Source organism: Typha latifolia, chromosome 5 (assembly GCF_019914945.1).
Source record: "Typha latifolia isolate L0001 chromosome 5, TyphaL0001v2, whole genome shotgun sequence".
In the NCBI taxonomy this organism is placed as follows: domain Eukaryota; kingdom Viridiplantae; phylum Streptophyta; class Magnoliopsida; order Poales; family Typhaceae; genus Typha; species Typha latifolia.
Window position 1 is genome coordinate 5,044,930 of NC_133090.1, and position 72,089 is coordinate 5,117,018.

At 38.0% G+C, this 72,089-nt stretch overlaps 3 protein-coding genes across 3 annotated transcripts; 1 reads left to right on the forward strand and 2 right to left on the reverse strand.

Annotated features, from left to right (window-relative positions):
- Positions 1 to 1,674: 1,674 nt before the first annotated feature.
- Positions 1,675 to 30,905, reverse strand: LOC140788824 (uncharacterized). The gene is made up of 4 exons (XM_073138295.1): positions 30,753 to 30,905; positions 27,851 to 28,025; positions 14,440 to 14,513; positions 1,675 to 2,072 (listed from the first exon to the last, which is right to left on the reverse strand). Exons 2-4 carry the CDS (start codon positions 27,951 to 27,953, stop codon positions 2,025 to 2,027), a joined length of 225 nt encoding a protein of 74 aa, XP_072994396.1. The 5' UTR covers positions 27,954 to 28,025; positions 30,753 to 30,905; the 3' UTR covers positions 1,675 to 2,024.
- An 8,252-nt stretch (positions 30,906 to 39,157) lies between these two features.
- On the forward strand, positions 39,158 to 45,883 carry LOC140789564 (RNA demethylase ALKBH9B). The gene is made up of 6 exons (XM_073139315.1): positions 39,158 to 39,456; positions 39,533 to 39,949; positions 43,835 to 43,920; positions 44,006 to 44,316; positions 44,748 to 44,819; positions 44,913 to 45,883. The coding sequence occupies exons 1-6, from the start codon at positions 39,309 to 39,311 to the stop codon at positions 45,583 to 45,585; spliced, it is 1,707 nt and encodes a 568-aa protein (XP_072995416.1). The 5' UTR covers positions 39,158 to 39,308; the 3' UTR covers positions 45,586 to 45,883.
- Positions 45,884 to 63,334: 17,451 nt separating this feature from the next.
- On the reverse strand, positions 63,335 to 65,178 carry LOC140789743 (probable methyltransferase At1g29790). The gene has a single exon (XM_073139549.1). The coding sequence runs from the start codon at positions 64,886 to 64,888 to the stop codon at positions 63,674 to 63,676; it is 1,215 nt and encodes a 404-aa protein (XP_072995650.1). The 5' UTR covers positions 64,889 to 65,178; the 3' UTR covers positions 63,335 to 63,673.
- Positions 65,179 to 72,089: the final 6,911 nt, after the last annotated feature.

The window sequence follows — 72,089 nt, forward strand, 5'->3', positions numbered from 1 at the left end:
CAAGATATGTAAGTCATTGGTGATATGAGTAACTCTTCGGCAGTCCTACTTGGAGGCATGTAAAGATATGAATTGCTTATTGAGTCACCTGTTTTTTTGGGAAACATAACAAACATGATATTTTGCTAACCTGTAAGCAAAAATTCGATAATTGCTGACTGTGTATGCCACTTTTATCAAATTAAGTCGCATACTCTTACTACGGTTTATATGGGCTCTTCTAATGTAGTTGAGTACATAATCTCATATTTTGACTTACTTTGTTCAAAAACTCAAGAATAAAGGAATGCATTGTAAAAGTTATCAATGCCCTTCTTAGATTAAGTACTAAATCTAGCTAAATGAAAAAAATGTTCATCTGTTTGCAGGCCAGTAAGAGCGTTCATCTCTCATATATATATATATATATTTAGGAGGGTTATACCTATGATTTGTCCTTCTTAGATATTGATTTGGATATTATCTTCAACCAATATCCTTATCCAAATAGACTATTTCGGATATGGATTCAAATTCGAATATCAACACTAATAGGAAAAACATTATCCAGCAAAATTTAGATACAGAATCAGATCAATTCATATTTTAATCCAACCTAAATTCATACGGGATCAGATCAATTCACCCAGAATTCACAGTCCATAGATCAAAGGATTAGCTTGATGCGCTTAAACAAGAGAAGCTTTTCCGAGTTATAGACAATGCGCGAATGCGGGAGAGGTACTTGACTTTTTTCTATTCCCATTTTCCATACTTGTTCTTAATGTAGATATATGGAGCAATTTAAGCTCGTATTTATAATAAAAAAATATTATTATTTTATAAAAATATTATTTACTACTACTACTTTAATATATATTTAAAAGTTTTTTTGTCATTTAATTTAAAATATCATCAATTCTCAATAGAATTTTATTATTCTTTAATACATTAATATCAACTTTACGTTATATCAAATATAATTATTAGTCTTTATATTAGTATTAAACTAAATATTAGAATAGCTTATACTAGTATTAAGCTTAGTCAAATCTAAATCTAATCATTTTTCTCTAGTTTATTCAATTATAATATGATAAATCTCTCTATTTTACTTCTAATTTATTTAATTACAAGATAAATATAAATTAAAGAATAATCTTCTCATTTCTATTTGTGCTTAATAGGAATAAGTGCCTTATTCCCTCTTAATCATAGATCAGAGCATATAATTTCATGTTTGACATGTTTATTCCGGAATAGGTGCCTTATTCCCTCTTAATCAGACAAGCCTTTATATTTAAAGTAAAATATTAAACACTTCAAGTCACCACTTAAATAAAATATTAATCTTATCAGCATTTTTCGATTGGAACAGCTAATGTCTACAAAATAAACCCATTCTAATGTTGAGTTTAGAGGTTGGACTATTTGGATAAATAATTTTCTAACGACAGCCAAGATGGGTTACTATTTTTTTTTTTAATTAATGCCACGGAATTTTAAATTTAAAATTAATCACGCTACATAGAACTTTACAATAGTGAACTAGATCATGCTTGGCTTGTTCCAACTTCAGCTCACGTTATAAACTAGTAAATCAATTTTCACTTAGAAAAGAATGACTTAATTACAAGTTTTAGCTCTTCAGTTTTTGTCAGCTCCGGCTCATATTCAACCCCTCAAACGGATCACTTCCAGTCATATCTACTCTATTGTCCTTTTTATTCGTATTCAAAATTCTTACATCAATGTCAACTGCCGACAAGTATTTCTTTTCAGCAAACTAAAGGTACATAAAAGAAAACTAGACACATTCCTTGTTATGTGCTATCGAACTAGTTGAATAAATTAGTCCTGTTATATGATAGATTCAAAAATATCAAAGTTGGAAATGAATACACCTTGTTTTCTCTTATTCAAAGGTCTGGGCAGCAGACAAAGAAAAGGGCGTTATTGGTTTGAGTATCAACATGTTCACAAACCAGCAGCATATGTTGATCCGTCTCAATACAAAATGAGAAGTCAACTGTAACACACTGGATTCATTGGAAAAAAGATCGGTTGCGATTGCGTTCCAAACGTGCTTCCCTCTGCCATTAGAATCAAAAGGTTAATGTTAGGTGGATAACATTAATGAAGTATGAAACACAAGCATATTTCTCAAGTTGAAATGAAGACGATACTGGAAAATTAAAAAGTACTCTAAAGGGGATTTTCTAAGAACCACATATAATGCTCCTGGTGTTACACAATTATTTTCCTTTCCTTTTCTTTTTCTTGGTACATTCTTTGCTGATAGCATAAGCAAACCAGGAAAGGTAATAGAAAAGCTCCAGAACTGACATGAACATGATAGAGCCAGCTGAGTTAGTTTGATACAAGATTATCCTAGTGTACGGGGCTTCTGCCGATGTGAGGTCTATAGAGAGAATATATGTGCAGCCTTACCTTTATTTCTAAAGGAACTATTTTAAAGCTTGAACCCATGACCTATTAAAGACCTCTTATTTTACTTGTAAATCAGCAAACATTTGGACCAGGAGAATTAACAGCGTGAAATGCAAATGCCATTTTTTTAGGTTATTTCTTTCCAGTATGACATACAAAAGAGGGTAAATCAACATCTATAAAAGATAAATCTTTGCGAAAAGACTTCGAGATCTATTGGAAGGAACCCTTGTGTTACTTTTTCAAAATTAACATCTCGCCCATCAAAAAAATCTTCATGTGGAGAACTCTGAATAGCAATTATTTGGGAAAATTTTATTTCGCTCCCTCCTTTTTGACTCATTTTCGCTTCGACCCCTCCTTTTTATGCCTGCCTAAATCGACCCCTCCTTTTTATGCCTGCTTAAATCGACCCCTGCTTTTTATAATAAGTCTTTAAAAAAGCCCTCAGGTTAGTTTTAATTCGACGGAACATGACGAAATGCCATTTTTAATTGGTTTTTAAGACAACTTCTCAAATACCAAAACTGCCCATCATAATTTACTAATATCTATCATGGGTCATCCCCAATTTTTCACTGGGTCTCCATGGGTCTCTCTTTGGGGTAAAGAAGAAGATCATCTCTACCGTTGGTCTCTCTCTAGGGCAAGAAAAAGGTTATCTCTGCTCAGGTGAGTTGGGGAAGAAAGCTTTCTCTTCAAGAATGCCTAGATAAATTTTAAGATTAGAAGAGAAAGAGATTAGGGAAGAGAGATCGGTGAAAAGAGATTAAGGAAGGGAGATTAGAAGAGAGATTGGAGAAATGGGGTTTTGGTTGAGAAAGATAGGGTTTTCAAATGAGAGATTGGGAAAAGATGGAATTTTACTAAATGTAATGGGTTGGGTTTACTGACGGATATGGATATAAATATCCAAGAGCATCCTAGTAATTTGAGCATTGTGGGTTAGTTTAACCTGAAGTTCAATTAATCTCCATGAAAATAGTTAACGGCAGGGGGTTTAGTAGATAAATATAAAAAATAGGGGTTAATTTAGACAGGCGTTAAAAAGAAGGGTCGAAATAGAAATAAGGCAAAAAGGGGGGAGCAAAATAAAATTTTCCCCAATTATTAATATCCTAGGAATCATAGGTCACTTCTGAATAGCTTGATAAAAAAGAGAGCGATTTCTTATTGGAACAGAAAGATAAGATAGAAGGACCACATTGAAGAGTTTTTTACTATTAGAAGTCTGCCTCTAAATTTTTTTTACACATCAAATTCATTTCAAAAGTTAAATATGACCAGGTCAGTGATTTATATAGAAATTTTAAATTTTCTAAAAGTTCCAACTCAGCAACTTTCAAATATTTGCTGACTGAGTAAATAGTTTTCAACATACTTGATCTCATATTTAAGTTTTGAAGTGTACTAGACATGTAAAATAATAATTTGGGAGGTCTAGTTTACTCAAGAACTCTCACATTGAAGAGGGTAAAGATCTTAACAAGCTAATGGAAAGAGAACAATAAACCTATATCTCTTGCTAAAGATGTTGCAATCGAGTTCATTCCATGGGAAAAAAAAGAAAAAAATCATAAAAAAGGCAGGATTGGCAAGGCTAAGTCATTTCAATTAATGGATAAAAGTGTCAAAACCACATTTTTTGTGTATTTATAAATATGTTGGAAAAAATAGAGGAAAATACTAGTTTACTCAGGTTGTTATTGCAAAACAGTACCTGAAGACCTGAAATACTACTCTAGCTAATAATTCAGAAAGAAAACTAAACAAAACTAAGTATTGTCGTGCCACATCCACAGCCCATGCAGCCACTCGCCGGCAAGTCATGGCTCATGCCGACCGTGCCACAAGAACAAAGAGATACAATTACCTCTCCTTGTCATTGCTTTTCCTTTGCACCAATTTTTGCTTCTGCCTCATCCCTTCACTGTCACGCGCGCCCTCCCTCATCCTTCACTGCCTCCTCCCTTCGATGTTGCCAACCTCTGCCTCAACCTCCGTCTCCAACTCTACTTCCGCCTCCATCTCCAAGTGCTCAAAACCAAACCAAAAGACTAAACAGGGTTGGAAATACAATCCACCGAAGCTTCTCATAACTTATTTCTCATGATCCACTTTGAGATTCACTATAGGAGTAAGTCATGATCTGCTTTGAATAAAGTAGATCCTAACTTATTCTCACGCGAATTGTGAGAATAATTTACGATCCAAAAGGGCTGTCATCAAATGCAACCCTAAAATCTTGGGGTTTAGAGGGTGCCAATGTCACCACCTATTCCACGTTGCACAATAATCCATGAATGAAATGTTATAAGACAATTAGAATATTCTAGACGAAGAAATATACATATGTTCTATTGGACTCAAATTAAAATTATTGATATGAGTTGCCAACTTGATTACTAGTTTCACTAATTTAATCTCACTACTAAATTTTAATAAGCACCACACTTGTTTCTTTCACAGAATTGGGTACTTCTCCCTCTAGTGACTTCTGGACGGAGAAAAATATGTGCTTTGTACCGTTTCATGAGGCATGTAGTAAAAGATATAATCGATGATCTATCCACCATGGGATGTTCAAGGGCTAATAGGACTACAATGTTAGCTAACCATTTATCGCTATATACTAGATATATACAAATAAGAGAACATATAATTCTGACTGCATATAAACGGACTAAATGTTGAATGATGACTTCAATTGGTGTGATCAGTTACATAAAACCTGATGCAGGACAAACTCTTTGATTGCAGATTTGAGAAAAAATGTAGCAAAAGTAACTAAACTCGGAAAATCCACCAACATTGTAATCCACTAATAGAACACTTAGTATGTTAAAACTCTCAAAAATATTTATTAATTTAAAAGAGAGGACTATAAGCATTTATATAGGCAAAACAAAAGATCAAACTAACCATGATTCCTTAACAAGCAAAAGATAAAAAATAGCCTAATAAGCAAAAATGAAGAAAATAGCCATGCAAGACTAGCAAAACCTCTCGTTAAACTAGAGAATCATGGGTGCAGTTCTCTTGTGCCTACGAGAGTAAACATGTCAAATAGTGGTGTCCACACCAACTCTCCCGAGGTGTAAGAAACTCGATCTAGTTGAGTGGGAGTGTGGGTGGTTCTGATAGAACTCCAAAAAAATTAGGATCAAGCTAGTGTAACTCCTTGCGAGTTATCCACGTACAATTAGACTCCGGGTCAATTGCCAGCGAACTAGAACGCGGTGGACTCTTCCTTATGCAATAGTTGTTATTTAATCATTTAAAATAGCTTCTATCTTTTCTTATAGTGTAAATGAAAAAGGAGAAGTGGTGAGTGGTAGATTAGATGTGTCTAGAATAATAGTAGCAAATGTAGCATATGATTCAGTGAGAATGTTCTTAGGTGGTTTGTAAGCCACTAAATCCTCGATATTAAAAAAACTAATGTCATAATTAGAGTAATGTCGATGACATAAGCATAAGTCCCTACACATTTTAGAACTTGAAAAGGTTCTGCACCACGAGCATACAACTTTCAAACAAGCTCTTGAAAGGAATCGTTCAGGTCTGACACGAATTAAAACACGATCTCCTACGTTAAACTCCTAAACACACTTGTGCAAGTCTACATGTATTTTATACTGAAGATTACTCACCTCAAATTGTTTGTTGATCTCCTAATTCAAAGAATGAACATGATGTGCAAATGTTTCAGCAGACTTAGACTCTAGCATGAGATGACATGGGCAAAAGATCTAAAGGTTTGCGTTCTTTAAAACCATGAATAACTTAAAATAGACTCATACTTATAAACCGATTAATATATTTATTATATACAAATTGGGCTATAGAAAAAATGGCATCCCAATTTTTGTTATGATCACCTATGAGATATCCTAAAAAATTTCCAAGACTACGATTGGTTTGGGGATGATAGGCTATGGAAAACTTTAATTTTGTGACAATCATATGCTAGAAGGTTTTTCAAAAATAGCTCATAAAGCAAACATCACGGTCAAATACAATAGTTTTGGTAGATCATATAACTTGATTATAAAGGCAAAATATAATTTTGCCACATGTGAGGCATCAGAGGTCTTAGCACAAGAAATTAAATAAGCCATCTTAGAGAAGTGATTCATGATCACAAATATCGAATTATGTTTTCTAAAGGTGTGTGGTAATCTAAGGACAATATCCATACTCACGTCTTGCCACTAGTAATCAAGCACAGGTAACGGAGTGTAAAATTCAATCTTCTGCTTTCAGTGTTTTACCAATTGACAAGTCCAACATTAGCCAACTAATTTTGCTGCATCTTGCTTGAGACTTGACCGATAAAATTGATGCTCAACTTCTTTAATAGTCTTGTCATGTCAAAAATGACCCGGTAAGTCTTATCACGTCCAAAATGACCCGGTAGGCCACCGATGTAGATCTCCCAAACTAAAAAGTTGCATCTAAATGTACGAGGAACACAAAGCTTGTTAGCCTTAAAAAGCTTGTCAGCCTTAAAAGAATTATTATCTTGAAGGAAATAACTATCCAAAGCTACTTTCAAGTAACACAACAATTTAAGAACAATTTTTGAGTTTCTTCTAAGAATTGAAGATCCAAAACTCTTTGTGGTATGAATAAAGGACAAATTCATGCGAAAATAATGGCACCAATAGCGCAAAACTTGAATAACCATATAAAATTCATTATCGTCTATAGAGTACTTTTGTTTAGCCTCACTTAGCTTCTCGCTGAACTAGGCAACAAGATGGCATTCCTAGCTAAGAACACCACCAATCCTAATTTCTAAGGCATCACATTCCACCTCAAAGACTTTAAAAAAGTTAAAAAGATGCATTACAGGCATTGCTATCATCCTTTGCTTGATTTCTTCAAAAGCTTTATTTGCCAATTTGATAGTGCTAAACCCTCGAATGAAGCGTCGATAAAAAGAGCAAGACTATGAAAATTACACACATTATGGATGTTTTGCGGTTCTAGCCAATTAATGATTGCCTTAATCTTTTTAGGGTCGGTGCGGGCTCCTTTAGTGTACCCATAAACCCTAGAAAGATAAGTTGATCCACAAGAAAAAAACACTTCTTCCTATTAGCAAAAAGTTGTGCGGCACGAAAAGCAAGGCAGACTCGTCACAAATGGTCCTAAGCGAAGCTCCTTCGACCAGCTATAAATCAATATATCATCAAAGTACACTACTAAAAAATTTACTCATAAATAGTTGAAGCACTTGCATCATAATATACATGAAAGTGCTTAGTATATTAGATTGACCGAAATGCATCACTAATCATTTATACAAACCTGTCTTTCTTCTTAAAAATAACTCATCTATTGGTCGAATTCAGATTTAATGTTGCAACTCAACATGTTCCTTGGGGCTCATTCAATAGTGTAGCAAGTTTGGAAGTTCAGCCCTAAGGACTAAGTCAATTGCATATTAAATATCTCACAAAAGAAGCAATTGATCAAAAAGATCATCCGGGAACACAGTTAAAAAACTCATTTAGTATGGAAATAACTTTTTCAGCTAATGGTGTGAGAGCAAGGCTTTCAACTTCACGAGCTACCATGGCAAATACAATAAAACTTTGGTTTGCCTTCTCAAATTTCTAGAATTTATCATGTGCAGACCATTTTTATTAGGTGCATTATTCTTGTTATCTTTGTGAGCTACTTTAAGATGCACAAGATTTATTTTAATCTTCTTGCTTTTAAAAGAGAAGGAGCACAAGTTGAAACGCCCAAAAATAATCACATCACGATTGAATTGTCAGTGGCGGCCTACCCAAGATGATGTGCTCCACATCCATCAATACAATATTGTACAACATTTTCTGTATAAAAAAGAAAAGTGATAGGAAGTAGACATCTCTCATCATTAGCAATTGAGAAATTGACTCAAGATATCTTATAAGGATTCAAGTGTAGTATAGATTCTAACGCCAAGCAAGACACAACGCTAAAAAAGACTATGTTAATGCAACCTCCATTGTTGATGATCATTTTGCAATCTTCGGTCCCACATTTGATGTACATACTGAATATTGTATTTCTTCACTAATTATCAGTCTCCCTAGTTTGTGTCAATGCAAAATGATACCAATAGTATGATTTTCGTAACCACAGTCGTCGACACTATTTTACACGTCATCGGAGTTAGGCTCGTAAACTTTTTCTCCTATAGTGTTATGATGTTTCCTAATGTAAAAAAGCTTTCTAAAGCAATTCAAGGCTACATAACCAACCTATCTACCATTAAAGCATCGATATGGGTAATTGATAGGAGCAACTTCATGGAGGGGTATTTTCTTTTATCAGGTTGGGCAAGCACGGTAGTTTGGGTAGCTTTGAAAAGCACCGCTGTCGTTTGAGTTCTTGTGCCAACATGGTAGTCTCTAGTGAAACCACATTACATAAAATTAAATACTCAAATGACAGCGGTACCTTTCAAAACTAGCCAAACTATCGGGCATGTCTGACCTGACAAAGAAAAATGGCTTCTCCACAAAGCTACGCCTATCAATGACCCATGTCTATGTTATAAATGTAGATAAGTTAGTCATGTAGCCTCGAGTTACCTTCGAAAAGCTCTTTACTTTGGCGAACACGATGACACTATTAGGGAAGACGTGTTCGATAAGTAAGATTAAGAGCCTAAACCCAATGACATGCAAGATAATGACGACGACTATAGTTATGAAGATCATACTATTGGTGTCATTCATTGTGCATTGACACAACCTAGAGAGACTAATGATTGGTAAAGAAATGCAATATTTGTATATACATCAAATATGAGACTAAAGATGACAAAGTGATCATTGACAGTGGAAGCCATATTAACACAATCTCTTCTAGTGTTGTATCTCGCTTGACGTTAAAATCTATACTACACTCAAACCCTTATAAAGTATCTTGGGTTAATAATTCATCAATTGTTAATAGTGAGAGATGTCTAATTCCTTTCTTTTCTTATAAGAAAGATGTGTGGTGTGATATTGTGTCGATGGACGTGAAGATTCAATCGTAATGTGACCATTTTTAGGTGCTCCAACTTGTGCTCCTTCACTTTTGAAAGCAAGAAGATTAAAATATATCTTATGCATCCTAAAGTAGCCCACAAGGATAACAAGAAGAATGCACCTAGTAAAAATAATCTGCACATGATAAATTTTAGAAATTTGAGAAGGCAAACAAAGGCTTTGTTATATTTGCCTTAGTAGCTCGTGAAGTTGGAAGTCCTACTCTCGCACTATTAGCTAAAGAAGTTGTTTCCATACTAAATGAGTTTTTAAGATGTGTTTCCGGATGATCTTTCTGAGATATCCAATATGCAATTAACTTAGTCTCTAAAGCTAAACTCCCAAACTTGCTAGACCATTAAATGAGCCCCAAGGAACATGCTGAGCTACAATGTCAAGTAAATGAACTTTTTTAAAAAGGTTTCATTCTTGAGAGTTTGAGTCCTTGTGCTATCTATGCCTTGCTCACGCCAAAGAAAGATAGATCATGGCATATGTCTCGATAGTCGAATCATCAATCAAATAGCGATCAAATATTGTTTTCTATCCCATAGCTTAATGACATGCTTGACATACTTGACATGATGGCGAGAGCTTCAATCTTTTACTAGATCAATCTCAAAAATGGTTATCATCAAATTTGAATTCGACTTGTAGATGAGTGGAAGACTGTTTTTAAGAAGAAAGATGGGTTTGTATGAATGGTTGGTGATGCCTGTCGGTTTATCTAATATACTAAGCACTTTCATGCATGTTATCAAGCAAACGCTTCAACTATTTATGAGTAAATTTTTTAATAGTGTACTATGATGACATGTTGATCTATAGCTTCACTTAGACCATTTGCGACAAGTCCACCTTGCCTTTCGTGCCGCACTACTCTTTGCCAATAGAAAGAAGTATTTTTTTCTCGTTCTCTCCCTAGCAAGAAGCTCCTCGCTCACTCTATCTCACAGGCATTCACTAATCATTTTTGCATCATCTTTCTAGAGTATGTGGTTACATCTCAACGAATTCGCGCCGACCTTGAAAAAACTAAAGGCAACCATTGATTGGCCGGAATCGCAAAACATATATGATGTGCGTAGTTTTCATAACCTTACTACTTTTTATCAACGCTTCATTCAAGATTTAGCACTATCATATCCCCAATCACTAGTTGCCTTAAAGAAAAGGGATTTTGATTAGGATAAATCAGCAAGGCTTTTGAAGAAATCAAGAGAAGGATTACAATAGCGTCTATAATGTGTCTTCTTAATTTTTCTAAAGCTTTTGAGGTGGAATGTGATGCATCAGTAATCGAGATTGGAAATGTTCTTAGACAGGAACGTTATTATGTTGCCTATTTCATTGAGATAAGATTAAACAAAAGTACATATACGATAAGAAATTCTATGCGGTTATTCAAGCTTTGTGCTATTGGCGCTATCACTTACTCCCGCATAAATTTGTTTTTTATTCAGACTATGAAGCTCTTCAATTCTTGAATTCTCAAAAGAAACTCAATACGGGAGACGTGCTCGTTGGATTGAGTTCTTAGCGGAGTACACTTTTGTACTCAAACATAGAGCTGGGTTTGAGAATAAGCCAGCTAACGTACTTAGCCAATGGGTTAGCCTTCTATCTGCCAATAGTATCAAAATCACTAAATTTTAAATGTAAAAGAAGACTATACATCATGTCCCTACTTTGAAGAAATTGTTCTTACATTGCTGAGTGACCTAAACATAGCTTTCCTCAACACCTCAAGGACAGTTATTTGTTTAAAACTAACAACAATGAAGCACGGACATGAACACGGCATAGGACATGGCGAAATAAATAAATAAAATATATATATTATTGATACATCTAAAGTAAAACTTTGCAATCTAATAGTATTAAATACATATATATCAAGCTATAAGAACTGAAAAGTATCATTCAAAGAACTAAAAAGTATACATCAAGCTGTAAGAACTAATTTAAAAAGAAATATGTATTAGAAATTTAACAATTTAACAGAGTAGAGAGGCTTTAATATAATTTAATATAATCAGTTTATCACACTAATTAGAATTAATATAAACAACAGATATATATGTTTAAGCCCAAATGCCCTATCAGTATCAAATGAAACTATAAAAGGCTTTAAAGGAGAGGAGAGGTAGTGAGAGAGAGAGAGGGGAGCTACTTGCGAAAAACAAGATAGAGAGAGCAGAACAGAGAAGCTGCTTGCGGGGGGAGAGAGAGAGCAGAATAAAGCAAAGAAGAAGCAAATGCCTGTGAGATAGAGTGAGCGAGGAGCTTCTTGCGAGGGAGAGAGAGAGAAAGAAGCTGCTTGTTGGGAGGGAGAGAGAGAAAGAGAGAGCAGAGCAGAGAAGCTGCTTGCTGGGAGAGAAAGAGAGATAAACTCGTCGTTCGTCATAGCCGTTCGTCGCTCGCCGTCGCACATTATCGTCTTCAACTAAGAGGGATTTAGGCCTGAGAGATTTAGGTTTTTGTTTCAAAGGCGTGGGGGGAAGGTTTGGAGAGTTTTTAGATTTGGGTTTGGGTTTTGGATCCGAGTTAACAAAAATTAACCCAATCCAACCCATAAAACATTAGCCAAAATTCTTACCGTGTCCCACCCGTGTCCCCTTTTTTTTATTTTTTAATTAATTACAAATACTTCGGACCCATGTCGGACACGTGTCCCATGCGTGTCCGTGTCCAACACGGACACCTCTTGGGGCTTCCCAAGCTAACAAGCTTTGTGTCCCCCGTATATCTGTACGTGACTTCCTAATTTAGGGGATCCACATCGGTGGTCTATCGAGTCATTTTCAATGTGAAAGACCATTGAAGAAGTTGAGCGTCAATTCTACTAATCAAGTCTCAAGCATGCTGTGGCAAAACTAATTGGTCAATGTTGAACCAGTCAACTAGCAAAACACCGAAAGCAGAACACTAGGTTTTACATTCTATTGCATGTGCCTAATCACCCGTGACAAGACGTGAGAATAGATTTTCTCCTTCCATTATCACATATCTTTGGAGAACATGATTCAATCTTTGTGGTCGTGAATTGTTTCTTTAAGATAGCTCATTTCATTCCTTATGGCAAAACCTCTGATATTTTTCATGTGGCAAAATTATATTTTGCTCTTATAATCAAGTTATATGGTCTACCAAAAACTATTATATCTGACCGCGATATTTGCTTTATGAGCTACTTCTGGAAAACCTTATGGCATATGGTTGTCACAAAATTAAAATTCTCTATAGCCTATCATCCTCAAACTAACGGTCAAATCAATGTTGTCAATTGTAGTTTTAAAAAAATTTTGTGATGTCTCATAGGTGATCATAACAGAAACTAGGATGTCATTCTTCCTATAACTCAATTTGCATATAATAACTCCATTAATAGGTCTATAAGTATGAGTTCATTTGAAATTGTTCATAGTTTTAAAACACACAAACTTTTAGATATTTTGCCCATATCATCTCATGCTAAAGTCTCTAAGTTTGCCAAAGCATTTGCACATCATGTTTATTCTTTGCATTAGGAGATTAATAAACGAATTGAGGCAAGTAATCTTTAGTATAAAATACATACCGACTTGCACGAGCGTGGAAAGGAGTTTAATGTAGGCAATCATGTTATGATTCATGTACCCGAACGATTCTCTTCAAGAACTATTCGGAAGTTTAATGCTTGTGGTGCATGACCTTTTCAAATTCTGAAACATGTAAGGACTCATGCTTTTGTCATCAATGTTCCCTCTTATTACAACATTAGTTCTTTTAATATTGAAGATTTAGTGTTTTAGAAACCGCCTACAAATATTCCCACTAAATCATATGCTACAACTGCTATTACTATTCCAAACATACTTAATCTGTCACCAACTACTTATTGTTTTCCATCCACACTATAAGAAAAGATAAAAGCTATTTTAAATTATTAAATAACATCTCCTACAGAAAAAGTTCACTATTTTCTAGTTTTTTTGGCAAAGTCAGCCAGAGTAATTATACATGAATCACTCATGAGGAGCTACAGCAGCTTTATCCTAACATTCCAGAGTCATATTAGAGCTGCCCACACCACTATTAGACATATTTACTCTCATAGACGCAAGAGAGTTGTACTCATGGCTCTCTAGCTTAACGAGGGCTTTAAATAGTCTTGTAAGGCTATTTTTATCATTTTTGCTTATTAGATTATTTTTGTCTTTTGCTTATTGTGCATCATGATTAGTTCAGTCTTTTACTTCGCTTTACCTATATAAAAGCATGTAATCCTCTCTTTTTAATCAATAAATTATTTTGAGAGTTTTGATATATTAACTATTCTGTTGGCGGATTCCAATACCCCGGTTGGTAGATTTTCCGGGTTTAGTTACTTTTGCTATGTTTCTTCTCAAATTTGCAATCAAGGAGTTTGTTCTGCATTAAGATAGAGAGAGATAGAGAGACTAAAGTAGTCAATAATACCATTTTATGTAAATTGGTAAGCAAAGTATAGCAGTTGCAAGTTCAATATCAGCAATTTATTTATACATTATTTTGTTCCTCTTTTTCTGCCTTTTCTCTACTAGTTCTTGTTCTCCTACTTTGTTCCATTCCCTTCTTCCAAAACATAATTTCATATCTTTCAATTGTCTTCTTTCTCTATTCTCTCTGCATGCGTGAATTTTTATTATTACATGTAGTATAGCCTAATCAATTAGTATTTTACAATAGTAACAAAGGCATATATCATTTTGGAGAGAGTACAATAAGAAAGTAAATTTTCCTAATACATAATTTCTATCATTGTAAACATTGTCATATAGAAAGCACCATTAAAACACCTAGTGATGTTTAAAAGATCCAAATAAGTTGACAAGAAAGAAGCAAGAAAGGAGTAAGCCATTCTTATAACTAGATGAAAAGCACGTACTTGATGCATCACCAAAAATAATGAAGTGTTTCTGTCTCACAAAAGAAAGAAGGAATGACAAACCTCTTTCTTTTTGCATTCTTTGTAGTCATCAAATTTCTGTTGACATTTGTTCTTGTCCTGATTAGCTTCTAGACCTAAAAAAAGAATTTCTCAAAAAGTCATTTATACAAATTTTAGCAAAAGAATAAGAACAAGTATTTATAAGAAAGGCATAACAACTAAGTTTCTGGTTAAAAAGCAAATTTGATCATCTCCAAAAGCATTTGCAGTACACTTACAACCACCAAGCTAATCTGGTAATGTCAGTATCATCCAGAATTTCTAGACCTCCACACAGTGTCAAGGTTTAGTGCATGGATGGCCGTGCCAGTAATGGCACCAAGCCGTGCTGACCGGCACACATGCCATGCCAACCCATGCTGGAATGGCACGGCCGCGTGTCAATCATTGTGCCATGTGGAGTATTTTTTTAATTTTTTAATTTTTATCAATCATTATCAAATCAACTTATCGATTAACTATTTAGAAGGCTTAGATAAAATTAATGATAATAAGACTAGAGATGATAATGATGATGATAATGACGATACTCAATTTGGTGACAGTGATGATGGAAATGAGACATGCATCCCTATTACACCTTTTTAAAGGCATAATGGTTTTATAGAAGACTTAAATCTGTAAATAGCATAGCAAGACATTAGGATAGGTGCTCCCATAGGATGATATGAGTTATCATCATTACTATCATATATATCACAACCACTAGAGTCGTAACACCCTTATTATATTCTATATTCACAATCCGCATATACTTATAGTATACTTGTGCTTGAGCCCATGACTGTGCTTGTCGTTTCCATGTATGTTCAATATCTATTTCATATCATAAGAGAATTATAAAATTTTTATTTGTATAAAGACTATGTGAGACGTTACAACAAGTAATTTTATCAGTGTATGAGTTTTGAAGAATATCGACAATATTTAATACAACATTCTTGTATTATTCTTGTGTCGGCAAATAAAGTCTTTAATCCTCCTCGTTATTCTACATTTAACTAGATACTAATTTTAATTATTCAATTATATTATAGAGTGTTTAATCATTAATATTAGTTTTAATGAATGTATTTAATCATATTATGTGTTGAATAATATTTATATTTAACTATTGCTTTATCTTTAATAAGGTAGGTTATTTATAAAAATAATCTAAAGATAAAGCACTATAATATAGGTTTTAATATATATATTTAAACCAAAAACCAAAAATTGACATACCAAAAATCTAAAAACATCTCTAAATACCTTTAAAAGTTTACTAAAAATATTATAAATGCGTGCCTACAGCACATGCCACTAGCACAGCCATCGTTGGTTTAGCGTACCATCCAATTTGGTGAACCACACATTGAACCCCAAGAGCTTGCATGGTAAAACTAATGATTAGACAATAATTAACATCCATAAATTGATGACAAAAGAATTATAATGCATAATTTCACTAAATAATAAATAGATACTTTTCACAAAATGTTACATAATACAATACTAATATGTTTTAGAACAAAATTAGAGTGTGGCTAGGGAGCTATAAAAAGCAAGAGTATGGAAGTCTAGATATTACAGATTTGATTGAATCAACATGGTATTGTTAGTCAAGAGCAGGTGGAGAGTGGGGACCCATGAGTCCCCCAAAGTGAGTTAAGGACTTATCAGTTATAAATTTGCATAATAATAACACATATACTATAGAAGAATTCAATGGGATTCTTTTAGGCCATGTAAAAAGATATAATATGAACAAAAAAACATTCAACATAGAAATGAAGAGTGGTGAGGAAAATTTTCAGTCATTCAGAGAGGTTTACTGCAGAATACATTCTCATAAAAGAAATGGAGAGCAATGTAGTTTGAAAATGTAGATGAATATAAATAAGAACTATGTTTCTGAATCTGTTCTTTGTTGCATGGAATGAAGATGTAGAATGGAAATTAATGGCAAATCATAAGTGGAAGAATGTTGCGTGAACTACGAAAAGTGAAAAGCAAGGTAAGTAAATATGTTGCCTTGTTGAATCCTAAAAGAGATCAAATGATTCGAGGCTGGCAACTGATAGTGCCTATATTTGCCAAGACTTGGTATAATTTCAGAGCAACACGGAGATTGATATCATTCTATCCATTAACTTGGAAGTTAGAAGTACCCTCAAAGGTGAGCTTTTACATGATTGATTTGTCAGATTGATATCCTCACAACAGGAAGTGAAACATGTGTTTCCCATGACAGAAATGAAAAAAATGTAAGGATCTATTCACTAATTGGAAGGTAATCAAGAAAGTTCAGAATTGGATGAGTGTGGCTTTCAGTACCAACAGAAGATACACTTACATTTTATTTTTATGGACTGCACGGAGAAGAAAAAGAGTTTGGAAGTAAATCAAAGAGGTGTCAGGATATATGCCTTTCTTCTTAGAGAGGTAAAAAGAAAATTCATAATTATAAAGGAAACATTAAACCCTTCCTATATATTTAATTGGAAAATGAGAGAAGAATAGGTATAGATGTTGTTTCCAGGAAAGAACCCAGCATATTTGATCATGTTAAATGCAGAAGAAAGCAGGAATAATTAAGGAAAGAATTGGAAATCATTATATTTCGGTGATTAGTTTTTGGTGCTAAATGTGTTATCTTTTGGAAGATGTATGCTTTGTCCAGCTTTGTATAGCATTGAGCAATTTTGTAACAAAATATGAATAGCTTTTCCTGAAAGAGTTCGCTATGAGGTAGCTTTGTGTTTCATTTTCAAACAGGGTAAGAATTTTCTTTGAAAAGGAACAGTTGTGAAAAAAAAAGGTATTTTTTGCATGTATACCCTTACAAAATATGATATTTACTTGTATGCCCCTCTAGTTGATGTTTGCATATATACCCCTCAAAACTTATGTTTTTTGCACAGATACCCTACCAATTACATTTCAGTAAGGTTAATTGCAAGGGGTATCCAATCAAAAAATAAAGATTTTAAAAGATATAGATACAAAAATGTGTGTTTTAAGGGGGTATACATGCAAATATCAACTTTAGAGGGATCAAAAGAAGAATCAAGTATGCAGATTCCAATCTCTTTCAGATCAGATAATTTCTCTTTACCTTCCACTTTTAATTTGTCCTATTCAATTAAAATTTAAAAGGTTATCAATTTCTAGCATTGACAATAACATGGCAAAAACTCATAGGCACATACTTTGTCAATCAGAGTTATCTGAAAATTATTCCTTGATTAATGCAAAACACAATATTATTTTCTCAAGTTGTATACATAGAAAAAAGTTTTTACCAATTTAAGAAGATTTCTTGATGCGGACGTCACTGATAGGACTCGATGGCGTGTGTACCAGCGCAGGAGGCGCCGATAATTGATGATCCCTCCTATAGGGATTTGGTTATGATTTTTATTTATTTGGAATGTCTTTTGTTTATTTCCTATGTAGGGTGTCTTTTGCTTAATTCTATTGTAGATCTATATATAGACCCGTTATATTTTCTTTTGAGGTTAATGAAAGTTTATATGAATTTGCTCTCTAGAGAATTTTGGTGTGAAATCATTTTTAGGGTGGAGGTGTGAAACTTCATTCCTTTCTTTCTTACTTTCCTCTATCTCTCTCCACCACGTTTTACATTATTTTTAGTATTAGAGCAAAGGATCTCAGTTTATGAACATCCCTCCTCTTGGATTCTACGCCGCTCCACATTTGTTCTTCGCACGACCAATCGCTCCACGAACACCGAAACGTTAAGAAATCCGACACACGATGAGCGAAGAAATTACCGTTGACGAAGAATAAAAAGAGTCCGTTATCATAGCAAAATCACCATCACGTAAGATGCCAAGTCCTTCAAAAAATTAATTATTATTGCATTATTCAGTAATCTACTGCCTAGATCCATCTTTATTTTCATTATAGATTGAAAAAAAAGAAGACAGCACGTCTCTTTTGCTGTAAATATATATATATATATATTCAAATTTTCAATATTTTGAAATTTCAAAATTTCTATTTTTGGCTCTTAATTTCTGTTAAAATCCCAACAAATTCCTTCTTTCCCAAAACTTCCTACCAAATTTTCTTTTTCTTCTCAACATCCCAACAAATCCTTTCTTTCCTAAACCTCTACCAAACAACTTTTTTTTCTTCTCTCCAATATTCCTAATTTTCGAAATCCCCTCCCCCCCGTAAAGTGAAACGAACCCATTCAAATCAGCCCAAACCCATTAGCCACCCAACCCAAACTCACTCACACCCATTAACCCAAATACTTCCAACCCAACGCAATCCCATTAAACCCATCAAGCTTAAACCCAAAACCCATTAATCCAAAACCTATTAATCTAACCCCTCAACCCGTTAACCATCTTCATCCCCAACCTCCCCTCATCTCACACCGAGCCCTAGCCCAATTCCCCATCACTACTGTCGCGACGCCGTCAAGTCCCTGATGACGTCGCCTCAACGACGCCTCCCCGACTCTACCCCGCCCCGACAATGCCGCCTCGACACCGTCGCTCCACCCGAGGACGTCCCCCTCGATGCCATTGCTCCATCCAACGACGCTGCCTCAACCCGTTTGCTCCACCTGACGACGGCGACGCCGCCGCTACCAGGACTTCACGACAGCGACACCCTCCTCTGCCGCCAACTTCATTCTTCACCGGCAACGCCGTCCCTCTTGATGCCTGCACCCATCACTGACGACGCCGACGTCGACACCCATGCCTTGATCTCCCGTCACCTTCACAGAGATTGACCGCTACTACCAAAGGGAGTGATCGTCGTGCCTTGTTCCCCACCGTAGCTGACTGCGACCATCACCGCCGGACCGTTCAATCTCTCCACTGTCTCAGGCAATGCCGTCGATGCTGCCAACATTGTTGTTGAGTTATTCATTGGTGCTGGACAAAAGGGACCTGCACCACAAGTAATAGTGGATGAAGAGAGGAGAAAGAAGAAGGGTGAAAAAAAAATTAAATTTCATTTTTTCAAATAGTCAGGTACACGCTCTTTTCATCGTATTAAATATTTTTTGGCCATCTTTTTCTAGCATCATCTCTAAACTTTTATCAGTTCTTGCTGTTGATGGGTTCTTGTACCAAAAGGTCGGCTACGGAATAATTCCTTCAAGATTTAGATTTATTACAGGAATCTGTCAGCGCAATCGTGGGAAAATATTTGTCAGATATTCTCTTGTAGTCAGAAAATTACGAAACTAAATGGATTAGATTCGTAACTCCCTGATCTACAATTTTCGTATTTACGCCCTTCGCAGATTCGAACTGCAACTGGAACGAAAACATGAAATAACGTGAGTGATGGTGGTGGTGACATGTGGAGTGGATGTTACGGTTATGGATGATTATGGAGATGAAGGTGGAGGGTGAATGTGGTTAAAGGATATAGACGAAGAGGAAGAAGTCGTCGAGATTAGAAGTTAGGAGAGTCCTTGCCAACGGTAGAGGTGGTAGGTTAGTGAGGAGGGAGAGGGATTAAAAAAAAGATAGAAGGCAAGAAATCAATAATCCAATAGCATAATAAATTTGGCTGCCATCCACATATTTATAGAGGCTAGCTAACAAGTCCTAAAACAATAAGTAACCCTAATTCTAGTTGTGTGTACTCTCGGAATCGATGAAAATGTGCACACAATGCTTTCTAACGAGTCTGTCTACCCATAACATCCTCAGTGCAGAAGTACCCGAATATGCATGCATCGATATTTCAGCTTGGATATCTTTCTCCGCACCCTCCACAACAGCCTCTTCATGGACCTCCTCTAGACACTCTCCATCATCAACAACCTCATCATCCTCCTCGAGACCGTCAATGAGCATCACACTCCCAATCGGTTTAGAGCACCGATGACCGGGAGTGAAATATTCATCGCATCGAAAGCAAAGACCCTTCGCTCTTCGCTCCTCCACCTAGGCAGGTGTGAGAGTTTGAGCGGTCTTGTGCCTCCTCTAACATCGGAAGAATGTCTCAAAGGTAGTCATGGTCTAGTACTTGCAGCCGCTGTTTTTTAACCCACAGAATCTCTAGCCGACGTTCTAGGTGCAAACCGCCTATCTTGGTTGCCCCAATTGGTTTTCGCTGTCATCTTTAGAGCCTTATGCTTTTGCTCTATCCTCACGACCTTCTCAAAGACCTCCTCAAGAGTAGTAGTACAAAGAGCACGAACATCCGCTTGTATCTCCTCTCGCAGCCCTAAAATAAATGTGCTCATTAATGTCGGTTCGGGCCAAGGTGGCTCACAACAACTACTAACTCTTTCAAACTCAGCTTGGTACTCCAATACGATCATACTCTGAACCATCTTGCTTAATGTGGCAGCAAAATCTTCATATGCCGCTATTCCAAATCTGCGTGTAATCCTCCTACAAAAGTCAGCCCATCCTGTAAATCCTCCACTACAAATAACCGATTTATACCAATGCAATACCGTTCCTTGGAGGTGAAAGCTTGCCATCTGGACCTTTGCGTCCTCCGTTGTCCCTTGACAATTAAAGTATTGTTTAACTTGAAACACCCAATCCGTTGGATCACCGCCTTAGAATTTTGGAAAATCCAAACATACGGTTTTCCCACGAATAGCATTGTCGAGTTTGCGAAAGATCTGTGGTTCAGGTCTGAACTTTTGTGCATGTTGATCACCTTCTCTAAATCCTCGAGCACGTCCATCACCATCTCCAAAGGGATCAACCTCATCCTCAAAATGCCAATCCTCCTCATCAACGAAGCGCACCGGTGCCACACGTCTCTAGGGTTCCACCACCGCCGGTCTTGGATTTTGTATCGGAGGTGGGGGATGATGTGTAGGCATAGGTCAGAGGGAATCATTGACACTAACATGTCGCACCTAGACCTGTGGGGTATCGGATCGGTGTGGTTCCATCGCTGGTCCTTCTTGAGGTACCGATCTTCGTCGAGGAGATGACGAAGTCGATCGGTTCATGATATATTCCTTTAGATCATTGTGATCCTTTTGTATTGCATCAACTCTATGCAGCAATATTTGGAACATACCCCTAAGTTCATCCGCCAAGCCTATATTCACACCCATGGACGTTGGTTGACTCGGTCCTGCCGTAGTCGCTCCAAAGAATTCAGCCTCACGATTAGGGTAATCGTGGGTTGAGTCTTCTCTTGTCGGTGTGCTCTCCATTGGTCTCCTTGTTGATGTCATCTTCTTTGTTTCCACCATTAATGGAGGTCTGAGGTTAACCTGGCTCTGATACCAAATTGATGGGTTCTTGTACCAAAAGGTCGGCTACGAAATAATTCTTTCAAGATCTGAATTTATTATAGGAATCAGTCCGCGCAATCATGGAAAAATATTCATCAGATATTCTTCTGTAGTCAGAAAATTACGAAACCAGGTGGATTAGATTCGTAACTCCCTGATCTACAATTTTTGTGCCCCTTCGTAGATTCGAACTGCAACTGAGACGAAAATACGAAATAACGTGGGTGATGGTGGTGGTGATGGGTGGAGTGGATATTATAGTTATGGATGATTATGGAGATAAAGGTGGAGAGTGAATGTGGTTAAGGGATATAGACAAAAGGGAAGAAGTGGTCTAGATCCTAAAAAAGATGGAGAACTCAACAGTCGAGAGAGATAGGTTGGTGAAGAGGGAGGAGGGAGAGGGATTAGAGAGAAGATAGGAGGCAAGAAATTAATAATCTAATAGTATAATGAATTTAGCTGCCATCCACATATTTATAGAGGCTAGCTAACAAGTTCTAAAACAATAAGTAACCCTAATTCTAGAGGATTCCCGTCGATCGCGTTCGAACACGCCCGATCGCGTTCGAATGCACAAAAGACGTTCTCTATATGTGCGAAAGCGATGCAGATATTCGAACGTGGCGTTCGAACTCTCCTGACCGCGTTCGAACGCACTTTTCGCGTCCTCTATATTTTACGAATCTGATGCAGACGTTCGCAAAGGCGTTCGAACGCGATCCCTCCTGCGTTCGAACGCGATCCCTCCTGCGTTCGAACGCGATCCCTCCTGCGTTCGAACGCGACCTATAGGAATTTTATTTTAATGAAAATAAACAACTAATGCAGTAAGTAAAGATCCTAACTAAATGTATCAGCTGTCCACATATAGTGAGGGAGAGATTACATAAAAATCTTATATGCTTTAGTCCTGATATTAAGAGTTGAACTGTGTCGAATAGAATATTAGTATTATGCTAATTTTTAGAAAAAAATTTAAAAGGTTTGGCATTTATTAAATGTGACTTTTGTTTAAAAATTATTAAATCTTGGCATTAGTCTTTGAATCTCCTAATTAGAAATTTAAATTCAACTAAAGTATTCACTTTTAAGATTTTCTTAACTGCATATCATATCATATCATTTAGATCAAGACATTTGTATTTGGATCAAATTTAGGGGATGTCTGCATTCCATTAGGTTAGACCACTATTTCATTTTGTTTAAATTAGCAAGCATAAAATAAAATAAAAGCAATACTTAACGCATTCATTGCATATTAGTGTATGCCAACACGTAGAGGTAAGGCTTATCTCCGAAGTGATTGAAGTGAGTCCAGCAGTAGCAATATGGATCTCGAACTTATTAAGAAGCTCGACGATATTATGGGTCAACTAGGTATCTTAGCTCAACAAGTTAGAGATACTTAGGATACTTTGCTTAAGTACCAACGGGTGACCAATGAATGACTACATAAGGTAGGAAGACCCCGTGAGCACACCGCTCCTCAAGATAATTACTGCCTTGACCCTGAACGTGGTGAATCTCCTACTCCTTTACCTCGTCAACACTTTCAAGGGAATAAGCGAGATCCTGATGAACGGTACTTTCAAAGCATTAAAGTTGATGCTCCAATATTTGATGATCATTTAAATTCGCAGTACTACTTGGACTGGATCAAAAACATGGACCGTTACTTCAAATGGTATGATATGTCGAAAATCCATAAGGTCAGGTTTGCTGCCATGAAATTGACTGGGCAAGCAAATCAATACTGGACCAACGTTGAGATTTTGTGAGATTAGGGGTGAGCTTTCAATTGAAATTTGGGCTGATATGAAAAATGAACTAAAACGTAAATATCCCACACCTTATTATTACCCTAGACTTCCAAACAGATAGAACCAACTTACCCAAGGGAGTAAGTCAGCTAAGGATTACGTTGCAGCTTTTGATGAACTGCTAGTTCGGTGCAGCGTGATCGAACTGGAAACCCCTATGCAAATCTTGTCCAGATTTAGGACTGGCCTGCGCGAAGATTTGAGAAGTGAACTTTTTGCCCGTAACATTGATACTTTGGAAAAAAACCTATAGCTTAGTTCAAGACTTAGAGGAGTCCAAACCTAGCCACATCTTAAGGAATTACGAAACAAGACCTTAACTATTTGATAATGAAGTGCATATTTATGGTCGTTTAAATATCTGCATGTTTGAACACGAAGGTAAGAAGATCAAAATTCTTCCATCACAGCCTAGAAATGGTAAGGTGGAAAAAAAGTCTGATCCCATCCACTCGAACAGTAAAGTCAGCTTGATTAGTGTGCGAGGCATTGAACGCGAGATGAGTAAAGGAATTCCTATTCTGATTCTTGCTGCTCGAGAAATCTTGAATAAGCCTAATAAATCGATTCCATTTGAAGCCACTGTCGTGATTGAGAAATTCTCAGATGTCTTTTCGAAGGATCTCTTGGATAAATTGCCACCAATGTGAGATATTCAACATGCTATCAATTTCATCACGGGTGCTTCTCTTCCTAACTTGCCTTATTACCGACTTAACCCAACTAAACATGCTGAACTCAAACGACAAGTTGACGAGTTATTGAGAAAAATCTTTTTGAAGGAAAGCCTTAAGTTCTTGCAGCTCCCGCATTGTTAACACCAAAGAAAGATGAAATTTAGCGTATGTGCGTCGACAGCTAGGCCATTAATCGAATAACGGTAAAATATCATTTTCTCATTCCTCATTTGGATGACATACTAGACATGATGGCAGGGACCACGATCTTTTCAAAAATAGATTTAAAAAGTGGCTAACACCAAATTCATATACGCCCTGACGAATAATAGAAGACTACGTTTAAAACAAAATATGAGTTATATGAATGGATGGTCATGCCTTTTGGCTTGACTAATACTCCGAGTACTTTTATGAGAATGATGACTCAAATATTACGACCTTTTATGGGACAATTTTTAGTCGTATACTTTGATAACATCCTTATATACGGTCGATCTCGGGAGCAATATATAGATCATCTTCGTCAAGTCTGCGCTGTCTTGAGGAAAGAGCAACTGTATGCAAACCCTAAGAAATATACCTTTCTGACAAACAAAGTTGTTTTCTTAGATTTCATTGTTTTATCTGAAGGAGTGTCTATTGACCTTGATAAGGTTAAAGCTATTAATGAATAGCCTGAACCTCGTACCATAAGAGACGTGAAAAGTTTTCATTGGGCTCGCTACCTTCTATCATTAGTTCATCAGGGGATTTAGTACCATTATGGCTCCAATAACCGAATGCCTCAAGAAGGGTGAATTTGAGTGATCAACAAGTGCCACTAGAGCTTTCATTGAAATCAAGAAGAAAATAGTGGAAGCTCCTATCATGCAACTCCCTAATTTTACTAAAGTTTTTGAGGTTGCTTGTGATGCTTCTGGAGTTGGTATAGGAGAAATTCGGAGCCAAGAAAGTCATCTCATTGCCTACTTTAGTGAAAAGCTGAATGAAACTAGACAACGGTATACCACTTAAAATAAGGAATTTTATGCTGTGGTTTAATCTCTTCGCCACTAGAGACATTATTTGCTCCCTCAAGAATTCGTAATCTTCTCTAACCATGAAGCTCTTCGTTACTTGAACTCCTAAAAGAAGCTTAATGCTAGACACGGCAGATGGGTTGAATTTATCTAGGACTATACATACACCTTGCAACACAAATCTGGAGCAGACCAACAAAGTGGTGATGCACTGAGTCGTCGTATGATTCTTCTTCCAAAAATGAATGCAGAAGTACTAGGATTTGATAAAATCAAAACTGAATATGAATCATGTCCGAATTTTCATGAAGTTTACAATTTATTAAGCAACGGAGTGACTCAAAAAATAGATGGTTTCATTTTGCAGGATGGTTATCTACTTAAATCTCGAAAGTTATGCATTCCCAGCACCTCGTTAAGGGAAATTTTAATTTGGGATTTACATGCGGGGGGTTTAGCAGGACATTTTGGGCATACGAAAATTATTAAAGCTATGAAACATCGATTTTTCTGGCTAAACCTAAAGAGAGATGTTATGAGACTTGTTAGTCGATGTCACGCATGTCAACTTACTAAGCAGCGAAAGCAAAATACGGGATTGTACACGCCTCTACCTATTCCTAATTGTCCTTAGCAAGATGTTAGTATGGGCTTCGTACTTGGACTTCCAAAGACCACCCGAAAGCACGATTCTATTCTTGTGGTAGTGGATCGATTTTTAAAGATGGCCTACTTTATACTCTGTTATCAAACTTTTGACATCTCTCGAGTTGCTAAAATCTATTTTGATGAAATCATTAAACTGGATGGGCTATCAAAAACTATTGTATCAGATAGGAATATGAAATTCACTAGCTATTTTTGGAAAACCCTATAGCATAAGATGGGAACCAAGCTTCAGTATTCAACCGCTTTCCACCCACAAAATGACGAGCAAACTGAAGTAGTCAATAGGAGTTTAGATAACCTACTGAAAACTCCTGTCGGCGAGAATCAAAGAGACTAGGATCAAAAACTGCCAACTGCTGAATTTGCATATAATAAATCTATTAATAGATCAATAGGTCTAAGTCCAACTAAGGTAGTATATGGTTATAAACCTAGACAACCTATAGATCTCATTCCTATGTCCCAACATTTATAGATTGTCTGAGTCTGCGTCTGCATCCGCATCACATATTCATGACTTGCATCACATATTCATGACTTGCATCAAAATAATACCAATTATAAAATTCAAGCTGATCTAAGAAGAAAATTCAAAGAATTTAATGTTCAAGACTATGTGATGGTCCGGATATGTCCGGAACTGTTCCCACCCGGAACTGTCAAAAAGTTGCATGCACGAAGTGCCGAACCTTTTAAAATTCTCAAGAAAATTAATGATAATGTTTATGTTCTAGATCTCCCCAATGATTTCAGCATCAGTTCTATTTTTAATATTGAGGATCTAGTAGCTTATAAAAGTCCAGATTTTACCCCAAATAACCCACTAGATACTGAGCCTACTATTGAGCCTGTTTATGAGAGACCCTCTTTACCTTCACTTTCCAATATTCTACCTAACACAACAGACGAAATTGATAAAATTTAGATGATGAGATTATTTCAACTAGAGAAGGTGAAACACAACGATATCTAGTACGTTGGAAAGGATGACCTACATCTGATGACACGTGGCTTGATCGCCACGATTTAGAGGTGCATCACTCTGATATCTTAGAGCAGTATGAGAACAGCAGAGCAGAGCAGAGCAGCAATTGTCGAATTCTTTTACCAATTTAAGAAGATTTCTTGATGCGGACGTCAATGATAGGACTCGATGGTGTGTGTACCAGCGCAGGAGGGGCCGACAATTAATGATCCCTCCTATAGGGATTTGGTTATCATTTTTATTTATTTAGAATGTCTTTTGTTTATTTCCTATGTAGGGTGTCTTTTGCTTAATTCTATTGTGGATCTATATATAGAGCCGTTATATTTTCTTTGGAGGTTAGTGAAAGTTTATATGAATTTGCTCTCCAGAGAATTTTGGTGTGAAACCATTTTTAGGGTGGAGGTGTAAAACCTCATTCCTTTCTTTCTTACTTTCCTCCATCTCCCTCTCCACCACGTTTTGCATCATTTCCCTTCTGAAAAACTGAAGCATAAGGACTAAGTTACAGCAAAATCAAGCAGTAATTTTTTATTCTCATAGAAATGAATTATTAACAACACTACCATTTATTAAATTCTCACCAACAAATATATTACTAATATATTGTTACTCCCCTATCCTAAGACATCATATAAATAAAATAAGTCTTTAGTATGATACAAGTTACATTCACCCAATTATCCATCATAATTCAGCAGAAAACAAACAACCATGAACAATTCAGAACAAAATTTAGAATAAGATGATCTGCAATTAAGGGCTAATTCTGTATATGATCTTCATATCTTCCTACGCAATAATCATATAAAGTGCATCCAATCCACCTCAGACAAGCATAAAAGAATTGAAAAAAAAAAAAAAAGATTCATCGAGGCAAGAATGACAATTTGGAAAAGAAGAGCGTTTCGTGAAAGAAGATGTATGACAACATATGTGCATGGAAGGTTGTTGAGATGCGTGGAAGGAGAAGGAAGTAGAAATCTCACACTTGAGAGAAGCGGTATACTGTGGGAAGCAAGGGGAATCTGCGATTCTGGCAGCGCTTGGATATGGTGGAGAGAAGGCAGGAGAAGAAGATTGCGACGCCATGGTTTATTGGCTTTTTATTCCAACACAAGCTTCAATAAATAGTTGTTTTGCACATGGGAGCGGAGCAATTCTCTGAAAGGAAATGAAAATTCATTAATCCAAGGTAGCCATAACCCAAAATGACTTTCATTTTGCAAATAATTCTTTTTTCCAACCTTATTGCAGGAATAGGTGAGGATTTAAACTATTTTTAGAAATAGATCTGGTTTTGTTTGGTGCAAAATGTACCGCTTTTAGACTCATCTTAAAAACAATTTTCTGACATAGATAGCATTTTTGTACAAACATCCTATGAGCCAAGAGGCCCATTTTGAGAGCATATGAGAGCAAAACTATGTCATCAATGTTAAGACACAAATAAAGCAACTAGATTGGTTCAACAGTAAGCATCACAAGAAAGGAATACAAGATATCAAAGCTCTAAAGCATAAAACAAAATACATCAAAGCACAGCCCTAGCAGATGGACAGACATGAAGGACCTAATATTAACTTGCGGCTCCGTCACAATCCAGTAGTTGAAGCTGCACGGTCCTGTGAATTTCCAAAAGGCAAGAGAAGATTCCCCAACCAACAGAAATCAACCAAATAAATAGAAAAATAAAGGAAATTATAAAGCCACGCCAAAAAACAAAAGGGTCTAATACCCACAGCCACAACAGCGAGGTAGAAGCGGCAGCGAACGGTGATAGGCAGCGAGAAAACCTACACGCCACCACAATAACCGACACAGAACAGAGGAATGGGGATGGAGAATGCCTATAGATTGGCTGCAGTTATTATAGTGGCAGCAATGGCGGGGCGAATGGGGATGGAGAATGCCTATAGATTGCACTACTCTATTGTCCCCTAGTATAGGTTTCCATAATTGACATTTCACTAATGAAGTTAATCTTTATATCACCTAAATCTGCCAATTCATCAAAAGTTTTGATTTAATATTCCACACCATCTTCCAAATAAAATCCCGTATATATATACATACATATATATATATATAATTAATAAGTACCCTATTGTATTGTTGTGCAACATCATTTGTAATGCGTAATGTTTGCAAATGAGTAGATTATCAATTATCTAATACTTTAACAGGTTATGTATATCATGAATTTAATTGATAGAATAGTCAAAGAGAATATGATGTCATGCATTCTCAAATCCTCTTTATCTTAAATGCATACCCATGCTCAAGATCACTTTAACAAATAAGGTATGAATAATATGCTCAACCTAATTACCTCTATATACAATTGTACAATCATGTTGAACGTCCAAACAAGAAGCACACACAATATTTACATAATTTATCCTATTTTGAGAAATGTGTTAAGAGATAAGACTACTCACTGTGTAATTATAGAATACTCAATAACTACTCTTCACATCAAATGGACGTCACTGCCTCACTGGCGAGGTTCGCAGAGTCTTGAATAAGGGGGTTTAGAATCTAAAATCATTTATGTAATATAAAGTTAGTCTTTTATCTACCTAAATCAATTTGGAATTTTGGATACAATACAAGAGTTCATTGGATTCATAATTACTCATATTATTCTTGTTTAATAATTAAATTTATATTTTGATATATAATTCCCATAATGCTAATATTAATTGGTAATTCTAGATTAGACATATAATAGCTATTCTCTTTTCGTATAAAACGTATAATAGAAAAAATACATATTAAGTATAAATAAGAAAATAAGTATATAAGAATCTAAGTATAATTTAATCATTCTATGATTATTACTCTTATGTAAAAGTCTGCATTAGTAAGTATATTTATATACAAACTCTTATAGTTATGCATAAATCAGTCATTGTAATAGTCCTACCTTGCACAAAATATTATCAAAAACATTTACAATTCATAATATAATTCACATTAGCTAAAGAAAATAAAATGAATAAGAAAAAGAAAAAGGAAAAGGAATACATCAGCTATAATGTTGGGCTCGACACACCACTGTTTCTGCTACAGCACTAAGCCAAGTATAAATTCAATTATTTATAGAACTTAACAAATAACCGAAACATGCTTTACAATTCTTAATCGCAGGATCTTGATTCAACGTGATTATCACATGTTCTGCCTAATAAATATGCAATCAAAAAAGCATTTCTTAGTCCATCGTTAATTAACCTTTGAATGCAGAAAGCCATCTCTGTTTCCTCAGCAAAACCTAAAAAAATTTCATATTTCTCTCTCTTGCCCTACAAATCGTCAGATGCGAGATAGATGGAAATCTGTCATTTATTTATGGGGATAGAGAGGACTCAATATTCCATATTTATATCTTTATCTCTACGATCCATCGAAGTAGAGTTAGATTATGAATCTAACCCAATTACTCTTATCCAATAATGACTATCTAATGAATCCTTATCAAATTTAGATTTTATAGATTTTATATGGACCACATCAAATAGGTTTATTAATTTCGAATTTATAATTAATTCCAACACCAAGCCCAACACTATTCCGACTATTCCGAGCACAGCCAGCAGAAAACAAGGAGACGGGAGGAAGAAGAAAGAAGAAAGGAAAGAGGAAGGAAGGGAGAATTAGGTGGTGTCGCCGGCGGCCACGGCCGCGCGATGTTGCGGTGACGAGACGGCCGGGAGGAAGAAAGAATAAGAAGAACTGAAAGAGAGATAAATGAGAAAGAGGAGGAGGAAATAGGCCACGGGGGAGCGGTCCGGCCGGTGCTGGCCAGTCAGCGGCGGGCCTCTCGCCTGCAGATCGGCTCCACAACCTACCGAGCCGAAATGAGAGAGGTGGAGAGAGATAGCTTACCGGGAGAGGTTGTGAGAACTGGTAGAATTTACCCGGCGGTGGTCAGAAGTGGGCGGAATCGGCGACCACGCGAGAGAGAGATTAGTAGAGAGACAATAACAAGAGAGAAGAATAGAAAGGCGATGGGGGGAGAGGTTGTGTCATACGTGGAAGAAAGAGAGAGAAAAATAGAGATAATAATTATAAAAAAAATTGGCATGTATATGTATGTGTGTATTTCAATTTTACTTTCTCCCTATTTTATAGTTTTCATTATAAATTCTCCTAATTTCACTATTTTTTATTGATTCACCCTCGCCTAAAGAACACTAACATGATATGATATGTTCCCAATTCATACACAAAATATAAATTTATTTTAAAGGAAAATTCTTCCCAATTCATACACAAAATATAAATTTATTTTAAAAGAAAAATCTTCGTGAGACTAATTGCAAGGGAAGAGCTATTATCATTTTTTAAGCTCTTCATTCTCAACTCTTTTTGGAGTGCAATTCTTGAAGTATTTATTCCTCTCCTTACTACGATAGCGTTAGGATCTTTCTAATATTGTAACATCTACCACCAAATATAGTGGAACTCAGGTAATGTCTATGTGACATGTTGGTCAATATTTTAACGCAATAATGTAACGCCCCCGCCCGACATGGGCACGTGCACGCCCATGCGCCCACAAGGCACGCGCGGCGCACGCGACATGAAAGTTAGAGACTAATATTTTAGAGCGTTTCCTCAACTTTTCACCTTAAGAATAAGATTGGGGAAGCGTGGTGGGCTGATACACTTAGTTAGGATCTTTTCTTATTGCATTAGTTATTTATTTTCATTAAAAGAAATTTTCTATAAAGACGCGTTCGAACATGGTCGAGGGCACGTTCGAACGTAATTGAGGGCGCTTTCGAACGTAATTGAGGGCGCGTTCGAACGTCTTTGTAAACACATGCATTAGGTTCGCAAATACAGAGAACACGAAATGTGCGTCGAGCGCGTTCGAACGCATGCATCATGTTCACACATATAGAGAACGTCTTTTGTGTGTTCGAACGCGATCGGGCGCATTTGAACGCGATCGGCGAGATTCCACTAGGATTAGGGTTAATTATTATTATTATGGCTTATTGGCTAGCCTTTATAAAGGTGTGGATGGCAGCCAAAATTATTATGCTATTGGATTATTAATTTCTTGCTTTCTATCTTCTCTCTATTCTCTTTACCCTAATCTCCCTCCTCCCTCTTCACCAACCTACCACCTCTACCGTTGGCAAGCTCTCTCCTAACTTCTAATCTCCCTCTTTCTTTGCGATCTTAATAAGCTTCGATACCAATTGATAAGCTCTGATACTAATTTGATGGGTTCTTATACTAAAGATAGGCTACGCAACGATTCCTTCAAGATCTGAATGTATTATAAGAATCAGTCCACGCAACCATAGGAAAATATTCGTTAGATATTTTTGGTAATCCGAAAATTATAAAACTAATTGGACTAGATCCGTAATTCCTAATCTACAACTTTCATATTTACGCCCTTCACAGATTCGAACTGTAGTAGGGACGAAAATGCGGAATAACGTGGGTGATGGTGGTGGTAATAGATGGAGTGGATGTTAGGGTTATGAATGGATATGGAGGTGAAAGTGGATGGTGGATGTGATTAAGGGATATAGACGAAGGGAACGAAGTGGTCAAGATCCCAAAGAAGAGGGGTGGCTCGATAGTCGAGGGAGATTAGAAGTTAGGAGAAACCTTGCTAATAGTAGAGGTGGAAGGATGGTGAAGAAGGATGAAGAGAGAGTCTAGAGAGAAGATAGGAGGCAAGAAATCAATAATTCAATAGTGTAATGAAATTAGCTGCCATCTACATATTTATAGAGGCTAGCCAACAAGTCCTAAAATAATATGTAATCCTAATTCTAGAGGATTCCTACCGATCGCATTCGAAAGCGCCCGATCGCATTCGAAAGCGCCCGATCGCATTCGAACTAGCCCAACTGCGTTCAAACGCACAATATGCGTTCTCTGTATTTGCAAACCTGATGCAGGCGTTTCGCAAGGGTGTTCGAACACGACCCCTCCTACGTTCGAATACGACTTATAAGAATTTTATTTTAATAAAAATAAACAACTAATGCAACAAAAAAAGATCATAACTAAGTGTATCAGATCTCAACCACTTCTTCCCCTTCGTCTTAATCACTTAAACAACATCACCCATCCACCCTCATCTCTATTATCATCCATAACCCTAACATCCACTCCACCCGTCTCCACCACCATCACCCGCATTATATTGTGTTTTCGTCCCAATTGCAATTCGATCTGCGAATGGCATAAATACGAAAATTATAGATCAGAGAGTTATTGATCTATTCCACTTAGTTTCGTAATATTTGGTGAATATTTTTTCTTAGTTGCACGAACTGCTTCCTATAATAAATTCAGATCTTGAAGGAATTATTTCATAGCCTATCATTGGTATCAAAGCTTATCTTTTGATAGCGTAGAACCCATCACGTTGGTGCATTTCCATTCGCCATGGATTCTCTTGTTGCTCGTATTTCCCGCATCATCTACATCATCATCTGGTTATTGATGGCCATTTGCTCAGAAAGAAACCTAATCATGGCTTGAACGCTAGGCTCTTCCATATTTAAATTTGGTCGTGCAGTTCCATGGGTGGAAGTTCCCGCAGCCGTCTCCCCCTCCTCTATTGGGGAGATCTCTTCCTCCTCATTTTGCCTTACAACCAAAGCTCTGGTGGTTGTCATCGAAAGTGCATGTTCGAGAAATGGTGGCTCTGATACCACTCTTGGTACGATCTCCCCTCGAGCTATGGTTTGATCTATCCTATTTTTCAGATATGGACAAGATCTGACACGGAACTTTGAAAAAGGATCCCGAAAGATGCAGCTGTCGGATCGATATGAAATTTTGATATGTTGTAGCTCTAGAAAAGAGCTTCCAATAATTCAAATTTCAGGAAAATCGGATAGTGGAATCTCGAGAAATTATCCAAGAAGTAGACAAATATTAGGGAGTCGTATATGGATCTTGTGGATGGAGGCACGAGATCCTAGATGATGATGGATGGTGGTGGATAGGTGATAATGGGGTGGCAATGGTAAGTACGTGGAGATGGAAGGATTATGGATGATAGAAGGGGTTAGGGCAAGGTGATAGATAGATTGAAAGAAGGGGGTTGGGGGTGGCCACGCACTCTTAGCCGCTGGCCCGGCCAACTAGGCCGAGCCAACTAGCTCCGGTGGGCCCGTTGGCGCCAACGCTACAACGCCGACGTCCCCACCGCCTCTCTCTTCCCCTTTATAGTCCTCTCTCTCTCCCACTCTCTTTCTCTCTCTCCCACTATTATCGCCGCCGCCGCCGTCCTTGGAAACCACCACCGCCACCTCCGCGACGAAGGTGAGCCCCTTTCCCTCTCTCTCTCTCTCTCGCTCACACTTGAGCTTGGGCTCGTCGGAGCCGAGCCGCCGGCGAGAGGCCGGTCGCTGGCTAGCCAACAGCGGCCAGTGCCCTCCCCGTCGGCCAGAGTGAAACACCCAAACCTCCAAATACACGTGTAAACCGCGTGGGTAAATCCCCCCACGCGGTGTATCACATGACCTGTCAGTACAAGGATTTCACAAGGCACACAACAACACAATTTCACCATAAATAAACTCAATTATAAGAGTCCGGATACAAGTCCACAGGCCACAACAAGCCTTCCAAATATACATCCAAAATACAATGCTAAAGTCCAAAATACAACATCGTCATCATGCCCTCGCAGGGGCTTAACACAACCAACAAACCTACTGGAAAGGAAAAACAGCTACTCCTCGCTACCCGTACCTGCGTCCCCTAGCTCTGAAAATAATACCACCACGAGGTGGTGAGCTTACAGCCCAGCGAGTAGAATCCATACAATCTAAAAAATAATGAAAACACATGTGTATATCCAATGTATGCCTATACTTGCTAACGATAACGACATGCTTACTGAAAAGACTTACCACAATTTACTGAATCAATGCAATCGATAAAGATTACCAGTCACTATCCTGGAACATGCTAGTTCCTAAATGTATCATGATAAGTTCACACAAATATATAGCTTGATACAATCTCTTATTCGTACACATCTCAATCATAGGTTTTACATGTTATGCATAGCAATAAAATAGCAGTTTAGTCATCTCAGGCCTACCAAAGCATTAATCATACTTATCATCACTCACTGAGCTATTCACCACACAGGGTAAATACTCTCAAGAAACAATCATCCATCATATAATCATCCTTCGAGGGGGGATATATACACATCTAGCGGTAATATCACATACACGTGTATGGCGACACTACATGTGACCGGTTGTCTGTGGCCATTAGACTAAGGACCCCAATTGTAAGCCCGTATCTCACTCTCTCTAAATCATCACCACTCTCAGCGGGAGAATCAAGAGCCCTTGGCTCATCCACAGACGCCCTAACCCTGCGTCGTCGGGTACCGCTAGAGTTATATCCCCGCCTCACAATCATATTCTTCTATTATCATAATCTAGTCCTAACTATGCAGTATAACTACCTGAATGCCACACAGGCTTCCCGACCTCAGGTGTAGGCCGCTAATAGTATAGTTATATAAGATACACTCTACCCTTAACCCTGGGCTGAGTGAGTAAGGGTACTGCATAGTCAGAATTCGATTACTAATAATAGGTGGAAGTGGTGCAGTGTCTATGAGTGTATAAAGCATGTTATAGTCATCATGATCATTACATTCTATATTCACAGCAATCATACATCTATGCAATAGTATACCATACAGGACACATGTAAAGCATTATCGCACTAATGTTTATGCTACATTAACATTCTCATAATGTTATGATGAGCAAGTTATCAATAACCACATATGCAAGGATATAACATGGTGTACTAACTGTATGCATTAATACTGACATTTCATATAGTGTCATGACAGGTATAATGACTGTAATTATGTTATTCTAGATTTGTATAACTCTACTCGCCTAGGGGTGTCTCCACAGTACTCGTCAGTTAGCCGGCTCCTCCGGAAGCCCAAAATCCTCCTCACGCGGTGTCAATCCTATTAATTCACGCAAGTAAGCCATACGTAAGATTAGCGAACTAATAGAATTAATTATCTTATTAGCGTATTTATGGTTGGCAATTACATGAGTGAAGGGTCTCCTAGGGCGAGTCTTATGTTATCCTAAAATTCACATGATACTAAATTATCATTACGAGGATCAGGGCTAATTAAATCAAGTGAAAAAGATAAACAGGGTTATAAGGTCCAAATGGCCCCAAATGGGCTAGGCTAGAGGCAATGGGTAGGCTCAAACCCAACCCAAAAAGAAAAAGGGCCTTGGTGGGCTGGGTGCCCAGCCACAGCCCACTAAGGTTGGGATAGTGGCTGCAGACTGCAGCCCACCCAACATTGGGCTAATGGGCTGCAGCCTGCAGCCCACCCGAGTCGAGTCCAAGACCAAGTGGGCTGCGGCCTGCAGCCCACCAACACCCATCTCCCACCCCCATTTCTTTCGGGGGAGGGAGACATAAGGGAGGCGGAAAGCCCGAGGGGCTGCGACGCTGGTGGCGCGGCACGAGGCCGATGGTGCCGGCAGCCACAGCATGGGGCCGGCGGCGGCGCAGCACGAGGCCGAGGAGGGGAAGAAAAAGGTGAGAAAGGAAGGAGGGGAGGAGGGCTTACCGGAGGGGGGGGGCAAGCTTGAAGGCTCTCGGTCCGGGCTTCGTCGGTACCAGCATTGGCAACCCAAGAGAGAGAAGAGGAAGAGGGGTAGTGAGGTAGAGAAGAGAATGAAGGGGGCTGCGGGATGGCTGCGGTGAGGGGGAAGAGATGAGGGAGATGGGGAAGGTGGCGTGCACGGCAAGGGAGAGGGAAGAAGGAGAAGGGAGGACGGGGTGCGCAGGCTTCCGTGACGCACGCGCTCGGCGCGTGTGTCGGGATTTTTTATTTTTTTTTGGTGTTACACCGGGTCCGCACTTCCCTCCCCTCCTCTCTTTCTTCTCTTCTTCTCTTCTCTTCTCTTCTTCTTCTTCTTCTTCTTCTTCTTCTTCTTCTTCTTCTTCCTCAGCTACTTCTTCTCTTCTTTGTTTTCTACAACAGTGCTAGGCTCGGCCCAGCACTGTAGCAGGCTAGTGCTGGACCAAGCCTAACACTAGTGTAATAATCCTTATTTTTATTATTTATTTATTTAGATATTTCTTTCTTAATTAATACAAATAGATTTAGACATTAATTATTGGGTAATAATATATATTCATCAATATGATTATTGTTGATTATAATTAATTAATGATTAATTAGGTTATAAACTATTACGTATAAATATAGGTAATACCAATATTTATTTATTTATTTATTTACTTATATGTCTAGTAGTTTAATAGATAGATTTATAAATTATAATTATTAGATTTATATTCTAATATTCTTATGATATATATTTTAAGTAATTCTATTAATTTATTATATATTATTATTCTACAATAAATAAAATACTAGACTTATTTAGTTAGTTATTTATTATTTAATCGAGTAAAGATGTCATAGTCCCTAATTAATCAAGATAGAGTATGAATTATAAAATTAATTATAATTAGACCAACAATATACTTATAGTTATTTAGCCTTTTATTTTATTTTATTTTATAATTATATATTTAGAAATATTCTTATATAAAAGAAAACAAACCTCTTCTCCTTATACTATAATTAGCATTTTATGATAATAGTATAATTATAGTATTTGAATCGTATCTATAATATAGATATAGTTATGTAATCAAAAATAAAAAGAAGTAATTCTAAACCTAATAAACCTTTATATTTTAATTGAATTAATTCTAATTAGATAAATAGCTAACATAATACTACTTAAATATTTTATCCCGAACCCTTTATTTGAGACCTCGTGGACCTTGCTAGCGATGAGTGTCACTCGGTTGATTGGCAGATATGAGGGATACGTGATTTGCGTCTTCTGATCAAATATGAGTAATCTTATCCCCTAGACGTCTTTCTCAAATTAGACTGTGCATAGTGGTCTAGTATGATGATATTATACCGAGATGTCAGTGATGATTGTGATGTTGAGAAATGCATATGATTTCATTATCATTTGATTACCTAATTATCGAATGATCAATATGCATCATATATTGTTGCATTTGATATCATATCATGGTCGGCATGCATCATGTGTCATATTTGAGAGAGAGTTGTGATGATAGTATAACATGAAAATCTGTTTACTTATTGTCGAGGATTATATACTTTTATCAGTTACGACATATTATCTACTTTTCATTTATATATTATTGAGGATACATTCATATACTCATTCATGACATGATGCTCTTGTTGATTCATATTATCTAGTACACGATTTACTCTCTGTTTGTCATCATTGAGTTAGGGTAAGGTCTATTCACTAAGCCTTTTGCTTATGACTCTCTTTATTTCTTTCTTTTTAACCCCCACAGATATTATGGTAAGTGATATCGCCTTAAGATACCCTGATGAGATATTTTAGAGCAAAGATGAGGTAAGCTATAGATGCGAGACGGTATAGATGATAATTTATGTAGAAATTGAGTTGTACCAGTATTTGATATTTGTACTCTTTTGTATTAGACGATGATCTGTATGATACAGGTCGAATCATGACGTACTTTTGTATTAGTTGTTTTAGTTGTATCTTGATGGTTTGTTGTGGTCCTGCCAGATTATGTAGTGGTTTAATGTATATTATTATAGACTGGGATATTCATATGTTAATAGATTTATTTGGTTAATAGTATGATTTATCTAATGATGGATTATGTGATTATGGATAGGTTAGTAGATTTTATTTGATGATGTCATGATTATATATGCACAGGAGAGTAACTGTGCGTAACGGGCCCCGCTCGACTTGTCGCGTGCGCTGCGCGTGCCGTGTGGGCACATGGGCATGCACGTGCCCGTGCCGAACGGGGGCGTTACAATCTATGTGTGATGGGGCCCGCTTGTCCTGTCGTGATTAAGCCGGGCGAGAGCGTTACACTAATTAAGGAACAAACTGATAAATTATTAATCTCAGAGATAGCCTAATTTGAGCTTGCATTTAAGTCCCGTAAATTAGTGCAATTCAAATTCACTTAATTAGTAAGTAACATAATAAGTAATCCGGTTTATTCATTCAGCATACTTATTATTTTGTTGAAATAATTGCATTGTTGATAATAAATAAAAACCAACTTAATCTAAAATTGTCTTTGAGACGTAATTAACTATGGGAAATAAAGAATACCAAGTAAATACTGTCGTGAGGACTGAGGAGGCCAAATTTGGTCGAAAACTCACTAATAATATCGGTAAAAACTGCTTTCGGCCGCACGACTCTCCCTCTTCTCGCTCACCTCGAGAGGTTGGACGGACTTTTCATTTACTAACCATCCCCCCCTTTAATCGACTCCGTTTTTCTTTCTTCCTCCGACTCGCTCAGAATTCTCACACCCGCTGCTATGGACGACCCCTTCGTCCGAGACTACGATCCCTCCGAGTTAGAGATCGCTGCAGAATTCCTCACCACGTGGCTCCCCTTTCTCTCTCGCGACCTCTGCGACCCTTGCGCCGCCGCTCTCCGCCGCCGTATCCTCTCCCTCCGCCCAGGTCTTCACTTCTCCTTGGATTTTGTACTTCTCTTGTTTCTCTGCCCTAATCCTCGTAACCTTTTTCTTTTTCTCAGTCTCTTCATCCCCCGCCGGCGATGCGGAGCCGTCCGATCGCATCGAGCCCTCCGGATGGGACACAGATCCGGCACCGGAGTCGCCCAAGGTGCGGATGTCTTGGGCGGACATGGCGCAGGAGGACGAGCTGGAGGAGGCGGAGGCGGAGGAGGCGGGGAAGAAGAAGCCGGAGGAGGAGGGAGAAGACTCAGGGAAGAAGAAGCCAGAGCTTTCGAGGGAGCAAAGGGAGAGGATTCGGTTCGGGAATGTAATCAGGAATAAGGATTTCATATGCTTGGAGAGGGTGCACGGAAAGATTGTCAATATACTTGCTGGGCTCGAGCTGCACACTGGAGTTTTTAGCGTGGTGGAGCAGAAGAGGATCGTGGATTTCGTGTATGAGCTCCAGGAGAAGGGGCGGAGCGGTCAGCTTGGAGGTGCGTGTATGAACTTTTGGTTTTCTTTCTTTGATGATTAGACTGTTAGATCTGGTGACGATGATCTTGCTGTAAAAAGGCATTAATTGGGTGGGCAAACTATGATTTTTGTTAATTTAGTATTGGTATTTCAGAGTGTTACTAATTATAGTCTGTTGACCAGTTAAGGAGAGTCACCAGAGCAAATGTTATAGGTGAAATTTGAAGACATAAGCTAGTGATTCATGTTGGTTTGGAAAAAAAGAAAGCATGAAAAGGGGCCGCCATTGGTTGGTTTACCATTGCGCATTAGAACATATGGCCAGAAATTCTGGGGGAAAAAACCTATGGATTTCAAAGTTCTGGTTTTGGTTTCAGTTTTGATCTATGGGGAAACAAAATGGTTTGCTCTCTCAATCATGCTCTTCTTGGTTTTGGGAGTTTTTGTTTCAGTATATATTAATACATAAGATAAATTGGCACCGGACTTCTAGTTCTTTTTTTTTTCTTTTGACTTGCACATTTTGTCATAATATATAACTAATTTTCAGTTGTCGCAATTGGTTTGAGCAATGTTGTGTGAGTTGATCAATCGTTTTGCCCCTCGTTTTGCCCCTGGTTTCAGGAAGTTCAGTTACTATATCTGTTAATTTGTGAAAAGTTTGACTCTGGAGCTTGAAATTAGATTTTGGATTTGACTCCAGACTTTCTATCATAACAATTCAGTTGTCTCATTAGGCTTAAGAAAATCTTGTGTGTTTTGATTAATGAATTTCTAAACAGAGTTCACAAAATTTACTATTATATATTTATTTGTTACCTACTTTACATCACTATTGAGTTCAACAGGTTTTGGTTGAAACTGTAGGGAACTTGAAGGTTGGAAATATATAATTAGCAGTCTTTGAATGGTCTATCAAGCAGTAAGACTAGTGCTTTCTCAAATCATTCATTGTCTTGATCTTCCATATCTACAAGTAATTATTTGTTGAAAGGTTCTATATATCTATTAGTATATTATTATCCTTTTGATGGCAGCTTTGGAACCTCACATTATATATATATATATATATATATATATATATATATATATATATATAGGTTAATAATTCTTTGTGCTTCATCTTAAACTTTAATATTTTGCTTATTGATATTTTTCTAAAAGTGAAAAAATGGTCAAAGCTACCATCAACAGCAATCATATTCCAATACCAGTAAAGCTGGTTTTGAAGAAATTCTAGAACTGGCCACAATTTTCAGTAGGTAAGTGGGTACGATTGATCCTCTGTAGACCATATTTGAGTAGGACATGCCCATAACTAGATATTCATTGGTTTATTGTGGTTTGAAAGATAGTTCACGCTATGGAACTATTCATTTCTTTAGAAATTTGACATGTATTGTCTTCTATGGAAATGAGATGTTCTAAGTTCAGGGACTAAAGTGGAACAGAATGTTCCTGTAAATTATGGCCAATACTAGGTATAAAAGTCCCCTAGGCCATCCTAAGGATGTTCAAAAGAACAAACACCTAAGTTCTAAGGCAAAACTTCTGAATTATGCGCTCTTGGATATTAAAATTATCTAAAATCATGGTTTGAAGAATTGGCTGATCTTAATCCAAACCCAATCCTGATTCAAACTCGATCCCAATCAATTGATTGAGATTAAGTGGGATTGGCTGATCTGGGCCTATCCCGATCCCGATTTTTCAAACCTTGCCTAATATTGTTTATTTCCAAATACACGCTGTAATTATAGTATTAATTTTCAATCACAGAGTCAAGTTAAATGTATATCGTAATAAGTATATGTAAGAATCAATTACATGATATTCTAGTGTTTGTCAAATATATCTTTGATGGAAGCATTTAAGTTTACCTTAATGTGTTTTTGCCTATCTATTATCTTGTTGCATTAAGATGGGAAAATGTACATGCAAAAAGCAACTATAGGATATTCTGGTATTTGTTAAAGTTGTGTTTGATGGAAGAATGTTAATTGTTTACCTTATGATGTGTCTACCGGTATCTATCATCTTCCTTAAATTATTAAATTATACACAATATTTTATCAAATAACCAATATGACATTTCTCTCTAATGCTTACATGAAAAGATTTCCTAAATCATTTACAAACAACATTGACTTTTCTATTGTTTGTTACAATTTTTAATTATTTAAGTAGGAAAAATTACAATTTATCCCCCATGGTTTGGTCCAATTTCAACTTACACTTCTATACTTTAAACTTAAGCACTTAACTGTTATTTAGTTTAGACCAAATTGCAATGGTTAGATTTCGCATCGAAATTAATAGTAACAATGACCAAACTATCTTACCATCATTGGTGCCAATATCTTTTGCTATAAGCAAATTGCTATATGACCAAACTACCCCTTCTATCCAAATCAAACTCTACTTTTATAGAGCTAATTAAGTAATGCAAATCTAGTATGACTGCAATATTTTGGAGAACAATCGACCCAAACAAGTAACTAAAATAAAATATAGTAAGCAATAACTTACAATAAGTTACTCGATTAAAATGATCACTACTAGATGGAAGGAAAGAAAACTACTCAGATAAGGCAGTAACTTTATCAACTCTCAAATAAGTATGTTGACAGTAAAAAGACCTAAAATATGATGTAAGGAAAGACTTTAAAGTTTAGGTTTATTAATAAATGGAATAGTAGTGCTTTTAATTTGAAACCATGTCTTTCTCTTCATTTTCGAGCACCCAAAGATTTTCTTTCACTATTAGAATCTTCTAGATAGCAACAGTAACTAATGAAAAGTAGAGATTGAAAGAGAGAGGTTTAGAGAGGATGTAGAAGAGATTAGAGAAGAATCTTAAGATGTAGGAGAAAGGGAGAGAGAGGGAGGGAGAAGAAGACCGTAGGAGAGAAAATGAGAGATTCAAATAAATCTTATTCAATCCTTCCTTGTTTCTCATGCAATAACCTCTAAATAGGTTAACAATTTTGATTCTAGCTGATTCTAATAGGAAAATTATTTTCTAATAGGATACTAACTGATCATCTTACCTAAATTGACTAATCCAATTTAGATAATAAATCAATGTGAACACCCCCCCACATATAAGCTTACCATAACTATCAATTGAGATTCTAATAGAAATTCATTTTCTAATATGACCGTAATTGATTAGGTCTTACCCAAATTGACTAATCCAATTAATAGACATCCCCCACAAATAGGTTTACCATATCTATTAATTGACTAATTCAATTAATCATTTGAACTGAAAATCAACTCAACAAATTAAATGTGAAAATAAGTTGAGCCTAATTAGCTCAATTAGACCAAAATTAGACTCAAGCAACTTTATGTTGGTCAAATTGAAGATGATGCCCACATCGTTAAGTCTTTTCATATTTCTGTTAGTTGCAGCATGGTTTAAACTACATGGAGTTAAATGTTTGAGTTTATACTTTAAAATACATAAGGGTAAGTTGAAAGTTGGAATGGAGTCGAACCACTGGAGGTTTAATGTAATTTGCCCATCTAACTATTATGGAAAAAATAGATAAAATTCCATTATCCTTGTCCTTGATTTAATCTGCTACCTGATCCAACTTGCTGCCTTCAATGACTACTGTCTTTTCTGGATGTTGATATTATTGTTTCTGTGTTCTTTTATATGGCATATAAAAAGCAAGAATGGGTATTTTGACTGTTTCTAGTTGTCTAGTTCAATTGGCCTAGTTATATGGAGCTTTGTAATAATTTCATGTTGTTTTTAGTAACTAGATGTGCTGTTCCCTTATCTAAATTGAGTTTTTAACATGATGCTGAACAAGTTTATTTGATGGCTTAATTCATCTAACTTATTTTCTCTAAGATCTCTGGATATGATTACATTTTCTTTCTACATTCAGAGCGTACATATTCAGAACCCCAGAAATGGATGCGGGGTAAAGGACGGGTGACCATTCAGTTTGGATGCTGTTATAATTATGCAATGGTACCTCATTGAATAATTTGATGTTTCAAATCTTGTAACTGAAAAAAGGAAGATAATAAATAAGAACTTGAATGTTTGATCACAGGATAAGGATGGAAACCCACCAGGCATCCTTCAAAATGTTGTAGCTGATCCAATACCTCATCTTTTCAAAGTGATCATACGGAGGCTGATCCGGTGGCATGTGCTGCCAACTACATGCATACCAGATAGTTGTATAGTCAACATTTATGAGCCAGGAGATTGTATTCCACCTCATATTGACAGCCATGATTTCGTCCGGCCATTTTGTACTGTTTCATTCCTTAGCGAGTGCAATATCCTCTTCGGCTCCAACCTAAGGATTGCTGGGGCTGGTGACTTTTCTGGGCAGATTGCAATATCTTTGCCTGTTGGGTATGTCTATTTGCTTGTTGATATCACAATACTATTATTAGGAATCAATGTGTATTATCCATTTCCTTTTAAGAATTGTGAATTAAAGTAGTGTAGACCGGTAGAGTAACTGTGGCAGTACTTCTGATGCTCTCTCATTTGGAAATTAATGAAACTCAGTTTGTGAACAACAAAAACCACTTCCTACACTACTATTTAGATTTTAGATGGGAAAGGTGTCTGATGTTCTGTAGCCTTCCTTTATAGCTTCGCTAATATATTTCTTTTATACCTTGACTATATTCCAGCATGTTCTGTTTAGGTTCGATAGAAACATTTCCTTGCATTCTGCAAAATCCTAGTCAATTCCGTTGTTGCTTATAATTTATTGGGTAATTGTGCACTTAGTGGTTATTGTTCATGACTCAATATGGAAATGCTCATGTGTCAAGGTCTGTACTCGTCCTGAACGGCAATGCAGCTGACGTGGCGAAGCATTGTGTGCCAGCAGTCCCAAGTAAAAGGTGCACTTTTGGCAACTCATTAAATCTTGTTATTTTATTCTTGGTTTAGTTTTAAATTCTCATAAAAGGTTTTGTAAAAACTAAAAACCGCAGGATATCCATTACCTTCAGAAAAATGGATGAAAATAAGCATCCGATGGTGTTCAAACCTGAACCTGATTTGCAAAATATCCTTCCTCTTTCATATGATTCTGGAATAAATGGAGCAGCACACAGGGACAAGGGAAAACAACATCCTGCACAGGGTAAAAGAGAGAATAAAAGCTTTAAAGGGAAGAGATCCAAGGGAAGGACAATTGCTGCAAGGCCCGAACAGATTTTACAGGGTAGCCAACCTCTTCTAGATGATCTAATCATTCCCACAGAGAGATTACCATTCAGAAATATTGATGGCCAGCCTGCAACGACTAGTGATAGTGTGGAGAGAGGAAAGGAGTCAGTGGAGAGGTCAATAGAATCTCAACCCAAACAGGACAGAGAAGGCACCCAGTTGCTTGAAAACGACGCACAAGAGCTCAAAGAGCGGTCTGCAAAGGGAAGACAGGTAGAAGAAGGAAGTCATAGCATGGAAGATAGTAGGCTACACAGTGAAAGGAGAGTGAGGCTGGAGCAGAGGAATATAATTGTAAGCCGCAACTTTAATGAGGAAGAAGACATCCCTTTAATTGGGAGCCATGCATATGAGCCAGCTCGTTCTCCTCGTGTTCGTGTGCGGACTTTGACTAATGGACAAAGGAGGGGCAGGGTAAACCCGTCTAATGATTAGCACGGTGACTGCAAGACTAATAGTATCATTTATTTTGGTGGTGGCAAGGGTCTTACCGTGTAGTTGTAGATTATTCATATAACACGGAGGCATATTGTAGGCTATAATTGGGTTCTGCTAAAGTAATTTTCATTGTGTTCAAGCTTACTGTAGATAAGTGAGGTATTGGGAATCTTCAGTTACATGACGTGGGTTGGTTGCATTTGGTATTTTGTAAAGTCAACTTGGTTGCAATTCTAGGTTTGTTAAGACCCGAATATTTTCATGAATGAAGTCTTGCTAATTCGTTTTGGATGCATCTGCTGAGGATGGGGAAGAAAGATGTGAGTATGATTTTGATGCGAGTCTAGATAAACTTCTGCCATTTCAAAGGTGCTGGACAGGTGATAGCAGGATTTATCACCATTTCTCTCTATGTAGAAGAATGCAAGTGGTTCTTTGCATTTCTCTATAATTATGGACCTCTACATCTACAAAGATCCAGTCTCTAGAATATTTGCGTTATACTCAAAATTTTCATTTATTTAACTTCCATCGAGAAAAACAAGTTGCAAAGAAGTTGTTAAAACATATAAACAATTTTGTCTCTCTCAACAGTGTCGAGTGAGTAGAAGGATTATAATCATTTGCAAGAGGTCCCTTGTAACAATAAAACGAAGAAGAGAAAATTCAAATATCTCATAATCTACCGTGGAGGGAGGGATTGATGGTATTGACCCTACGTAAAAATCTAGAGCATGAGCATGTAAATATTCCATATATTACTTTCCCTTTTGGAGATCATGATCTGTCTGACATATGAACCCCTTATAGGATCTTTTACCAGGATATGGCCCCTCTTGTTTTCTTCTTCTTTTGTTCCTTTTTTTTTTTTTTTGATATATCATGAGCTCGTAAGCTTATAGGCAGTCAAAAGGTCATAACAAACCCAAATCACATGGTAACTAAAAATTCACTAAATAGCAACCTCAACGTGTTCATGGAGAGGATTGAACCCATAACTTTTGTCATGGACCAAACCGGCTACAGTGGTGACCTTGGACACTCCTGTTCTCTAAATCAAATTAAGATGCCCCTAAAGAGTATTCTTTTTGGTGGAGGTTATTTTGGTCCTTATCATGTAGCATCTGCACAATATATAACTCGTCCTACTAAGGAGAATAATTTCATTTGCACTTGTGCGCCGATCTTTTGGACTAATGAGTTGACTTCTAGTTTTTGACCAAAGTAGTTCTCTCCTAAATTTTGTTTATTGAAATAGACTATATCTCAAGCTTAATACCAAAAGAGATTTGTTTTACTGTAGCTATCAGTAAAATCCTAAAGTTATTAGCATTTTACTTCTGGAAACACTGAAGAATTCTTTTAGAAAACGGTGAATAGTTCAACATCTTATTGAAGATCACAATTCTATTGGTAAATAATATGATAGGACAAAGATACTCACCACAGATACTCCAGATGCTAATAAGGAAGTTGCACCTATATAATTGCCCAATTACATATTCTCTAGGTGTTAATAAGGAGAGTTTCCTATTGATAATGGATATGATTGAGGAAAGATGCTCATCACAGACTAATAAGGAAGATGCACTTACATAATTATATTTCTTTTTTATTATATTCCTTGTATAGCAAATCTCTTATTTAACTTACATTCCTTGTATAACAAATCTCAATCCTTTTATTATTATCACTGTAATCATGCCATATATGTATAAACACTTCTATGCATAATGCAAGACTCCTACACTCTCGTTATTGAGTAAATTTCAAAAACTTCCTTTGTCTAAATATTTCTATATGGTATCAGAGCTTTTTGTGAGAGTAGAGTCTATCTTTCACATACATACTATGACTTCTTTCTCCCTTAATGTCGGCAACTTCGTCACATTAAAGTTCAAGGCCAACAACTACACTTTATGGTGTGAGCAGGTTTTGGCCTTGGCTGAGAGTAAAGACCTCGTTGGGGTTTTGGCCTTGGCTGAGAGTAAAGACCTCGTTGGGTTTCTCACGGGTGAGAGCCTTCTGTTCATCTACCTATTGTTGAGTGAACCTCGGCCCCACCACAACATAGGCTAATCTTGAATTTCTCAAATGGAAGCAATTAAACCGGTTTTTGCGTGGATATATTATTGGCACTCTGTCTGAAGAGACATTGGGCCTTATTGTAAGCCTTGAAACTTCTTTAGAAGTTTGTACTACTCTTAAAGAATCTTTTGCTCAAGCTTCACAGGAACATGAGTATCAACTTCGTCGGCAACTTAATTACATGCATAAGGATCCTCAAACTCTTACTAATTATCTTCACAAGTTTAAATCTATATGTGATAATCTTGCTGCTATTGGCTATCCTGTTAATTATAAGACTAAGGTATTCTCATTGCTTAATAGTCTTGGGCCTAAATATGAGTCACTTACTACTATGTTGCGCCTAGTCATGATAACCGGGCGGGCCGGGCCGGGTTCGGGCTGGGCTTTTCGGGCCAAGCGGGCTTAAGTCTTTGTTCACGGCCCGACCCATTAATCACTCGGGCCGGGCCGGGTTCGGGCCGGGCTAGAATAGTCTAGCCCGTTACCGCCCGTTGGCCCGTGAGAGATCGGGCCGGGCTAGCCCAACCCACCAATCACTCGGCCCAACCCATATTTCAGCTATTTTTAGAATTTTTTTAACTATTAGTTTATTTTTTTTAAATATTTATATTCCTCCATTTAAAAAAGATTAAAAAAAATTAAAATTTTTTAAAAGTCTGCTTAAAATAATGCAAAATGGTATAATAATAAAATATTTTTTTACTGTAGCAATGGTAAATTACTGTAGCAACGGGCAAAGCACTGTAGCAGACGGGCGGGCTTAGTTGCGGGCTAAACGGGCGGGCTTTCGGGCCGGGTCGGGCGGGCAAAGGGCTAGCCCGTGCCGCCCATGGGTAGTTCGGGCTCGGGCCGGGCCGGGTCTAAACCGGGTCTGGGCCGGGCTTAGCCCGGTCCAAACTGGGCCGAGCATGGGCGAGCTGGGCCATTTGATCATGTCTAGTTGCGCCCACCCCTTCCCTCTTATGCTAAAATTGTTTCCCTGCTACAAAGTAACAAGACGCGTTAGCTTTAGTGAATCTGTTCTTGGCACATATTATGCCTTCTACGGGCAAAAGCAGAATGCCCTAGGTTCTAAAAATAACAAATCCTATTATAATAAGAGCTCCTTTAACTAGATGTGGCTTCAATCCTGCCAACCACGCTCCTCGACTTGCTCAAACTAAGCCCTCATTCTTCACTCGCCAACCACAGCCTACTACTTCTAAACATCACAATGATAAGGTTATGGAGTATCAAATTTGTTTCAAAAAAGGGCATACTACTATTTGTTGTTGGGAGTGATTTAATAATGCTCGCCAACCTAATGATATTCTTTATGCCTTGGCTACAACTTGAGTCTCTTACTGATGACACTGAATGGACCACGAACACTGGTTCCTCTGCTCACATGACAGATAACTTAGGTGTATTACATAACTTACGTCAATATCTTGATCGTGATTCTATAATTCTAGGTAATGGTGCTAAATTAGATATTACATACCTAGAAGACACATATATTAGTTCTGGCAAAAAAAAAAAATCAAACTTATAGATGTTCTCTTGGTCCCCGATTTAGTAAAAAACTTATTTTCTATTAGTCAACTTACTCTTAGTTATCTTCATAACTGTGAGTTTTATAGTGTTAGTTTTGCAATTAAGAATGGAGCCACTAATTAGATACTATTGATGGGAAGAAGGAAGGGTAATTTTTATGTTTTCTCCTCACCTATTCAAGCTCATTTCTCGGCTCGTTTTCGATTTGTCCCTCTTGAAGTATGGCAATAGCGCTTAGGCCACCCACAAGATTCTACAATAAAAGAGTTGCACTCTTGGGGGCTTGTTAGAATGTCTAAATCAACTATAAATATGTCTCTTTGTGCAAGCTGCCAACCGGACAAACTTAGTCATTTTTCTTTTCAATTATTCACTCATAGGACTAGCACTATATTTGAAAAATTATAGTATGACTTATGGGAGCCTGCCCCAATTATTTCTATTCATAAATTTTATTTTTATGCTTCAATTATTGATGATTATACACGTTATACATGGCTAATACTATTACGATACAAATCAGAATTTTATCACACTTTTCATTGCTTTGAGAAATTTGTAAATCGTCATTTTGATAAAAAGAACAAAGTTTTACAAACTGATAGTGGTGGGGAATCCTCTAACACTAAATTCACCTCACTCCTTCATCAAAATAGTATAGTTTATCAAGTCTCTTGTCCTCACATGCCTAAATAAATAGTCTGTTAACTCAGCAGAAATTGAAAAAGATATTAAAGAGGATGAGAAATTTGAACTAGTAGAGAAAGTTTGGATGGGTAAGAGAATTCTCATAGAAAAACAAACTTGGTTGAAGATGGTGGAAAGGGGTGAGGCCATTGAAGAGGAGTACGAGGACATAGACTTCCAGCAAATGCAAGTGGACGAGGAAGAACATGAGGATTGGCAACTAACAGTGTATTCTGAGAGAAGTATATTGGATGTGGAGCTATTACAATCGATTGGATCTCTAGAAATAAAAAAATATACTAGAAAGAAATTAAGTAAGTAACCACAAATACCAACCAGAAGAAGTATCAAGAATATTATCAAACAAAGAGGTCAAGAGAAGTCAATTCAGTAACATATAGAAGAGGTGGGAAAGGCAAAAACTCTAGAGGTGGTGGGGTGAAAAAGGACACAAACAGGTAAATTTTTATTCTTATATTGTCTGTATTTTTCAAAATTCTCAGATGAAGAATTGTTATCTATTGCTACTTGCGGTATAAATTTGGAGACTATAAGTGATAAAAAGATAGCGAACTTGAATATTTTAAAAGCCTTTGAGAGGAAAAGAGCAAAAAAATACGTAGAATCTTTGGGTGAAGCCAAAGAGACAGAAGAGGCCTAGCAAAATGATAAATGAAAGGAATTTTTTGGAATATTAGAGGTATGGGAATACCAGAAAATGGAAGAGGATAAAGGAGCTCATTGTGAAGGAAGGTCTTGATTTTGTTTGTATTCATGGATTAAGGCACGAAATCCTTGGTGATGGGTGGAGGTTGGTGGACCAGCATTAATGAGGTGGCACCGATGAATAAGACATCCCCAAAGTGTACCCATGCTCGAGATGACATCGATGAAGTCCGAATCGTATCAATCCACCACGCTTCCGCAATCTTATCCTCAAGGTTTGAAATTAGGGAAGTGATCCATGATATCTAACTCTAGCTCCCAGGTAGACTCATCAGTGGGCTTGCCTAGCTACTCGATCAGCATTTCGATCTCCAATATGGATCCATGGCGTCTTCTCTTGCGGCCTAAGACTCGGACCGGTTCAGTTGGGCCATCTTCCTCCTTTGGTTCAGGCAAGGCCGAACCCACCACATGGTTAGGCCTAATCTGGGCCTTCAATGCCGATACATGAAAAACCGGATGGATCCTGGTCCCCTCAAGTAGGTCCAACTGATAAGCTATTGGACCGAGTCGTTGTAACACTCGGTACGGACCATAGTACTTGTGACCCAACTTATGGTTCAAAATTGGCCTCAATGTGGATTGTCGGTACAGTTGAGCTCGAACAAACATCAATTGATCCACCTCAAACTCTTGCTCACGCTGGCCTTTGTCATGAGTCTGTTTCATGCGGTTTTGGGCTATTGCTAGGTGAATCTTGAGTCGTCTCAAGATTTTATCTCGATCAGCAAGTTCCAAGTTGAGCTTGGTCCTATTCGCCACCGCGAGTCTATTGTAGGCACGCAAGACATAGGGAGTGTGCCCATAAACCACCTCAAAAGGGGTCATGCCGATGCTAGAGTGATGAGCGATATTGTATGACCACTCAGCCCATGGAAGGAATTTGACCCAATCCTTTGGTCGGTCCACCACAAAGCATCGCAAGTATTGCTCTAGTTCGTGATTCACCACCTCAGTTTGGCCATCCGTCTTGGGGTGATAAGCTAAACTAAGGTTGACTTGAGTCCCTTGTAATCTGAAGATTTGGACCAAAACTCGCTGATGAAGATGCAATCCCGGTCTAACATGATTGTCCTAAGCATCCCATGCAAGCGCGCCACTTTTCGAACAAAAATTTTAGCAACCTTTTTTGCTAAAAATGGGTGCGTCAATGCTATGAAATGAGCATATTTGCACAATCTATCCACCACAACGAACACCACCGATTATCCTCGAACCTTCGGCAACCCCTCGATAAAGTCCATGGAGATGTCCTCCCAATTATGCTCCAATATAACCAGTGGTTGCAACAACCCGCTGGGCTTGAGTGTCTTCGATTTGACTCGTTGGCAGATTTGACATTCATGCACATACTTCTTCACGTCCGACTTCATCGCTGTCCATGTACAGTTTTTAGCCAGTGGCTTGTAGGTACGTAAGACCCCTTCATGGAAGTGTGTTATCAATAGTCTTTATAGTTTTTTATCCCTGGGTACCTTGATCTGCCTGCGCTCGAGTACTAACCCGTCGCGCTCCTCGTGCTCAGGATGGCTTGATGGGTTCACTCTCAGCTCCTCCATGAGTCTGACCAAATCATTATCCTCTGCGTTGGCTCTTCGCAGATCTGAGAAGGAAAGGTGGGTGCCGAGAAAAAAGCAAGCTCCCTTGCGTCCTTTACGTTTGGAAGTTCAAACAACGGTTGACTTTCATCCAACAGCACTCGCAGATTCAATTTTTCACATTGGATCTTTATCCGTTGGCCTTGCGAGGTACCGACATTATTTTGAAATCTGCCTGCAATGTGGTGCTGTCTCCAATTATCACATCGAACCCTTCCATGGGTTTCGACTCAAGCCCAATCTTCCGAAGAAGCCTCTTGTCAATGAAGTTGTGGGTGGATCCGGTGTCGATCAAGATTCTCACTATGGTTGTCTTGATTACACTATTCACCCGCAAAGTCCTTAGTGCGACTGTCCCGGAATAGGCGTGGAGGGAGATCTCGGCCATCATGTCCTCCACAGGCCGCTCCTCAGCTACTCCTCCTTTCTGTCCAGCCACACCCACACCCTCATCTTTATCTGCAATCTCATCCTCAGCCTCCTCCAATTCGTTGATTAGCATCACCGATCCTATCGATTTAGTGCAGCGATGCTCGGGTACAAACTTCTCATCACAATGAAAGAATAAACCTTTTGTTCTTCGTTCCTCCACTTGAGCAGGTGTGAGTGCTTGTCCCGAATCTCTAGGTGCATACTTCACATCTTGGGATGGCTTCAGGGGTGCTCGAGGAGGCACCATTGCAGTAGTAGTTCTTGGTACGCCGGTAACATTTCCTACCACTATGGTTAGTTGAGCTTGATTGTGACTTCCTTGGCTCGTCCAATTCTGTTTCAGATGTAACTTCATGGCTTGATGTTTATCTTTCATGAGCACTGCATCTTCAAAGGCCTCCTTTAAGGTTCTAGGCCTTAAAGCCCTCACGTCGGCTTGTATGTCTCCTAGCAGCCTGAAGATGAAGGTGCTGCGAAGTTGCTGATCCATCCATGGGGGTTGGCATCGGCTACTTATCCTCTCAAATTCTTCTTGCTATGACCCAACCGTGGTCCTTTGCACCGTCTTTGAGAGGAGAGCATCGAAGTCTTCATACCCCGACACTCCAAATCGCCATGTGATATCGGTGCAAAAGTCAGCCCAAGTTTCAATAGCCTCATGGGCATTGGCTACTCGAAACCAATGAAGCACCGCATCTTCAAGGTGGAAGCACGCAAGTATCACCTTATATTCTTTCGTTGTACTCTGATATGCGAAGAATTGCTCTGCCCTATATAACCAATTGATCGAATTGCCACTTTTGAACTTGGGGAATTCAAGATTCACGATTTGCCCACGGATGTCGTTGTCTCGATCCGGATCATATCCAAGTCCTTGTCTAATCAGAGGAGGATGCACCATGAATGGTTGATGATCCCTCCTTCGATTTTGATTAACTCGATGCGGTTCCGGTTCGTATTGTCCCGCCCACAGATCTAGATCTCTAAGACGATCTCCATAGTGGTTCGCTCGTCGGATGGGCTCACCTGCAACTAGGCCTGGTGGAACCATCCTTGCTTGTCTCTGCCCATAGGGTGGTGGCAGCAGTGGCTCTTGTGGTTGCAAATTCTAAACCGGTGACGACAGGTTCATGGGGGTGGACTCGTGTCATGGGGTTGATGGTGCATTCTCGTTCGCCATAACTTCCCTTGTCGCCCATAATTCCCGCATCATTTCTATCATCATCTAGTTGTTGATGGCCATTTATTCGGAAAGAGATCCTAACATGGCTTGAACGCTAGGCTCTTCTGTTTGATTTGGTCGGGCGATTCTGCGGGTGGAAGTCCCCGCAATCATTTCCCCTTCCTCTATTGGGAGAATCTCTTCTTCCTCATCTAGCTGTGCAGCCATGGCTCTGGTTGTCGTCATAGGAAGCATGTGTCCAAGGAATGGTGGCTCTGATACCAGCTTGATACAATCTCCCCTTTTGGCCAAGGCTCGATATATTCTAATTTTTAGATTTGGACAAGATCTGACACAAAACTTTGAAAATAGATCTCGAAAGATTTTGCCATCTAATCGGATGTTGTAGTCTTGGAAAAGATCTTTCAAACAAATCAAGTTTCAGGTGAATCGAATATTGGGATCTTGAGATATCGTCTAATTAGTGGACGAACGTCGGGGGGTCTATCTTAGGATCCATGGATGGAGGCACAAAATCCTTAGTGATGGTGGAGGTTGGTGGACCGGCGTTAATGAGGTGGCACTGATGAATAAGTGGCGGTGGAAGAGTTATGGGTAATGAAAGGGTTAGGGCAAAGTGATGGATAGATTGGAAGAAGGGGGAAGAGTGGACCTCCCCTAAGGGACTAGGATGATTAGCCGGTTAAGGGAGGCTAGAAGCGGCGATGTCGGGGAACGAGAGAATGGGAGAAAAGAAGACGAAGAAGGCAAGGCAAAACTCAGTTAATTCAATAATCATTCCATAGTTGCCATCCACACTTTTAGAGGCTAACCAAATAATTCAAAAATGGCAACTATTAACCCTAAAATAGTAAATTTTTGCCGACTGCGTTCGAACGCGCCCGATCGCGTTCAAACGCACATATTTCACACTCTCTAGAAGTGTGAACGCGATGCAGGCGTTCGCAGGCGCATTCGAACGCAGCATTTGAACGCACATTTCACAATCTCTGGATGTAAGAACCTGATCCAAGCATTCACAAGTGCGTTCGAACGCACTCCACCTGCGTTCGAACGCGACATACAGAAAACTTATTTTTTTAAGAATTAAATACTAAAACAAGAAACAAAGACACTCCCAAAGTGTACCCATGCTCGAGACGACATCAGTAAAGTCCGAATCGTATCATGGAAAATTGCAATGATAGAATGTTGATGGCTTTGGGAGGGAGTAGGATCAATTATTGGTCTTACATACCTTCTATAAGTGCTTCTGGAGGTATTCTCATTGGTGTGAATGATGAGAAGCTGGCTGTGCTTGACTAAAATATTGGGACTTATACTATTTCTGCTAATATTTGCAATAGAAATAACCAGGTTAATTGGGTCTTGACTAATGTTATGACCCTCAAGAGTGGAAAGATAAAGAGGTACTCTAGGATGAACTCAAAGAGATAAAAAAATTGGAAAGAAAAGTACTGGCTGGTAGGGGGTGATTCTAGTGCTACTAGATTTGAAAGAGATAGAAAAGACAAAAAGTCTTGTAATAAAGAGAGAAGAATTTTCAACAATATTATTAATGATCTAGAGATTATGAAGATAAAATAGTCTAGCAGAAGATTCTCCTAGTCAAACATGAGATAAGATCCTGTGTTTGCTTTTTTGGATAGAGTTTTTGCTTCTACTGAGTGGGAGAGTTGTTACCATTTAACTATGGTTAAGGCTTTACCAAAACTGTACTTTGATCATGTTTCATTACTGGTAGATACTGAAGATGGTGGATATCAAGCTTACTCTTTCAAATTGGAACATTTTTGGTTCTCAAAATCAGAGTTTGATTAGCTTATAAAGAAATGGTAATCTCTAGAGACTATAGGTGTTTCGGCTATTAATGTTTGGGCTGAAAAGATTAAAAAGCTGAGACAAAGTGTGAGAGGGTGGAGTAAAAATCTAAAAAAGATGGATCAGGCTAAAAAAAGAGTTTGTTGAATATGATTGATCAGTTAGATATTTTGGAGGAGAATAGAAAGTTGTCAAAGAAAGAAGCTCAGGATAGGGAAGAGGCTATGATTCAATTATATCAGTTATATAAAGAAGAGTAGATGAGATGGCAACAAAGATCTAGACTGTTATGGTTAATTGCTGGTGATCTCAATGCTGCTTTTTTTCATAAGGTGGCTAATAGAAGGAGAAGAAGAAATAATATATTCTCAATTCAGATTAACGGTGAATAGTCCATGAATCAAAAGGCTATTAAAGAACATATTACTAACTGTTAAAAGTTGTTTGGAACTATAAACACCTGGAGGCTAATAATGACCAAGGAGATCTAATCTCTCGACAAATTGGATGAGGCTTTAGTGGCTCCTTTTAGCGAGGATGAGGTTTATCAGGCAGTGTTTCATATAACAGAAAATAAAACCCCTAGTCTTGATGGTTTTGGAATGAAACTTTTCGTCACTTTTGGGATAATATTAAGAAAGAGATTATTGATCTGTTCAATGCTTTTTATGAGGGAGATTGCTACTTGCATAGGTTGACTTATGGTATGATTTGCCTAATTCCTAAAGAGAGTGCGGATGACAGGGTGGAAGACTTCAGGCCTATAAGTTTGCTGAACTGTAGTTACAAGATAATCACAAAGTATTAACTAACAGATTATGTTAGGTGATTAATGAGTTAATCATTGATTATCAGAATGCTTTTATTAAAGGCACATAATAGCATGGTTAGTTCTCATGAAATAATTTATGGGATCGAAAAACAAAAAACTGAAGGCATAATATTGAAGATGGATTTTGAAAAGGCATATGATAAGATTAGATGAGATTTTTTTGGATGTTTTGAAAGGTAGAGGATTCTTGAAAAATGGACTGGATGGGTGATGCAGTCAGTCACAATAGGTTTTTCTTCTATAAATTTGAAAGAGGAATTAGAAAAATACTTTAAATATAAAAAAGAGATGAGACAAAGAGACCCACTATCTCGTTACCTTTTTGTGCTAATTGCGGATGGTTTAAATGCTAACTAAAGCTAAATAGTTTGGGTTGATTACTAATCTAGGAATAGATGTTTATGAAAAAGGTATCATTAATCTTTAGTGTTCTGATGATATTTTGCTTTTTCTAAAAGCTAACAATAAGGAGGCGATGGTTTTGAAGTTTTTACTATATGGTTTTGAAGTTGTATCTAGATTAAAAATAAACTTTGATAAGAGTGCCTTAGTCTATCTAGGAAAAAATAAAGAAAAAGGTCAAGAGTTGGCAGCCTTATTAAATTGTAAAGTGGAGGAGCTTCCTATAAAGTATTTAGGACTCCCTCTTCATAATAATAAGTTGAGAAAGAAGGACTGGACACCAATAATAAAGAAAGTTAAAAAGAGATTATCTCATTGGAAAAGAAAGATGCTTTCTCTGAGTGGTCGCATCACACTGATAAACTCTTGTGGCATGGCACAGCTGAGGCTAAAAAAGGTTATGCTCTGATTCACTAAGACAGAGTTTGCAGAAACAAAGAATTTGGTGGGATGGGAATTGAAATCTAAAAGATTTAAATGTCTTTACTAGCCAAATGGTGGTGGAGGCTGCTGAACTTAGAAAAGAATATATGGACTGATATTGTTATGCAAAGGTATTATCGAAAGTTAAAAGTGCATGAGTTTAAGCTGACAAGCTCAAGTAGAATCTATCCTTTCTAGAGAGGTATGCTTCAAACTAGAACAGTGTTCAAGACTGGAGTAAATTGGGAGGTTCATACTGGAAAGAAAGTTAAATTTTAGAAGGATATCTAGGCTGGTGACTGTTCTTTGGCTACCAGATTTCTTCAATTATTCCATGTGGTTTGGGATGAAGAGGCCACTGTTGATAATGTTTGGCCTGATAAAAGAAGGTGGAACTTAAAATACAAAAGGGCTTTAACTGAAAATATGATACTGAAAGAATAACAAATGGTTAATTATATTTATAAAAACTGCATTCATAATCATGAGGGGACTGATAAGTTGGTTTAGAGGTTTGAGAAAGGATGTATTTTTATTGTGAGATCCTTGTATAGATTTCTTAACAATGGGGGAAGGATTACTTATGACTTGGCTAAAATTTGGAAGATTAAAATTCCTCCTAAAGTTAGAGCTTTTCTTTGGTTGACTTGCAATAATAGAATTCTTACTAGAGATAATCTTATAAGAAGGGGTTGGACTGGCAATCCCTCCCGTGTCTTTTGTGGTAGGGAGGAGTCGGTAGATCATTTATTCCTGAGGTGTAAGTATGGACACCAAATACTGAAGCAGATGAAGAAAAGCTGTGGTATTAGAAAACATATCAAACATGTGAAAGTCTGGTTTAATTTTTACCTTTGAATGGAAAAAGAGACGAAAAGATAGTGGTTGATTTAGCTCAATGCTTTTTTGTGGAGCTTATGGCTCGAACGAAATAATTGGATTTTCAATAATAGTTTGAGATCTAGAGAGGCTTTTGGCTCACAAGATAACTGCCTTATTTCTTTGTTCTAGGGATTCAAGTTGAAGAGGCTACAAAAAAGCTCGATAGTGGATTCAGATGACTCAGGGGATTGTCGATTTACAAGAAGAAGGACGCTAATGGAGTAGATCCCTTATTTTGTCTTTGGCTATATTTTGTTTTTGGGACTAGAACTTTGTTTTGTCTTTGAAGATTATTTCGGTGTTTGTTATCAGTTTTGTGAATGTTATTGTATGCTGGTCAGCTGTGAATGATCTATAATTGTGTTTAGAGATTAGGACCAACGGCAAGGTCCAGTTACGATAACAGGTCTATCTGTAACTTTTGGGATGGTACGGTTAGTCCTATGGATTACCAGCTTTCTAATGTTTCAATGAAACATGGGCTGCGCCCTATTTAATGAAATTTTTTTTGCAAGAATGTGTTTGAAGCAATGAGCGAAGTGACTATCTTGAGCTGAGTTTTAGTAATCACAAATGACACCATTTGAGGTTGTATATGACAAACCACCACCGATAATACACCATTACGAGTATGAATCTTCAGTACGTGTATAGGCAAACAAGAAGCTAGTCGCTTATTTTTTATGGGCCATTTGTAATTGTTGAAAAAATAGGATTGGTGTTGTACTATTTGGTACTCAATATTTCATAAATCCCAATTGAATAAGCAGATAGGCAAGGATAAACCCAACATACCATATTGAGAGATTGTTTTGGAGCCAAAGGAAATATAGGGTTTTCACTAGGTCAAACATCAAGGTGTCCTAGTATAGGCCGCGTTGGTCCTTTAGGAGGGATTGCCAATAGAGGATGCCACATGAGAGAATTTTAAAGATTTGAAGCAACAATTCTTGCATCTCAATTTTACGGACAAGGTTCGTCTTTAAGAGAAGGGAAGTGATAGAAATTAAGGTTTAACCATTCCATTGCAGCTTACTTAATGGAGGAAATGGCAACTAGAGGCTCAATAGTAGGTGACCAGTGAAGGAGGAGGAACAAGTACAATATGATAGAGCGTTCAAACACTCAGTTCCACATTTGAATGATCGTCCAGTTCCCCTTAGGCGAGCATTCGAACGCTTGACAGTGTGAAGATAGATTAATAATCTTTTTTTGCAAATTCATATTGGGTTGGAACTTGTTTTAATTTATTTTCTTTTCTTACGTGATTAGTTTGATTGAAAGAGTATTTATAAGTTACTTGAGTTGATAAGCAATAACAAGTATTCCCTTCTATTTCTCTTTTCTCTTAGGTCTAGCTAAGAAGACTAGGGTTTGTGATCTCTTTTCTCTATCAATGTTAAACTGTTAGTGGTACTATTTGATAAGGTTCGATCGGGTCATAACCTATCAACATAACTTTCATTAACTTTAAAAAAATATATATAAACCTTCTGAATTATTGAATATCTCATCCCTTTCGTTAAATTTTCATTACATTTTTCATCTATAAATTATCAAATGCGAATTATGTGAGCAACTATATAACATATATACCCTTACTATTTGGAGAGAAGAGAATTTTCACCGCAATTACAAGTAGAGAGATATTTTAGTCTTTTCATTTTTTTTTTCTACGACATCAAAAGTGAGACATTTTTAATATTCAAGGAGTTTATGTGATACAAAAAAAAAATTTATACAGAGGTTGTTTAAAAAAAGGATGATAGTTTAGAGAGTTTAAATATAATTATCCCAAAATTTTACATAAAACTTGCTTCACCTGCAGAGCTACAGAGAAACATACATAGCATCCAAGAGACGTACATCTAGAAAGATATATCTGAACAAGTAAAAACTGCAAATCTTATTCCAATGTATTTATCTCCTTGTTGAGTAAATTTAAGTTGAGGACTTCCAAGGAAGGCTGTGATCTCACTAGAACAGCTCCTTGTTTCATGTTTCTAATTTTCCCTAACAAGCTTGAATGAAACAACAAGGCACCACTATTAGCTCAGCTCCCTTCCAGAAATCTAGTATGTCTCTCTTAGAGAATTAACAAGAAAATATGCATGTGAACAACCAAGATCAACTATTGAAAATAACACATATAGTGACCAGCACAAATAATAAACATGTCTACAAATAACACATCCAGTTGCCACTGTATATTATACCACTGAGAAATTAAACATGTCTACAAATAACAAAATAGCTCATTCAAGGTTAAGCACAGTTTATAAATCAAAATGATCCCTGCAAGAACTACAATAGCGACATTGTCCCTGTGCTAAAACATCATCAAGGTGGTCTCCAGTCAACTATAGAAGCTATTCGACGACATTTAGTTTTAACTTTAGGATGAACAAAAATAAATCAAAAGACAGTGGAACAGACTGAATAAGGTCAACCTCATGTTCATGGGACAATCATCATGAAGAAAACAATAGTTTTGACATCATCAAGGTGGTCTCTGTCAACTATAGAAGCTATTCGACGACATTTAGTTTTAACTTGAGGATGAACAAAAATAAATCAAAAGACAGTGCAACAGACTGAATAAGGTCAACCTCATGTTCATGGGACAATCATCATGAAGAAAACAATAGTTTTGCTGGAATATGGATTAGAGGACGAAAAATGTGTTTCAATATGAGGCTAACAGAATGGAAATATGATACCATGGTTTTAAACTCCACCCTCAATGCCATCTGAATTAAATGACAGAAAGTGTTGGACAATAGGATAATTATGCTGGTAAAAAATATCTATTCATATCTCTTTTGACTATAGAGAAACCAGACAATTCCTCATCAAGCTAATACCACATGGTAATATCAACCACATGTAATTCAGGCTAAAAGTACAAACTAAGTAAAGAAAACTTCAGCTTGCTGTAGTGGAACTACAAGGTAAAGTCGATCTAGAAAACTGTAATAAACTTCTGGACCAAAAAGACCAAAATTTCTTACCATTTTCTTTCAACATTTCCTTGTCCAAATTCACAAGCTTAGTCAGAGATTGTATTATTGTTGCATACAAAAGAAGTTCTTTATTTAGAAACAGGGAATGGTATGAATAGAATGATTTCTTAGTTTCTAGATGTCACAGCTTCTTGCAGTAATATATACATGACTGGATGGATGCATAAGACAACCAGGCAAAAGAAGACATGGAATTATAGCTAAAAAATAGTAGTAATATTTAAAAAAATAAAGAAGAGCTAGAAAGAGATAATAGAAAAGAAGCGATCAAGTTTTACAACTATCCTTAATTGAAGAGATCCTTCTATTAAGAAAATTAATCTTTGTCACAATAAGCTATGCTCCTAAGCGAGTGGGTCTGGATGGAAGAAGATAAAAAGTGTAGTATTTACCAAATTACAGAGATGAAAATAAAGTTCCAATGATAAAAGTTCAGGTTGAAAGATCAATGTTTTCAAAGCAATTCTCTGGAAAAGGAACGCAAGTTGATTACTGAAGTAGAATGTAACAAGAGCAAGTGCATGATGCATGTGCATATAAAACATTAAGAATAAAAGAGAGCATTGAAAATATATAGAAAGTTATCTTGAAGATGGAAGAAAGGAATATCACAGCTAATCAATAGAAAATTAACTTGGTACACTTTTCAACAGGACAATACTACAATGAAGAGGTTATCTTAAAAAGCAACACTTCATCTATAAAAGGAAATCCTATTTTTTGAATAAGATGATGAAGTACAAACAAATTTTTTTACTTGCACTATATGGGGATTGACTGACTGAGTCACTGTACTCACATCACGTACAATAAAAGTGACTGGAAGCGATAATTGTAAAAAAAAAAAGAGGATGTCTTACTGCCCATGACCGTGCACATAAAAAAGTTAAGAATACCATATATAATTGACAATGTAGTTAATTTTTCTTTATTTTTAATTAAATGAACTCAAGACCAATGACTTCAATTGCTCATAGGAGTAGCCTCCATTGAGATATTTTTGCCAGCAAGGTGTGAGAAGCACCTGAAATTTTATGATTGCTCTATGAATATGTAGCATAAAGAATAAAACTAAACTAAAGAAGAAAAGAAATAAAGATGAACTAGGGAGCTAATACTGCTTATTAGTGCTTGTATACAGTTGTGCTTTCAAACATCTCACTCATTCTTTTTTGAAGTTGAGCATCAGATAGATTTTAGGAATACATTATTAGAGTTAGGGATTACAAGAGGGCTGAAAACCTATATTACAGTTTCAATAAATTTTACATGAATCCACTCTTTGCTTTAAAACTCATCAAAAAACCATATTGAAATTTTTGTACCCCCAAACTTTATAGCACTACATTAGATGGTGTAACAAGACATCCGATTCAATGTACAGATCAAACACTACATGATTTACATCATAGGCATCCATCGACATGGTCATGTGTCAGAAACTAGTGGTTTTCTATCTCTTGCATTAAAATAGAACAGTAAAGTTATAGGGCAGTGTCTCCGCTCAATATAAGCTGCCAGTCTCTCTTCACCTTAGTTCTATGTTACTTGTCTAAAAAAAATTTAAACTAGAGAACATGCGGACATTCTCCAGATACCAACAAAAGGTACATTTTTCTTCAATTATTAACACTTTTATCCTCTAAGGTTCCATAGCAATGACAGAATGAGAAAAACAACACAGAAATGTATTGCGGTAACCAAACGGAAGTACTTCCTCCTGCATGTTAAGATAAAGAGCAAAGGAAGCAGTTGCCGCTCACAATCCTTTCTGTAAATCAATATGTTCATCATCCTTACTATGTGTTATCAATGTTCAGTAATTAGATAGTGCACTTTAATAGCATCTGGCATTTAGAACCTTAAGCAATAGGCATAAACGCTACCAAGCACCTTTATTTATCACTCTCCTATAACACGAAAGAAGATGAAAAAGAAGAATGGGTAGTTTTGCAATGTTCCTAGTAGTTACATATCAATAAACTTCAATAGCAAGGCAAAGGGTGGATAGGCTATTAGCCACATCGTATACACAGATACATGAGGCAATGCTAAGATTTGCATAGTAAATTATAGATGCACCTGTCCAGAAAGAAAACACAATGGATGCTGAAAAGAAGAGCAAGCATAAGCATGCGAAATTTTCTTTTCCTTCCTCGTTTTAAAAGTACAAAAAGGAGCAACAGTTACAGCATCTGCATTGGATACCCACGTGAATAAGAAATCCTATGAACATAAATATTCCCCCTCTAGGAGCAGCCCATTTGCTGCCAAAGGAAAGATGTGAACCCATTTTACACTTATTTCCCATACATTTGAACAACAAAAGGAATTCCGAGCCAAGAATTGCCTAACCAGTAAGTCGATCTATCATTAAAAGAATGAAGCGTGTTTCTTACCTTTGAGTTCATCTTCCCCTCAAGTAGTAGTGCAGTCAATCAACAATCCATCACCGTCGAGCCGGCTTCTGCAGCACCGCCGAGAGGTACACCTGAGTCTTTCCGGCTTCAACCTTCTCCCCTACTACCCACTTCAGCTTCTTGTACCCAAACCTCTCAATGAGCCTCGTCACCGCCTGCTTCCTCTCGTCGTCCGCGCAGAGATAATTGTCGATCCAAAGTAAACCCCCTACCCTGATCACCCGATCAATATCAAACATCAAGAACTCAAGCGCATCGGGCCGCCCTGTCTGCCCCATCGCTGGGGCGCCACCGTCGTCGAGCGCGGCCCCGAGATGAACCAGATCGAATACCCCGTCGTAGAACGGGAACCGCTGCGTCGGTGATAGCAGCAGCGGGAACAGCCCACGGGCGGCGACGAGATCATTCATCTGCTTCCCCCCAGCGTCAAGAACAGAGGTAACAACAGTCACATTCCTCTCCGCCATCCTGGCGGCGAAGTTCGCGGCACCGCCGGCGATGTCGAACCCGATTCGAACCCCGCCGCCGGCGAGATTCAACACGTCGTCGAGCAAGAAATCATTTTTCCATTTGACCTTCATCCAGCTGCGCCTGTCGATGCCGTTGGCGCCGGTGAGCGGGAGCGGCGAGGGGTCCCAGAGGGAGAGGGGAAACGGGAGGCGGGGAGCCGATGTGGACTGCGAGGAAACGGGGCGGGAGAGGCATCTACGGCGGGGGAGGGGCTCGCAGGCCTTGGAAATCAGCTTGTGGGGGAGAGAAGGGTCGTCGTTAGGGCAAGCAGAGTAGGGCTTGTAGGACATGAAACGGGAGAGGAGGTCGAGGGCGGAGGTGGATTTGCCGCAGTAGTGGGAGACGGAAGAGACCATGTGGGTGAGACCGGAGCGGGAGTCGCGGCCGAGGGGAAGTGGGTGGGGAGTGAGGAAGAGTGCGAGTTCCGGGGGGAGGCCAGGCCGGGAGGCGTCGAGGCTCTCGAAACCAGCGAGATCGCGCTCGATCTCGCGGAGCCGCTTCTGGGACTGCTCGATCTCGCGGAGGATAAGGGACACGTGGTCAGAGATCGCCGACAGGTTCTTGGGGGAGCGGGAACCGGAGGGTGACGTCGGCGAGGAAGTGAAGGCGTAGAGGGCGAAGAGGTTGGTGGAGACGACGGAGGCGAGCATGAGTAGGTGGAGGGCGGAGGAGCAGAGCGTGCCGCGCCGGAACCGGGCGGTGCCGTCGCCGATTTTGAGGGAAACGGAGCCCATGGAGGAGCGAACTCGGCGAGGGAATCCCGAGATCTCCGGCTTCGGATTGACGACTCGTGACCACTGTCGTTGGGAGTGAGCGAGATTTGAGAGAGAGAGAGAGAGTCAGTGAGTGAGATCGTTGTCGTTTTCGTTGTCTCAGTTTTTACTATTTTCCTGGTACAGGGATTAAGGATGAGAGAGAGAGAGAGCAAAGCATTAATCCTCTGTTAGTCATATTTATTTCGGTGATTTCCAGGGTGTATTATTGATTGAGGTAGGGAGATAGGTAGATCCGGCGAGTCGTCACGAGGGCGGGGACTGTTTTTATTTTTATTTTTATTTTTATAATAGTTAAACTAACAAGTTATTCCTTTGGGAACCCGAATAATTCCCCCCCTTACTTTTGTTAAATAGAGGCTATAAATTTATGAATTCCTAGTCATCAATTATATTCTGGGGATATTCAAGTTCAACTGGGTGTTTTGTTGGAGAGAAAAGGGAGTTGAAGGCTGTCTTCCACTAGTCTTCCACTAGTCGAGTCACGCGGAGGTTTTCTTGTGGTAGTTCACGTGAGAGGAGAGGACGCGCAAACACCAACACCGCCACACTAAGGCTTCCATCTGCTCCGTTGGGAGAGTATACGGGAGAGAGTATAAGGGGAGTTATTGCTCCACTCTAGCATCTTGTTGCTGCTAGAGTGGAGCAATTGTTTTTGGTTCAATAAAGGCTAAGGCCTAGTTTGGTTTGGGAAAATTTGCAAGAAAAACGACTTGGATTTTATTTTTATTATTTAAGTTTGTTTTGATTTTTTTTCTTATAAGTTTGTTTTTAATTTTTTAAGAGTTCTGCATTAAAAACTCAAGATATATTTTAGGTTACACTCTCTTTATTTTATATTTTCATTGCAAATTCTTCCTATTTCACTATTTTCTGATCGATTTGCCTTTATTTTACATTTTAAAAGTTTTTGACAACTCTATTTTCGTTTAATAAAATACAGAAAATGATAAGACATGTTCCTTATTCATACATAAATGATACGATTTGAAATAATGATGTTGCAAAAATATGAAGATCAACCCAATTATTCTTAAGATAAAGCTTTCGAGAAGATCTGCGGGAGATCTAGTCATCCAATAGATCTGTAACTTTAGCAAGTTGTTTCTCTTGAAGTGAAGAATCCAACGCAACTAAGATCACGTCGATCGGATTTGTAGATCAAAAGTTATGAAAAAAATACTGACCATTGATCAAGTGGTGGCATGGAGGATTTCAGTAATAGAATAGGAAAATAATAGTTAGGTTTTGGGAAAGATGATGGCAGCGGTGGTGGGGTAGAGCATTAAGCTAAATGAAAGGGGAAGAGAGTGGACCGATCCTTTAGAGGCAAGAGGGTATGATCAAATTGATTGAGGAAGGAGATGACGTCCAAAATTGGATGCAGTTGAAAGAAATAGAGAGAGTTGGAAAGGAAAACTTTAATATTTCACCAATAATTCTCAATTAGGTTGTCTTTCACATACTTAGAGGCTAACTTATCAACCAAAATAATTAAAAGATAAACCTAGGACCATGTAGTTCGTCGATTGCGTTCTTTGTCGTTGCGAACGTATGTAAGTGTTCGAATGACGTGTTCGAATGCGTTCGAACACACTAAACATATTCTTTGCTTTTGTGAATGTGTGCAAGTATTCGATAGTCGCGTTTGTACGCGACTTCCTAGCATTCGAACGCGACTACCAAAAATCTTATTCTTCCAAAACAAAAGTTATTTCTAAAATAAAAGTAAACAAAAGTCATAATTAGCTGAATCATAACAACCCACCATGCTTCCCTCACCTTGCCCTCAAGGTGTGAAGACGAGGAATCGATCGACGATCTCGGACTCAAGCTTCTAATGCAAATCCTCCTCAGGTTCGGGTAGAACCGACACCGCCACTTGATCTGGCACAATCCTCGCCTTCAACAACGAAATATGGAACACTAGGTGTAACAACCTATTCTTAAAAAATAAAAATAAAAAATAAAAACAAAATAAAATATTGCATGGCACGACGTGGCTGACCACATTGTGGCTATCCTCGTGGCATGTTGGGTGGCACGAGTTGAGGGTGCCACACACCCCTAGCTGTCGGCCCAGCCAACCAGGCCGGGCCAGCTAGCTTCGGTGGGCCTGCCGGCACCATAGCCACAGCGTCGATGTCCCCACCGTCTTCTCTCTCTCTTTAAATCTCTCTCTCTTGGTCACCCTCTCACTCTACTCTACTCTCACACTCTCTTTCTCTTCTCATTGCCGACACCGGCCTGTTGCCACCTCCCCTGGAACAGTCGATGCCAGTGAGCTCTCTTTCCTCTCTCTTCTTCTCTCTCTTCTTCTTTCTTCTTCTTCTTCTTCTTCTTCTTCTTCTTCTTCTTCTTCTTCTCTCTCTCTCTCTCTCTCTCTCTCTCTCTCTCTCTCTCTCTCTTCTTCCTCCTTAGCTCGGGTTCGCCAGAGCCGAGCCGTCGGTGAGAGGCCGGCCGCTGGCTGGCCAGCAATGACCAGCGTCCTCCCCGCCGGCCAGGGTTCGCGCCATCCTTCCTTCTCCTCTTCTTCTTTCTTCTTTCTTCTTCATTTCTTCTTCCTTTCTTCTTTCTTTCTTTCTTCTTCTTCTTCCTCAACTTCTTCTCCTTCTCTTTCTGCATAGTGCTCGGCCCAGCGCTGTAGTAAGCAGTGCTTGGCCGAGCCCAGCGCTAGTGACACCACCACTGTTCTGTTTAATTTTATTTATTCTATTTTATTTCATTTATGTTATTTATTTAGGTATTTCTTTCTTAATTAATGCTAATAGAGTATTTAGACATTAATTATTTTTATAGTAATATATATATTCTTCAATATAATTATTATTAATTATAATTTGTTAATTAATGATTAATTAGGTATAAATATAGGTAATACTTATATTTATTATTTATTTATATATCTATTAGATTAATAGATAGATTTGTAAATCATAATTATTAGATTTATATACTAATATTTTTATGAGATATATTTTAAGAAATTCTAATAATTTATTATATATTATTATTCTTTTGTAACAAATAAAATACTAGGCTTATTTATTTATAAAGTAATGACTACAATGTCCCTAATGAATCAAAATAGAGTGAGAACCACAATTTAATTATAATTATATTTTATCTATATTTATATTTTTATTTATAAATAAAAAAATCTAGCTAGTTATTAAGGTAAGTAGAAATTCTAAAATCTAATAAATCATCATATTTTACACGAACGGATTTTAATTAAATGAACAACTAACTTCTTGCTACTTAAATATTTTCAAATCCCGAACCCCTTTATGTGAGACCCCATGGACCGTGTCGACGTTTGAATGACAGATGTGAGAAATACGTGATTTGTGTCTTCTTATCGGACTGAGTAGTCTTATCCCCTAGACGCCTTTCTCAAATTAGGTTATATTATTTATTATGTACATGCATGTTTTGGTCTCCAGCATGATTATATGACTTTATCTAGAATTGATTATAGTCGAGCATATTTTATCATGCATATAATTAGGCTAATTTTGGATATGAGTATGATGATGATAAATAGAGATGATGAGAGATGATTATATTATTATGATTTTATACTAAGATGATCTCTAGCATGAGTATGCATGTAATAGATTAGCATGGGTATGCATGTGTTGACTACATGGTTGGATACTATATTGCGTCATTCTTCTCTTGATTTCTGTTCCACCTAAATTCCTGTTATGCATTGGCTTATTATCGTACTGGATATATATATATATATATATATATATATATATATATATATATATATATATGATCTATCATTTAGAAGGAAAACATAAAATGTGATTGATATGATAGTTGATTGAAAGCGTGAGGATACTTGAGTGGGCATAAGGGTTAGGGTATGCTTGGAGATGATTGATCGCTCGACATAGTCGTGATCCTATTGGCCTTACGTTCGAGGTCGTTAGTCTGTATGCACAGCAGATAGTCGAACACATGTGGCGAGTTATGTTCGCTAGGGCATATGTGGCGAGTTATGCTCACGAGATTTCTATCAGCTTAAAGGGTGCCCAGTCTGGATGGATGTTGATACCCTAATGGGTGGCGGGGTATGGTTATATTTGAGATACTCCTTGCAGGTGGTAGAGTGCTCTGAGCCTTCGGACATGATGTTGAGATCGGGTATTAGGTGTTGACTATGCATAGTGGTCTAGCATGATAATGACATATAGAGTTGAATGATGATTGAGATGTTGAGAAATGCATATGATTTTTATTATCATCTAATACGATTCAGACTTCACCAATGTCGTCTTGAGCATGGATTCACGTTAGGAGTGTTTTTGTTTCTTGTTTTAATGTTTAATTTCCAAAAAAATAAGTTTTTTGTAAGTCGCGTTCGAATGCGGGTGTAGTGAGTTCGAACGTGGTTGCGAACATAATTGTGAACGGGTTGTGAGAGTGCATTGTGTGTTCGAATGCCCCGTTCGAACGCACTATGAACGCCTGCATCGCATTTGCAAATCTAGAGAAGTGGGAAATAGGCACGTTTGATCGCCCATTCGAACGCCTGCATCGCGTTCGCAAATCCAGAGAAGAGCGAACTAGGTGCGTTCGAACGCAATTGCACGCGTTTGAACGCGGTCGACGAAAATTGTATTGTTTAGGGTTAATTTTGACTTGTTTGGTTAGCCTCTAAAAGGGGTGTGGATGGCAACCAGAAAATTATTATTGAAGAATTGAGTTTTGCCTTGCCTCCTTCGTCTTTTTCGCTCTCATTCTCTCAATCCCCGGTCACGCCACTTCTAACCTCCCTCGACCGGCCAATCACCCTAGATCCTTAGGGGCGGCCCTCTCCTTCCTCTTCTTCCAATCTATCCAACACTTGCCCTAACCCTTCCATCAACCAAAACCTTTCCATCACCACTTTTCACCGGTGCCACCCCACAAACGTTGGTCCACCTCCAACCATCATCATCCTAAGATCTCATGCCTCCATCCACGAATCCTAAACATACCACCCTGATGTTTGTCCACTAATAGGATAATATCTCTCGATCTCCACATCCGATTTGCTTGAAATGACTTATTGGAAAGATCTTTTCTGGGGCTACAACATATCCAAATTTCACGTCGATCTAACAGCGACATCTTCCGGGATGTTATTTCAAAGTTCTGTGCCAAATCCAGTCTAGATCAGAGAATTGGAAGAGATCAAACCTTAGCCTAAGGGGAGATCGTTTCATCATCTGATACACTTAATTAGAATCTTTTCTTATTGCATTAGTTGTTTATTTTTATTAAAATAAAATTCCTGTAGATCGCGTTCGAACGTAGGAGGGGTCGCGTTCGAACGCCCTTGCGAATGCCTACAATAAGTTTGCAAATACAGAGATCGCATAGTGTGCGTTCAATCGCGGTCGGGCGAGTTTGAACGCCCATGTTCGAACGCCTGCATCGCGTTCCCACATACAGAGATGGAGCTTTTGGTGCTTTCGAACCTGATCGGGCACGTTCGAATGCGATTGGTGGGAATCCTCTAGAATTAGGGTTACTTATTATTTTAGGACTTGTTGGCTAGCCTCTATAAATATGATATACTTAGTTAGGATCTTTTCTTATTGTCTTAGTTGTTTATTTTTATTAAACTAATATTTCTGTAGGTCGCATTCGAACGCAGGAGGGGATGCGTTCGAACGCCCTTGCGAACGCCTGCATCAGGTTCGTAAATATAGAGAACGCATATTGTGCGTTCGAACACGATCGGGCGAGTTTGAATGCCTGCATCGCATTCACACATACAGAGATGGAGCTTTTGGTGCGTTTGAACTCGATCGGGCACGTTCGAACGCGATCGGCGGGAATCCTCTAGAATTAGGGTTACATATTATTTTAGGGGCTAGCATCTATAAATATGTGGATGGCAACCAACTTCATTATGCTATTGGATTATTGATTTCTTGCCTCCTATCTTCTCTCTAGACTCTCTCCCTCCTCCCTCTTCACCATCCTTCTATCTTTAATGTTGGCAAGGTTTTTCCTAACTTCTAATCTCCCTTGATTGTTGAGTCACCCCTCTTCTTTGGGATCTCGACCATTTTGTTTCTTTTGTCTATATCTTTTAATCACATCCACCATCCACCTTCACCTCCATACCCATCCATAACCCTAACATCCACTCCACCCATCACTACCATCATCACCCATGTTATTATGTGTTTTTGTCCCTCCTACAGTTCGAATCTGCAAAGGGCGTAAATATAAAAGTTGTAGATAGGGTGATACAAATCTAACCCTATTAGTTTCATAATTTTCTGACTACTAAAGAATATCTGACGAATATTTTCCCATGGTTGCTCGGACTAATTCTTATAATATATTCAGATCTTGAAGAAATTGTTGCGTAGCCTATCTTTGGTACAAGAACCCATCAAATTAGTAAGGCGAACCTCCGACCTCCATTAATGGTTGATACAAGGAAGATGACATCAACAAAGAGACCTATGGAGAGCACACCGACAAGGAAAGACTCAATCACGGCAGGACCGAGTCAACTAACATCCATGGGTGCAAATATGGATAAACTTAGGGGCATGTTCCAAACGTTGCTACTAGAGTTGACACAATTCAAAAGGATCACAATGAATTCAAGGAATATATCATGAATAGATTGGGTTCGTCATCTCCTCAATGACGATCGAAGTTTCAAGAAGGACCAGCGGTGGGACCTCATTGAAACGATACTCCACAGGTCTAGGGGCGTTATGTGAGTGTCAATGATCCCCTCTTACCTATGCATACACATCATCCCCCACCTCCGTTATAAAACCCAAGACCAGCGAAGGTGGAACCCGAGAGGCATACGGCACTGGTGCTCTTCGACAATGAGGAGGATTGGCACTTTGAGGATGAGGTTGATCCCTTTGGAGATGGTGATGGACGTGCTCGAGGATTTAGAGAAGGTGATCAACATGCCCAAAGGTTTAGACCTGAACCAAGGATCTTTCGTGAACCTGACGATGTTATTCGGGGGAGAACCGCAAGCTTGGACTTTCCAAAATTCTAAGATGGTGATCCAACGGATTGGGTGTTTCAAGTTGAATAATATTTCGATCGTCAAGGTACAGAGAAAGATGCAAAGGTCTAGATGGCAAGCTTTCACCTCCAAGGAACAGCATTGCATTAG

Excerpts from the sequence above, each read along its gene's own strand:
- LOC140788824 (XM_073138295.1), bottom strand. The coding sequence starts at position 27,953 with ATGGCGTCGCAATCTTCTTCTCCTGCCTTCTCTCCACCATATCCAAGC. Across the intron at positions 14,514-27,850 it reads GTATACCGCTTCTCTCAAGT|GTCTAGAAGCTAATCAGGAC; the intron begins GTGAGATTTCTA and ends TTCTTTTTTTAG. Across the intron at positions 2,073-14,439 it reads AAGAATGCAAAAAGAAAGAG|AGGGAAGCACGTTTGGAACG; the intron begins GTTTGTCATTCC and ends TTCTAATGGCAG.
- LOC140789564 (XM_073139315.1), top strand. The coding sequence starts at position 39,309 with ATGGACGACCCCTTCGTCCGAGACTACGATCCCTCCGAGTTAGAGATC. Across the intron at positions 43,921-44,005 it reads GCTGTTATAATTATGCAATG|GATAAGGATGGAAACCCACC; the intron begins GTACCTCATTGA and ends GTTTGATCACAG. Across the intron at positions 44,820-44,912 it reads CCAGCAGTCCCAAGTAAAAG|GATATCCATTACCTTCAGAA; the intron begins GTGCACTTTTGG and ends TAAAAACCGCAG.
- LOC140789743 (XM_073139549.1), bottom strand. The coding sequence starts at position 64,888 with ATGGGCTCCGTTTCCCTCAAAATCGGCGACGGCACCGCCCGGTTCCGG.